Here is a 72089-nt window from a genome sequence, read left to right on the forward strand (position 1 = left end):
ATGCAAATTGTTTCCATCTGCTGTTTCTGTTTTTTCTCTGTGGTTGTTCACACTTTGTAAGTTGTTGGAATTAACACTTGACTTATAATTAACACCTGAATCACCTGCTCTTGTCTCTGTTTATAGACATTTTATTAAATTATTATCTCCTCTCTGAAACAAACTACACCGTCCATCAGAAACCAGAATAATCAGTTATTGATTTTCTGCAGAAAAAGAGAGAAAAGAAATCAATCCTTCCTCACTCAGCTGATCATTTCTCCATTGGAGGAACTTTGCTGCCACCTGCTGCTTCAGCTCAGCAACGAGTTAAACTACATGGTTTGTAAAAACATGTTCATTAAAGGGATAGTTCAACATTTTGGCAAATTGGCCCATTGCCATAATCCCTATAGTCATAGCAGTAGGTTCATTACCTTTAATTGTCTAACAGTTTAGATCATCTCCAGTTTGCTTACAAAAGTCAGAGGGGAACTGATGACGCAACTGTCAGTATGTCCCACACCCTGTCAAAGCACCTTCAAGCCCCCTCCCACCTTGCTAGGGCCCTATTTATCGATTTTACCTCTGCTTTTAACAGCATGCAGATTCACATCCTGCTGCAGAGACTTATCGACATAGGAGTAAACGGTGGTATTATCCACCTTGTTAGGGACTTCCTCTCTGACCGCCCTCAACAGGTCCTGGTTAATAATACTCGGTCCGACATCACTGTGCTTAACACCGGCGCCCCGCAGGGGACCATTTTATCTCCATTACTTTTTTCCATATACACAAACGAATTCCAATTAGATCTGGAAAAGTTTCGTTTGTTCAAGTATGCAGATGATATGGCCCTGGTTGCCTTATTAAAGAAGGGGGACATAGTCGGAGAGGAAGTATATAGAGCACATGTGTCATCTCTCCAGAAGTGGTGTGATGAAAGTTCCTTAGAGATCAATGTAACAAAAACTCAGGAACTTGTCTTTCATGAGAAGGACCCTGTGCAGCCCCTTATAATTAGGGGACAAATTGTAGAGGTAGTAGACAAGTTCAAATATCTAGGTACATATATTGATTGTAACCTAAATTTCAGTGAAAATACAGACCATATTTTTAAAACCTGTAACCAACGTCTCCATCTACTGCGCAAGCTCAACTCCTTTAGAGTGAGTAAGCACATTATGGAAACAGTTTATAAGAACCTGATAGAGGGCATTCTAACTTTTAACATGGCAATGTGGTACGGTAATCTAAATATTAAAGGAAGAAGCAAGCTGCAGAGAATAGTAAACCTTGCCTCAAAAATCATAGGGACAAGACAGAAACAATTAAGTTGTATTTACGAGGAAGTGCTAAGGAAAAAAGCTGTCAAAATAGCAAATGATCCCTCTCATCCACTCAATAGGGAGTTTGAACTTCTTCCCTCTGGTAGACGTTATAAAGTACCAAGGGCAAATCGTAATATTTTTAAAAATTCCTTTATTCCTAATGCAATTGGGGCACTGAACACCATGCCCCGTTGATGCGTTGATGCGATGATGTGTTGTAATGTAACTGCCACTGCTGTCCTGCTTTTGCCATGAAGATGTCTGTGTGTAAGTGTTGTTGATGTTTTTGTTGTTGTCCTGCTTGTTGTTGTTGTTATTGTCTTGCCTTGTTGTTTTTTATGAGACCAAAAACAAATCTCCACATCGTGGACAAATAAAACTAACTAACTAACTATCAAACTCATCAAATACACAATCCAACAACTCCACAACGCTCTGGTGGACAAGTTGTGAGCTGCACATTCACCACGCTATGAGATAATAACACAACGTTACCACACAGAGTTGTTGTAGAGGGAAATACATGCAAAACAGCTGATGCGCGTTGCCTTCAGGGACAGTTTTTCATCAACAGTCTCTGTATTTCCCTCTAAAACAACTCTGTGTGGTAACGTTGTGTTATTATCTCATAGCGTGGTGAATGTGCAGCTCACAACTTGTCCACCAGAGCGTTGTGGAGTTGTTGGATTGTGTATTTTAATGAGTTTGATGAGGGAAACCAACCGAGAAATCCCATAATGAGCCTCCGTAGTGTAGCTCTGAGCAGCTCACGGCTCTGCTCCGCCGTTATAAAAACAGCTTGCACCGACAATTAAACAATTTAACAAACCTACTGCTATGACTATAGGGATTATGGCAATGGGCCAATTTGACAAAATGTTGAACTATCCCTTTAATTTAATAAATACTTGGAAATAACCCACTAATTAATATCTACTTTTACTGGAAATTATTCTGGAGCTTTCAGCCACATGTCATCATGGTCTTCCTGGTCATGTCTCTACAGGGTTAGATCGATGACCTTTGACCTTTGACCTTTGACCCAGCCAGTGGATGCTGTGTGTGAATATTGATCTCTTGTAAAATGTCCGTATTGTTTGTAAATTTCTTGCAGTTTATGAAAGGACGTCTGCAAAGCAAAGTTTCTAAACCTCTGAATCAATATGAAGCAGTTGTGTTGAAATGGTTCAGTGTTTTGAAGCGTTTGATACAATTAAATATGGCGCCACCTGCTGGTCGACCGGGGCGAGGCGCCATGAAACACTCAGCACTGGTGTACAGTATGTCTAACAATCTATGTGCATCTTGAATATATTTTTCTGTTATAAATGTGATTGTGTCATCATAACATGCTCTATATGTAATACAGATAATACTTTTGCAACATTGATGGAAATACAAAAATTATACGTTTTTTACAAGATACAAAAAGTGGAAGAAAACACCTCAGTGAAGTTAGTTTCAAGTTGGATATTCGACTTTACATTCACTCCAGGTTCAGTGCAACAACTCCAATGGCGTGTACCGACTTCCTGTTTTCAAAATAAAAATGTGGGACATTTAAAGCAGAGATAACGTGTTTAAAGCTATTGAGCTAAAATGCTATTATTAACATATAAAAATTAATAAAGAAATATTTAGAGATGTAAAATGTAAAAACAAGAGGTGTATCTCTTGCAGCCAGTGGAGTAGTATGATATACCTCCTGTTTTTTAATATTTTAATTTTAATATTTCATATTGACTCTTGTATCTGACGTTACTCTGTAGCCAATCAGTGGCCGGCAGTCGGTTGACGTCACATTTTAAGTATTGGTTCAAAGAGTAAATTATAACATAAGAAATAATTTTTAAAAAACTGTAGGAATTTGTTTTTCTTTTGAAACATTTCTCATTTTTATTCTATCTATCTATCTATCTATCTTTCTATCTATCTGGTAGTTGTGCTGGCAGCTATTTTTCTATCCTTTATAATATTTATTGGCTGCTGTCTCTCTAACTTTTTATGAATATGTATTGTTATCTTTCTTTTGCACTGTTTGTATGCATTTAATTCACTGTACGAGTTGTGATGCAGCTGAGAAAATGAATTGCCTATAGGATCAATAAAGTATCTGTCTTTCATATTTCATTAATTCAAAAAGAGGATTTTTTTGTGTTTAAGATTAGAATCAGAATCACATGAACTGAAATATTAGAAATATATATTAAAATCAGACTTTGTTACTTGGTTCGTCTGCATGTGAGAGAACTTTTTGCATTTATCTATTGAATGTAATGGGATTTATGTAATGTGATGTCAGTGTTATGATAAAGACAAAAAGACAAATAAATAAAATACTCGACAAGCTTTTGAATTGTTTATTTACAGTAGGGGACATTCATGTACAAACCTGTTCCCATAGTAACAGAGCTTATTATTATTGTTTCATAGACACAAAATGTACAGTACAGACCCAGTGGAGGTGTAGTAGTAGTAGTAGTAGAGAAGTGCTCACCGTCTAAATGTACGAGTTTAAAACGATCCGTCTTCATGAACGCACCTTAAATCTTAAAAACACAAAAAACACAAATCTGCAGCAAAACACAGAATTAGAAAAAACTTCAAAACTCTGTCTCAGATATTTTGCAATAATAATAATAATAATAATAATAATAATAATAACACAGAAACACCTGAAATAAAAACAGCCAGAGTTAAAATTATCAAATATTATCTTCCAAGCATGGCACCAAAAAATAAAAATAAAATAAAATAAAATAAAATAAAATAAAATAAAATACAAAATGAGATGAAGAGAAGTTACAAACAGGGTTGAGTTGGGAGCAGCTGGTTCAGTTCGGAGGAAAAAAGCAGCAAAAACGTCGACTCGGACACGACGACGACGACGACACGGATTTTGGCTTCTGGATTCAAAAATCATGAAAAAATAATAATAAAAAAACAAAAACACAGTAAGAAAAGTGAAAAGTGAAAAGTGAAAAGTGAAAAGTTCGTCCTCACTGATCTGAAATAAGTGCCACAAATAAAATAAAATAAAAATAAATGAAAATAAATCAGGTCCCAACTGCAAATTCACCTCAGTCGTCAGAAAATATCTATTTACACTGGCGTTTCCATGGAGACGCACGCTCCCACCTGGTTGGATGGAGCTCGTCGCCACAGAAACGCGTCGGAGGAGTTTTTATTTTATTTTTTAGTTTGTTTAAATAACTGACTTGGACGTCTCGTTTACCCAGAATGCATCCTGCCTCATCATCATCATCAACACATGGCCGGTTTAATTTCAGCGTTTTTACCCGGCAACTGAACAAACCCTCCTCTGATTGGATGGTGCTCTCTGATTGGTCTGGACTGGAATGGGCGGGGCTTAGGGCTGTGATGTCACATGAGTTTGTGTTGGTTGGATGTTTGATGATTATTGATCGATTGATTACTGATCTGTGGATGAAATGAATCAATATTAAACATGTTTTTTTCGATTTTATCTGTTAAAGTTTTTTTGGTAACACTTTACTAGAATAGGAATTCATAAGATTGACATAACAGCTGTCATAAACATCAATGAATCCTTATGACAGCTGTGGTTAAGTGTCATTCAGTAAGTTATGTCACTTTTGATGCAAAGTTGACATTATTTGAGATGTTTTTGTTCTGACAACTTGACATAAAGACAATTTAAACTGTCATAGCAGACCTAATGGCCAAACTTTAACAATTATGTCAAGTTCTCATAACAAAAACATCTCAAATAATGTCAACTTTACATCAAAAGTGACATAACTTACCGAATGACACTTAACCACAGCTGTCAGAAGTATTCAATGATGTTTTTTTTTTCTCATCACAGAGGAACTAGTTCACAGTGTGTGTTGTGTGTTAGTGTGTGTTAATGTGTGTGTAGTTGTCTGGGGTTTCGACGCTGAAACTGAACCAACATATTGATCGATCGGATCTCGTCTCCGGGTTGAATCCAAACATCCAGAGTCGTCGACAGTCTCACATCTGTTACCGCCACATTTTTATATTAAATTATATTATATTATATTACTTCTAATAATACTTAATGATATATATACAGAATAAATACATATTTTTTATTTATAGCTCTGGAGCTTTTGGTTGACAAGGTTCCTACACATTTGACATTTCCAAATTCCATACTTTTTCCAGACCCTTATTTCCAGAATTCTTGGTAAAAAGAAATCTAATCATTTGTGATATTTGAGTAAATAGACGTGCATAATATAAAAAAAAAAACGCAATTTATCATTTGTTTTCATTATTCTGAATGGGTATGCCATTATGCAATCAAATCATTTCCAGGAGATCGTAGCTAGGTACAATAGCGCATACAAAATAGTTAACCCAAATAACTTCAGATAAGATAAATAAAATAAATATATTTCCATACAATAGTTTCCATTTTCCATACTTTTAAAGACCTGGAAATGTATAAAATCAAATTCCATACTTTTCCATACTTTCCATACTTGCGTAGGAACCCTGGGTTGAAGTTCAAATTATGATTTAATTTCTTTTCCCCGACACTTTGGACTTTAAATGTTTGTTTTTTTTGGGACTAAACATCTTTCATCTCAGGTCTCAGTCTCTGGACTCTGGATGTGGATTCAGCCTCGGTCTCGGACTCGTTTCCTGCTCCGTGGTTTTAAAAAGACGACGTCGCTCTTCAAAGTTCAAAGTTCATCAGTTTTTCCTAGAGTCGCATTTTGTTTGTTTTTCTCCGTTGAGAAAAATCGTCTCAGGGGCAAAGAAAAGAAAAACTACAACAGCAGCAAACCAAATAAGAAAAATACAGGTGACATAAATCTACTGGAGCGGTTTGTGTGTGTGTGTGGCGTCAAGCAACCAAGAGTGATGCATCATGGGAGAAATATGAAATATGCAAATGAGTTCCTTAGAAAAGAAAGAAAGAAAAAAAAAAAGCACTTAAAGTCCAACGTGTTAAATAAAATAAAATCAACCCAGTCTGACTGAGCAGCAGCATCAGGTCATAAAAACGTGCACTTTTTCATATGGAGGGGAGTTTATTTGCGTTACCGTGACAACTCCTCAGCAGGAGGAGGTGATGACGTCACGTGAAAGGGGGCGGAGTCAGTAGATGAACTCGCCCGGCACCTCCTGCAGAACGCTGAACGGCTCCTCGAACTTGAAGCGTTTCGACACTTTGGCTTCTTTCTGCTGTTGCTCGGCAACCGCCAGCACCTCCGTCTCCGCGGACGACGACGACGACGACGACTGGCGGCACTGACCGAGGGTGTAGGCCGCCATGACGATGAGCTCCTCCGTCACCGCACGCCCATCTTCATCATCCTCCTCCTCTTCTTCTTCCTCCTCGGTGGTGGTCGTCGTCGTGCTGCTGCTATTGGACGCCTCCTCTTCTCGGTCCTGGTTGCCGGGGACAACGGCCTCCTCCTCCTCCTCCTCCTCCTCCTCCTCCTCCTCCGTCTGAGTTCCCTGAGACTCCGAGGAGCGAAGCCAGCGGTGTTGGAGACACTGCTCGGCTGTGGCCCGGTCCCTGAACACAACACCACACAGAAACAGAAACAGAAACAATGAGCTGAGCATCGAGTCGTTCTCCACTCGTCCACTAGAGGGCGACACAGCTTCATTTCTTTATTTCTTTATTTCCTTGTGTATAAACTGAACCAAACATTAGAAAAAATAAACAGACAGAACAAAAAAACAAAAAAAATGGGGAAAAAAAACTAAAAACATGATCATTTCCAGCTTTTCATCCTGAATCTGTGGCATTTTCCTCTGTATTTCTCTCTCCAGTCTCCTTGTGTATTAATGCTTGTAAAACCTCGGCCCTGTGATGCACAATCAACTAATTGATTTACTTTTTTAAAGGACAAACTGGGCTTTCAGAATATCTACGCTGTAGTGGTGTCATATGAATGTAGAAAAAGCTATATGATCAGAAATAGAAATGAAAATAAAAAATGGAAAATCAATTTCACACATATTTGTTGGAAACAAACAGAAAATTATTATCAAGTTCTTTTTAGACACTATATAACTGTTCTTTGAGGTTCTTGAGGTATTTGGGGGATTAGAGGGGAACAGGGTTCCTACAGCTTAAGCCAAGTTAAATTTAAGACTTTTTAAGACTTTTTTAAAGCCACTTGAAATGAAATTTAAGTCCGACTTCACAATAAACACAAATGCAGAAAAAAAAACACCACATCAATTACATAGGGTTAGGGATAATTTGACCCACTTCCAAGGTAAAGTGACTGCTACATGAACATTGGATTGTGTCTCTTTCCAGCTGTCCTTTCAAAATAAATGCATAAAAAGTCCGGGAAAACAAAACACTGACTCGGGAGCTGGTGGCGGTTAGAAATTTAGCGTTGACGGCCGCCACTAACTTCTCTATGTCGAAATGTTACCAATTATTTTGAGATTTGAGACTAATTACAACCATAAAATACCACTTATCATGTGTTAACATTTTTAAGACTTTGGAAAAATTTGTTTTTAGATGAATGAATTCAATGCCTTTTAAGACTTTTTAAGGATCCGTAAGAACCCTGTTTTAATACTTTTCAAAACCCCACGGTTACCCTGTGTAAATTGAGTGTGTGTGTGTGTGTGTGTGTGTGTGTGTGTGTGTACTGACTGTGGGTGTTTGCGCAGCAGCATCTGGATGAAGGACAGCGCGGCCCCGTCCAGCTGCTGCAGCTCGTCCTCCGTGTAGCTGACGCTGAGCTGGGAGATGTTCAGGAACGTCTCCTGCTTGTCCTCGCCCAGGAACGGAGAGATTCCCGTCAGCATCACGTAGGCCAGCACGCCGATGCTCCTGAACGCAGCACACACACACACACACACACACACACACACACACACACACACACACACACACACACACACACACACACACACACACACACACACACACAGACCAGAGCTGTTAGAGCAACATCTGGAATCTCCTTGTTGTTTACATTCTACTTCCGGGTAGAAAACCAGCTGTAATTTGAATGAGATCAATAGTAACGAACGAGAGTTTAGCTATATATCATATTTTTCAGGCCCTATCACCGTTTAGACAAATCTGAAATGATTGAAGAAACATTACTATTTCTGTGTGTGTGTTTTGTGTTGCTATGTGTTGTATTTATTCAGTTTGGGGGAATCACGGTGTCTTGAAAGCATCAGTGGCTCAGCTGACAGGGACAGCTAACGGTAGCTAAGCTAACGGTAGCTAAACTAACGGTAGCTAAGCTAACGGCGGTAGCTAAGCTAACAGCAGGACGTCAGCTGTTAAAACCCTCCCGTTGTGGGACACGACATGAAACTACTCCAGTTAGCTCAGTCATGTTGGAACTCAGATATCCGCTGGAGAAAATATGTTTTCATGGAGCGTTTATTGAGTCACTGAGTTATTAAAGTTAAACAGGTAGCTAACCGTTAGCCCGGCTAATCTATGATAACCATGACTAATTACAAAAACGTGCACACAGAAATAGTAATGTTTGTCCAATCATTAGTTTTATAAACTTTACAAACATCAGATTAGTCTAAACGGCGATAGTAACATGAAAAATTAGATAAATATAGTGAAACTCTCGTCCGTCACTATTGTTCTCATGCTGGTTTTCTACCAGGAGGTAGTTGTAAACAACAAGGCGATCAAAAAACAAAGAAAATACAAAAAACAAGTGAGCAATATGCCTCACCTAACAAAACAAAATCAGAGTGAGCGTTTCCACTTTGTTACTGTGCTTTATCCATTTTTTTTGTTAGTAAGTCATCACATACTAAACTGGTTCTCTCACACACATAATAATATCTACATATTATATATGTATACATTATTTCACAATCAATTTACACTTCATATCATATTGCATATACGTTCATTCTACAGCATATAAATTCATTCTGCAGTTTACACATTATAATAACCCAATATATCTATAGATCTATAAAAGTACGTATACAACATATTATACATATAAATATACCATGTTTTCCTATTTTGCTAAATACTTTTTATTAGTATTTTGAATTGCTTTATGTTAGTGGTTAGTTTTGTGCCTGTAGCTGTGACTGTAAAAGTGAAGTTTCCTCACCACATGTCCGTGGCCGTGCTGATTGGCTCGTAGTTCAGGATCTCAGGAGCTGACATGGTGGAGATAGATGTGGTTATTGATTATTAATCAGTAGTTCGACAGTTGTTCTTTATTTTGTACATTCAACCAATTTGTTTCTATATTTATTGTTTTCTCTCACCCCCAGAAGTCTGATTTAACGGTGTGCAGTCTATGGCTCTAACTCATCTATGAAATAATATCTTACGTGCACTGCAAAAACTCAAAATCTTACCATGAATATTTGTCTTATTTCTTGTCAAAATGTCTCATTTCTAGTCAAAACTAATCTCTTTCCACTTAAAATAAGATTCATCACCTAAAAATCTACTTGTTTTTAGATCATTTTCACTTGTTTCAAACTAATTTTCACTTCAAGTAAGTAGAAAAATCTGCCAGTGAAAGGAAGTTTTTTGTGCTTGTAATAAGAAAGAAAAACTTGCTCCACTATCAGATTTTTCTACTTATTTCAAGTGAAAATCTGCTTGAAAGAAGTAAAAAGTGTCTAAAAACAAGCCACTTTTTAATGTGATGAGTCTTATTTTAGGTATAATGAGATTTGTTTTGACTAGAAATGACATTTTGACTAGAAATAAGACAAATATTCTTGGTAAGATTTTGAGTTTTTGCAGTGTGCTTAGAAATTACGACAAATTTATCATAGAACAACACAAAAACATGTTGTTTTTTATTTAAACCCTGGTGATTGATCGGCGATTGATCGGTGACTCACCCACGTACTCCGGCGTTCCCATGATCTCCCGCAGCTCCTGGTGGCTGCAGACCATCCGGGACAAACCGAAGTCCACGATCTTGATGTCGCCGAGCGGAGAGCAGCTGGTCAGCAGGATGTTCTGAGGCTGGAGGACGACACAACGTCACACAGTCACACACACGACTCAGATAGAATCTATCATCTATAATCTATCTAATCTAATCCCAATCGTTTAGTTTAGTTTTCATCTATACACATCTTTGGTGTTTTGTTTGATATAGTAAAATGAAAAGATTCGACAGCTGGACTTTCAGATAGAGCTCTGTGGAAGTTGATGATCACTGATCTTAACCATCTGAACTTTACTCTGTTTTCAACCGGAAACAGAAAACCTGGTTTTATTTTGAAAATCTTGAAAGTTTCCTGAATGACATCATTTTTTTTTTTTTTTAATCTCAAGTTTTGCATTTGAGTTAATTTGAGTTTTAAAAACTGTCTCGTTCACTTTGTTCAATTTGCTCAAAGTGACACTTCAGTTCATCATTATTTTCATTCCACCTTAATTACATATTTTTAATTGTTAATTATTTGGCCTATGTTTCATCATCTGAACATCTGAACATAGAAAATGTCCATCATGATTTCCTGGAGCAAATCATCAAATGTCTGATTTGATTTTCTATCAATCGACTCATCAATCAAGATTAAAGATTAAAGATTAAAGATTCAAGAGAGTTTATTTGTCACATACAATAATAATTCCAGTAAACTCCAGTGACTGTGCAGTTAAAAACATGACAGGACAACAACATTAATCTACGACGGAGTATTAGGGCCACATTGAGAAAAAAAAAAACAGACTCTGAGAATAAAGTCGTAAATTTACGAGAATAAAGTCGTAAATTTACGACTTTACTCTCGAAGTTTGTGATTTTTTTATTTGTTAATGTGGCCCTAATACTCCGTCGTATTAATCTGACTGAAAAGAAAACTAAAAAAACTAAGAAATGCTAAGACACACTCAGTACGTTTACATGACACTTGAAAAAAACGAATTATGGCCTTAATCCGACTATAACTGGACAACTGAAGTGCATGTAAACACCTTAGTCCGACTGAAATCAGAGTTGGAGAACTCTGATTAAGACACCCAGATAATGCGATTGGAATTAGATTTTCTCCCGTCATGTATACGCCTTAGTCGGAGTATAACTGGACAATGCATGTGCGCATGCTCCAGAGAGAGAGAGACAGAGGAAAAAGGAAGCCCGTATCCTATTCTCAGCGCGAATCCGGCCCAGACTGGCGCGTCTGGTCGGGAACTGCAGTTGAGGATGTATTAAGTTTACTAAGTTGTTTATATTCAGTTTTTTACGAGGTGACAGAAAAGTCAACAGGCCAGGGGGCGTATTAACCTGCTGAGACAACGGGTGACGCCGCATGAGGGGGCGATGGACCCCGTCAGTTATTCAATTTTCTCAGTTGCATCTAAATTGAGACAAGGACAGAAGTCCGATTAGACGCCAAAATCGAATTTTGAGCCTAGCTCGATTAAGCTCTGCATGTAAACGTACTGACTGATATATTCTAATCTAACACTTAGTCGCTTAACAACAGACAACAATGAACATTGAAGTGATAGTACTGTGAAAAGTAATGGTAAAATACCATAATAATAAATAACGTAATAAATAATGTAGATAATCACTGATTGTTGCAGCCACTAATCTGATAAACTGGATAAGACAAGAATAAGAAGAAGAGGAGGAGGAGGAGGATGTGAGAAACCTCCTAAAACTACTAGAGATGATCGTTTAGAAGCTCGTTAACTGATCGTTGAGTTGAAATTAAATGTTAAATGATGAAAGTTTTATCTTTTCAACTTTATTCAGGAACTGAAGTATCTGTGACTTTATCAGACTTCAGCTTCTCTCTCCAAACTCAACTCTTTATGATGTCACAGTGACCTCACACAGTAAAACGGTCAGCGTGCGTGCGTGCGTGTGTGTGTGTGTGTGTGTGTGTGTGCTGCTCTGACCTTCAGGTCCAGGTGGACGATGTTGTTCTGGTGCAGGAAGGAGACGCCCTCTAGGATCTGTCTCATCAGCCTCTTCACGTCGTCTTCGCTCCACGTCGCCTCGTCCTCCCGGTCGGCCACACACTGGTTGAAGATCTCACCTCCGGCCGCGCTGCACAACACACACACACACACACACACACACACACACACACACACACACACAGGTCAGACTTTAAGATATGGACACACACCGTGTTCACCTTGTTTTGAAACTAACATAATCCCGTTTTTTCTACTTTTATTGAGGGATAGTTCAACATTTAGTCAAACTGGCCCATCGCCATAATCCCTATAGTCATAGCAGTAGGTTCGTTACCTTTAATTGTCGGTGCAAGCTGTTTTTAGAACGGCGGAGCAGAGCCGTGAGCTGCTCAGAGCTACGCTATAGAGGCTCATTATGGGAGTTCTTGGTTTCCCTCATCATCAAACTCATCAAATACACAATCCAACAACTCCACAACGCTCTGGTGGCAGGGCTCCAGACTGCGACTAAATGGTCGCATTTTGCGACTAAAATTTGATACAATGCGAGTAAATTTTTCATCTACTCGCGCATGTGCGACCAGTAAATTTGCCGATTTTTTTTTTTTTTTAATGACCACTGTGATTGGCTAATGTGTGAAAAGAAGCGTGTGTTTCTCTTCTCTACATCTCGGAGCGGAGGAGACGTCTTTCCACAGCGCAGCTCCGTGTGAAACAGCAGGAGACACACAGACCGGTGACTTGTGTGTGTGTGTGTGTGCTGTGTCACCTGCTTTTTTTTTTTTTCGTCGGCTCGCTACAAACCTTAAACATCCCATAATATTCTCGCGCTCTCGGCAGCGGTACTCAAATCGTCACAAGGCAACGAAGCAGGTTGACTCGCGCTGCAGAACGCGCTGCACAGACTAGGCTCGGAAATGATTGATTGATTGTTGATCGATAGATCCTTTTTTTTTGGCCGTGCGGAGGAGGTTGGGGGGGGGGGTCGACGAGTTTGATGCCACGGAGTCCGTGCACATGTGGCTCAGTCAGGGTCAACAGACAAGGAGGCCAACGAGGGCTGGCCTACACAGGCACCTCATCCCCTCACACCGCTTGTTTACCACAAGCGGTGTGTCTACTTGTTCTGTTATTGGTCAGTGCAGCCTAAACATTAACTTTATATTTTCAATATTTTAACTGTTGCACAATAAAATGTGAATTTAAAACATTATAGTTTCTGCATTTATGCAGTATTTATCAGTAATACAGTGAAAATTAGAGGAAATGTGCAAATTTACTTTGCAAGTCGATTTCGGTGTGTGCCCCTACATTTTCTGCTTGCGCTCCTAAAATTTTAAGTTAGGGGCCACTGTGCTCCTAGTCAAAAAAGTTAGTCTGGAGCCCTGGGTGGACAAGTTGTGAGCTGCACATTCACCACGCTATGAGATAATAACACAACGTTACCACACAGAGTTGTTGTAGAGGGAAATTCATGCAAAACCACTGATGCGTGTTGCCTTCAGGGACAGTTTTTCATCAACAGTCTCTGTATTTCCCTCTACAACAACTCTGTGTGGTAACGTTGTGTTATTATCTCATAGTGTGGTGAATGTGCAGCTCACAACTTGTCCACCAGAGCGTTGTGGAGTTGTTGGATTGTGTATTTGATGAGTTTGATGATGAGGGAAACCAAGAAATCCCATAATGAGCCTCCGTAGCGTAGCTCTGAGCAGCTCATGGCTCTGCTCCGCCGTTCTAAAAACAGCTTGCACCGACAATTAAAGGTAACGAACGATTATGGCAATGGGCCAATTTGACAAAATGTTGAACAATCCCTTTAAACTGTGATCAGCACGTCACTCACTTCCTCTTGCTGTATAAATAAAAGAAGAAATCTTTCAAAATAAAAGCATCAGAGCTCAGTGTCCGTGTCTGACAGAGTCAAACTTCAACAAACTCATCCTGAAACTTCTCCTTCTTCGTCTTTTTGTGGTGAATCCCTCAAGACACACGGGAGATAAATCTCTGTCTAACCCCGATGTGTGTGTGTCTGTGTGTGTGTGTGTGTGTGTGTGTGTGTGTGTGTGTGTGTGTGTGTGTGTGTGTGTGTGTGTGTGTGTGTGTGTGTGTGTTTTGAGTTGCTGGCGGTGCTGCAGAAATAGACCTCCAGATATAGCAAAGCAATTATGAGGCCGGCCTGAATGAGGCCACGACGTGAAGAAGACGAGTCGACCGTCGATCGTTTTTTTGTGTGTTTTTTTTCTCAGTTAAAACAAACTGAAGCTGTAAAAGAAAAAAGAAAAAAAAAGAAAGAAAAATCAACAAGAAAATAATAAAAACTGTGTCAAAGTGTCGTTCGACTCTGAAGCTGAAGCTGCTTCGTCGCCGCGGCCGCCATCGCCGCCGTCGTCTGACCCGAGGTAAACTCCAACTGGACAAACTCAATTAAAGAGCCGGAGGGGAAAAAAAAACGAGGCAGGGTTAGTCAGGAATAGACGGAGAGGTGTTCCCTCAGGGCGCCGCTGAATTAGGCTTTATCTCAGAGGGAGGAGGAGGAGGAGGAGGAGGAGGAGGAGGAAGAGGAGGGTGTTGGGTTTTCAAGGTGAGGAGAAAGAGCCTTTAACCTGAGCACAGAGGATAAAAACATGAACTAATGAAAAACAAACAGAGCAGGAAGTGACCGAGGGTGAGTTCAGGGTCAGTACGAATCTGGAGCTTCGACTGCAGCAGAAAAAAACTGATTAAAAACTAACTGTGGGTTTTTGTTTTGTTGTTGACTGTTATTCTGACCTTTAAGGCGTTTGCACACCAAGTCTGTTTTTCGTTTAAAAATAAATTTGACCTCATGTTGAGTCGATCATTTTTATGCACTGACTCTGAAACCTTCGTCCATCATTACAGTTTTTGGAACAGGAAATAAAAATGTATACACTAAAAAAAAATATCTTACCAAGAATATTTGTCTTATTTCTAGTCAAAATGTCATTTCTAGTCAAAACAAATCTAATTCTACTTAAAATAAGACTCATCACATTAAAAAGCAGCTTGTTTTTAGACACTTTTTTACTTCTTTCAAGCATATTTTCACTTAAAATAATCTGATAGTGGAGCAAGTTTTTCTTTCTTATTACAAGCACAAAAAACTTACTTTCACTGGCAGATTTTTCTACTGATTTCAGGTGAAAATGTGTTTGAAACAAGTGAAAATGATCTAAAAACAAGTAAATTTTTAGGTGATGAGTCTTATTTTAAGTAGAAAGAGATTAGTTTTGACTAGAAATGAGACATTTTGACAAGAAATAAGACAAATATTCTTGGAAAGATTTTGAGTTTTTGCAGTGTAGTAATAAGTCGGACTCTGTGTGTAAGGAGTCTGTGCGTAACGATTTTTGTCGGATTAGAAAAACGCATCTGGAAAAACCCCCCCCCAAAAACAGACTTTGTGTACGAAAACCTTTAAAAGTCCATAGAGAGGAAAGAGGGAGATACAGAGGGCAGCAGGTTTATAACTCAGACCTTCAATTTAAAGCTCCAGTGTGTAATAACTGTCAAGGTTTATTGGTAAAATCAGAATCTACTACCCATGAATATATTTGTATAAGTGTATAATCGCTATAAAATAAAATCTGTTTGGTTTCCGTAGACTTATAATTATTCTTTTATATACAGTATACATATAACAAGGGTTTTGCTTTAGAGAGTGTATTGTAATAAGTATTGAGGAGCAGTTATGGAGGAACTTGTGCAGAGATGGGGTCATCTCGACTTTAAACTTTCTGAATCAGCTGTATATTACCCCACATAAATTACTGAAATATGACTTTTTACAAAATATCGCACCATTTTTGTTTCTATTTTCTATTGCACTGTCATCGTACATACTGTTCATTTCATTTTTACTTTGCTACCTTCTGGATGTTGGCTTTGATTTTGTCTTGTCAGTTGGAGACTGTAACTTTGATCCTGAAAAAAATCTAAAATACAATATTCCCCAAAAAAAGAGGGTGGTTTTCAGAATAATCTCCAGTTTACGTTTGATTGTTTCACATGTCATGCAGCTGATGATCTGAAACTTGACTAAAATCCGTTTTTTACTTTGTATGTGAGATCAATACAGACGAGCAGTAGAATCTCTTCTCACATGTATTATTATGTATTATTCATCTAACACGTATTATTTCAAGGAATAAGAGTGGGTCTGAATGAAAAATGTGATTAACTATAGATGTCTGAAGTTGTTTCCATGGAAACTATTGGATGTATTAATGGATGTCTGCTGTGCTAGTGGGTAAGTTTCCATTATAACTCAGGTCAGAGTCATTTAAACACTTTATGAGACAGAATTTCTTGGTTTAACACACTGACAGAGTTCAGTTCACACAAAAAAAATCCACATTTTCTCACTTTCTCAGTTCAGTTTTGTTAAAAAAAATCACATTTTCATATCGTTATAATGGTTCAGTGGTCGTCTGAGGTCTTTAACAGAAACGTTTTCTTCCTGTTGCTATGAAACCTCCAATAACTCTGTTAAATTACAAACTGCACAGACGGTTGGTGGGAACTTTGTCTTCTATTAACTTTTTATTTTTTTTCCTCTCACTTGTGGTTGAGAAATTCAGCTTTAACGATTTAAACAGTCTTTACTCACACACACAAACACACACAACAGATGCTAAACAAGTGTGTGTGTGTGGTGAGAAAACACGGAGCACAAGAGGAGGAGATCTATGATGAATAATTAGGTCAACTGAAGGAATGTGTGTGTGAAATGATTTGGTTTCTAATCTGTGTCACTCACCGCTGAAGTTGAACACACAAACACAAACGCACACACGGTTGCTCTCGGCACGTGCACCAAACTGCAGGAATCAAAGTTCATTCCTCAGAGGATCAGACAGAAACTAATCCGCTTTGGAAACAGAAAACAGGAAACAACACGTCATCATGAATCAGATCTAGAAGGAGTTTCACTGGAGCTTCACTGGAGCTTCACTGGAGCTTCACTAGAGCTTCATAGGAGCTTCACTAGAGCTTCACTAGGAGCTTCACTAGAGCTTCATGAGAGCTTCACTAGGAGCTTCACTAGAGCTTCATGAGAGCTTCACTAGGAGCTTCACTGGAGCTTCATTGGAGCTTCACTGGAGCTTAACTAGAGCTTCACTAGGAGCTTCACTAGAGCTTCACTAGAGCTTCACTGGAGCTTCATTGAGGAGCTTCAATGGAACTTCAATGGAGCTTCAATGGAGCTTCACAGGAGCTTCACAGGAGTTTCACTAGAGCTTCACTGGAGCTTCACTAGAGCTTCACTGGAGCTTCATTGGAGCTTCACTGGAGCTTCACTGGAGCTTTACTGGAGCTTCATTGGAGCTTCACTGGAGCTTCACTGGAGCTTCACTGGAGCTTAACTAGAGCTTCACTAGGAGCTTCACTGGAGCTTCACTAGGAGCTTCACTAGAGCTTCACTAGAGCTTCACTAGAGCTTCACTAGAGCTTCACTGGAGCTTCACTGGAGCTTCACTAGAGCTTCACTAGAGCTTCACTAGAGCTTCACTAGGAGCTTCACTAGAGCTTCATAGGAGCTTCACAGGAGCTTCACTAGAGCTTCACTAGAGCTTCACTAGGAGCTTCACTAGAGCTTCACTAGGAGCTTCACTAGGAGCTTCACAGGAGCGTCACTAGGAGCTTCACTAGAGCTTCACTAGAGCTTCGCTGGAGCTTCACTAGAGCTTCACTGGAGCTTCACTGGAGCTTCACTAGAGCTTCACTAGAGCTTCACAGGAGCTTCACTAGAGCTTCACTAGGAGCTTCACTAGAGCTTCACTAGAGCTTCACTGGAGATTCACTGGAGATTCACTAGAGCTTCACTAGGAGCTTCACTAGAGCTTCACTAGAGCTTCACTAGGAGCTTCACTAGAGCTTCACAGGAGCTTCACTAGGAGCTTCACTAGAGCTTCACTGGAGCTTCATAGGAGCTTCACTAGAGCTTCACTAGAGCTTCACTAGAGCTTCACTAGGAGCTTCACTAGAGCTTCACTAGGAGCTTCACTAGGAGCTTCACTAGGAGCTTCACTAGAGCTTCACTAGAGCTTCACTAGAGCTTCACTAGGAGCTTCACTAGAGCTTCACTAGGAGCTTCACTAGGAGCTTCACTAGGAGGTTCATAGGAGCTTCACTAGGAGCTTCACTAGAGCTTCACTAGAGCTTCACAGGAGCTTCATAGGAGCTTCACTAGAGCTTCACTGGAGCTTCACTAGAGCTTCACTAGGAGCTTCACTGGAGCTTCACTGGAGCTTCACTAGAGCTTCACTGGAGCTTCACTAGGAGCTTCACTAGAGCTTCACTGTCTCAACTTCCAGATAAATCGACTGGCGTGAACAGAAGAGCAACTAAAACCTCCATATCTTCTATATCTTCTGAATCTATGATGTATCTATAAACCCGAGTCCTTCTGGAGTCTCCTCTTCTTCATCTATTATAAGACGTGTTTATTTTGAATGAAGACCTCAGTGACCCAGAATCCTCATTAAACGGGTCACACACACAAACACACTAAACTAAAACACAGCACACACACTGATATGACCGCAGACAAAGGCGGCTCGGCCCAGAGGCCTGACAGCGGCTTTGAGGCCCAGAGCTTGATTGGCGGGTCGCTAATGTCATTAATGAAATGAGTGTGGGCCTCGGTGCTGTGGGAAGCGGATCGATCGGGGCTTTGATCAGCCGACCGTTCAGGGAAAAATTAAATAAAACAACAACATGGAGGTCGGCTGACCTGGATAATCCAACAACACAACACGACACGACAAATATGACATGATCCTCCACGAACCAGTCAAAGTCCAGTCAGTCAGTACGTTTACATGCAGAGCTTAATCGAGCTATGCTAAAAATTCGATTTTGGTGTCTAATCGGACTTCTGTCCTTGTCTCAATTTACATGCAACTGAGAAAATCTAATAACTGACGGGGTTCATCGCCCCCTCATGCGGCGTCACCCGTCGTTTCAGCAGGTTAATACGCCCCCTGTCCTGTTGACTTCTCTGTCACCTCCTAAAAAACTGAATATAAACAACTTAGTAAGCTTAATAATAAATTCTCAACTGCAGTTCCCAACCAGACGTGCCAGTCTGGGCCGGATTCACGCTGAGAATAGGGTACGGGCTTCCTTCTTCCATCTCTCTCTCTATCTCTCTTTTTTTTAAATTTTATTTTCATAAAACACTCTTGCTGGTCGCTCTGTGTGAAATGCATTGAATCAGCGCTGACGTTGGGTTTTTTTCTTTACTTTGCCGGGTTCGGGCGGCTTCTCTGCTCCACTTTGTGCCGTCTCTACTGTTTTAGTTTTTAGTTTAGTTTTAGTTTTTATTATGGATCCCCATTAGTCCTCACCTTGGTAAGGACTATTCTTCCTGGGGTCCAGACACTCATATGTGACAATCAAAACATAATACAATAACTTACAGAATTAGATAAATGACAAACAACAAAATAAAACAAAATAATAAGAATAAAAAATATGCGCACAGTTGTGGAGCATGCGAACATGCATTGTCCAGCTTCAGTCCGACTAAGGCGTATACATGACGGAGAAAATCGAATTCCAATCGCATTATCTGGGTGTCTTAATCTGAGTTCTCCAACTCCGATTTCAGTCGGACTAAGGTGTTTACCTGCACTTCAGTTGTCCAGTTATAGTTGGATTAAGGCAATAATTCTGTTTTTTCAAGTGTCATGTAAACGTACTGATTGTTACAGTAGAGAGAGGAAACAGGAGCAGGACAAAGAGACAAATGTGCCTCACATAGCGGTGTGGGGGTGTGGGGGGTAATAAAGTGAGAGTGAGGTCAAGTTAATGCCCCTCAGCAGCAGCAGCAGCCTCCATCCTGCTCTCATCATGTATTCACGTCGACCACATCACTGGAGTTTCCCACATGCTGCAGCAGTAAACAGCTCCTGACCTCAGGCCTCAAACATGACATCATCACTCATTACAGCCCTGAGGGGGGGTTGGGGGGGGGTATTAGGGGCAGTAACCTGTCGAGGGGCCCCGGGCCGACCCACTCTGACCCCGGAGCCCCACATACAGAGGACCGGACCTCATTATAGTGTTTGAGTTTTTAGTTTTTCATTTTGATTCATGACTGATTTTCGTTCACAAACTATAATTTGAATTTGAATAGGGACAGTGCATATTAATGTACAATAGTAAATATGCCAGATTATAACAGTTTAGTTAATTTACATCCGCATACATAAAACAAAGACGTGAAACATTAAAATAAAAACAATATTATTTATTTCGATCTAATTACTGTTTATACTGTCAGTCTGCTGCTACACTATAGTTTCTGTTCTCTGTTTATATCCAAACACACAGTCCGTTTCCTTGCAGGTGTTAGAGCTGCTCTGATTCTGATTAGTTAGTTGGTTTTAGTTTGAAAAAGTCTTAATTTACCCAGAATTCATTGCACCACAGTCCATAAGACTTACTGTGCGTTCAAACCAAAAGTTTCCAAAGCGTCAAAACACTGGAAGTCAATTCATTTTCAATGAGAGCGCAGCGACACAGAGCGACCAAAGCGTCAACAGACGTCACCGCGCTTCCAAAGCTTCCAAAGCTTCACCAGACGAGAAGTTGAGCCTTGGTTAACTTTTTGGTAATTAGCTATGACGCGGTTCGGCGGCAACCTGTCAGAATAGAGACGTCCTTCGACTGCCTTTTTTTTTTTTTGTCCACTGACCAGCGCGATCGAACTTTGATGTCAGTAACGAGACGAGCGACCAAAGCAATATTAGCCGCTTTGGAAGCTTTGGAAGCTGTCTTGTCTGTAGCGCATCCTCGAGCATTTTTGACGCTTTGGAAACTTTTGGTGTGAACGCACAGTTAAAGCAGAAGTAAGCGATATTTTTGTGTTAATATAAGTCTTAAATAGTTATATCTTCCGACAGCAATCACTTCTATAGAGTGTTTGGTCTGAAACACGGGTCTGTCAGTCACTCTGCTCTGCTCTGAGCCCAGGAGAAAACTTTCCTTGTATCCTACAAGTTTTATCCAATGAGGAGAGAGAACGGCATAAAGGGGCAGTCCTCTCTGTGTGTGCAGCCAAGGGATGCGCCTGAATGTGGCGACGTAGGGACGAGGACCAATAGATCCATGACGAGGGCGGGGGCTGCTAACTCCATCGGCTGACAAGACGTTATGGTGCGTTCAAGGCAACTCGTAACTGGTGTTTTTCCGACCTGTGAAGTGGTACCAGTTCGATCTGGTACAACTTCACGGGTCAGAAGTTACGAGTGGCCGTTATAGTGACTTTCACAGGTAAAACAGGTCGGAAAAACACGAGTGGGTTGCCTGGAACGCTACAAAGTCGTAAGTCGTGACTTGAAGCTGTAATTTACGGTTTCAAAAGCCTGCCTGGAACGCAGCATTAGCCAAAACCACCGGATCGCTTACTGCTGCTTTAAGTCTCATGTTCTAATAACCTACTATTACTACAATGCTTTTTTTTATTATTGTTTTATTATTATAGTCTAACGGTCATTTCACGTTCATGAAATATTCAAGACAAAGTTCTTCATCTATCTATCTATCTATCTATCTATCTATCTATCTATCTATCTATCTATCTATCTATCTATCTATCTATCTATCTATCTATCTATCTATCTATCTATCTATCTATCTATCTATCTATCATCAGGAACAAACAGAAACTTCATCAGTTGAATAATAAAGTTACACATGACCCGTCAACCATCTCTCTTTCTCTCTCTGGGCGAGCGGCCATGCTTCTGACTGGTCACGTGCAGCTCGACTGACACAATGAACTCTGGTCTCTCATTCATTCTCTCTCTCTCTCTCTTTTTCTCCGTTTGACCGATCTCTCTATCACATCCTCTCCTCTTCCTCTCTCTCTCTCGCTCTCTCTCTTCCTCTCTCTGTCTCTTTTCTTTCCTTCCTCTTTTTATTTCATCACTCTTCATTGATTTTTCTTTCTCTGGAAACAGCTCCGGGCCTCTCTATCTCTCTCTCTCCCTCCATCCCTCCCTCCCCCCTCCCTTCATCATCGTGGCATGAATAGTTTTCTATGTCACGTTGACCCTCATTCGTAGAATATCTCCCCCCCCCCTCCTCCTCCTCCTCCTCCTTTCATCCATCCTTCGATCCTCCTTCATCGCCACTTAACCCACAACCCAAAATACCCGTCAGCTGTCGGATGAGAGGATGTTGTCAACGTCCAGAAGAAAAGGAAGAGAGAGAAAGAAAGAGAGAAGGAAGGAAAGAAAGAAAGAAAGACAGTATTCTAGTCTGGTTGTGGTCTGTATATAAAAAAAGAAAGACGACAGATGAGAAATGAGAGAGAGGGAGGGGTGAATGGATTAAATAGAGTTTCATTCATATGATTCACATGATCTCTCCTTCTCGTCTCTTCACAAGCAGCTGATTCACTATGAGACTTTAAACGTCTAAATCACTTCCTGTCACAGCTGCTCACATTATATTATGTTAAATATAGAGAGATGTTTGTCTTTTATTTAAGATGTTCCACTTTTATTTAAGATTATTATGCTCAGGTTCTTTGGACTTTATCTGTTTTAACTCACAGTATTTGCAGTAACTTTGTTAAGACAGGTGCTATACGAATAAACTTTATTATTATTATTATTATTATAAATATAAAGACATTTAACTTGTTGAAATCAGATGAAACAGACAGTAAACTAAATATGTAACTGATAAACATGTAAACTAAACTATGGTTGTAGTGTAAGATCAGATCTAAAGTAAAAATAGAGCTACTATGAATTATAAATATCATGAGAATCATTGTCCATTAAAAAACATCACATCAAACTGTAGTGTCTCTCTATGTGTGTGTGTGTGTGTGTGAGAGAGAGGAGCAGCAGCACTATCCTCACTCAGAGCAGCAGTTAATTCTCAGATTATCCTTTTAATGAACAATGGCTGGGATTAGGATTATGAGCACTGGGCCAACTGGACCAGTTAAAGGAGCATTTACTATGTGGATCTGCTTAACTGGACAGACTGGGGCCGGACGGCAGCAGCCACTGACAGCACGTAATCCTGTAACACACTACTTACTACACACCACTACACAACACACTACTACACACTGTAACACACCAGCACAGGCCAGAAAAGTAGTAGCACAGGTATAAAAATGCTTGTTACCGCCTCTAAAAACAACGGAAAAGGAAATACAATGCCTACAATGCACACAAAAGACTGACACTTGTTGTGCTTTGTTACTAATGGACATTAGAAATAAACCGCATGTCCAACTTTTTAATCATAAACTCCAATAGGAATGGAAATCAATGTTAACAGCTGCGTTCAATCCCGTTCTATCTCAACTCTGCAGGTTTCTGCAGTGGCCGTTTTAGAGCTAAAATGTGTCAGAGACCAACAAGGCTTCAAGAGGAGAGATTTGAATAAAATCTGTATACAAACCATTAGTATAAAGGCAGATACAGCAGTAATATATGCAGAATGAAATGTATAGTCCACTGATATACTTCAATAAATTAAAATAGGAACAGGAAGAGAAATTGTTCATAAAAAACTATAATTATTATTGGTAAGTTATGTCTATTAATGCAGTTTTAAATATAGACTCGCGGTCACGGACACAACAACTCGTCTGATGGTCACTGTCAGATTGTCCCACTCTCGTCTATGATGATAAAAACAAACTCCAGTGAGTTTTATGCGATCACGGGAAGAGTGCGGCGGCTCTTCACAAACTGCGAGTGGGACGATGCTGCGTTCAATACACCTCAGAATCACGCGCGCTATTTAAACCTCAAATACGCTGCAGAGCCACTGGGAGCTGCTCCTACAACAACAACAAGGCTAAAAACAGATCAAATTCATTGTTTCTGAACAACTGTTCCATGTGGCGGCTTCAGGACACTTGGGTCAGTACAGACGAGCAGTATGGAGGTATCTGGATGTTTCATAGTGTGTGTTTTGGACCAATCAAAAGTGAACTCTATCCGACTGGCGCCATTATATGAAAACTAGGGCTGGGCCGATATGCTTTTTTGCCGATTCAATTCTCTAACGATTTTTGGGTCCCGATTCGATTTAAATTGCGATTCTGATTAAACAAGTATTGATTCGATTTTATATTTCAATTATTGTGATTTTCTGTCCTTAAACAAGAGCAGGTTGAACCAAACACTTGACAATACATCATAAATCATATTTACAAAAAACAATACACACATCACATCAGTTTGTCTGTTGTGTTCGTTTGTTCACATAGATATCTGTGAACAAACCAACACAACAGGCCGGTTTGACTTTGTCGAGTGTAATGGCACAGAATACATGATTGTACAATAAAGATTGTAAAGGGATAGTTCAACATTTTGTCAAATTGGCCCATTGCCGTAATCCCTATAGTCATAGCAGTAGGTTCGTTGCCTTTAATTGTCGGTGCAAGCTGTTTTTAGAACAGCGGAGCAGAGCCGTGAGCTGCTCAGAGCTACGCTACGGAGGCTCATTATGGGATTTCTTGGTTTCCCTCATCAAACTCATCAAATACACAATCCAACAACTCCACAACGCTCAAGGAGGACAAGTTGTGAGCTGCACATTCACCACGCTATGAGATAATATCTAGGGCTGCAACTAACGATTATTTTGATAATCGATTAATCTGTCGATTATTTCTTCGATTAATCGATTAATCGGATTTAAAAAAAGGCACAAATTTGATTTACATTGTAGGGAAGAGAAGAACGAGAGGAGGAGTTGTTTCTCGTTTGATCCAGCATGTCACTAGTATCATATATTTCTTTCTCCCTAACTTTATTCAAAAACAGAATGTTATTCCAAATGGACAATATTAAAAAATGCACAAATAAGTTTTTTTTAAGTTAGTTGAACGGCCCAGAGCTGTTAAACTAATAATAATACATAAAAAAATAATAATAGACAAAATTCATTAGGGCACTGCCTGATTTGCTTACAAGCGGAAGTCTGCAGCATGTTTACATTCAGAGGAAAATTCTGATCAACCCTGAAAGTTCATCATTCACCGGATCAACCGACAACAACCTGACGTTACTCCGACAGTTTTCAGTTTGGCTCACAGCCCGCTTCCCCGACCGGCCCACGTAATCACACCATGATAAACACCAGTCACCGTGGGGGGACAGGCTGGACCAAAAAAAAATTTTTTTTTAAATCGCCAGAAAAAAAATGCGATTAATATAAAAATCGATTTTTTGGCCCAGCCCTAATGAAAACCCTTTGCCCTTCCTTGGCATGATATGATGGTGGGTAGAAAATTGTGTTTTCTGAAGCTGCAGTGCACTGACTGAGCCCTCGGGGGCCACCGTAGAAACCAGACTGTGGTGCAATGAATGAATTCTGGGTAAAGGAACTTCACAAGAGAAACTTTAAATAAATGAATGAATGAATGAATGAACGAGTCGTCGAGGCGACGGACGTCAGATCTGGAAGACGAGGCGCGAGGGATTAACTCGACCTCCGTCTCCGGTTTCAGCAGAGTGACAGATGACAGCTGATCCTGCACGTGTCAATACCATCTAATCCAGACACCGTGTGTGTGTGTGTCTGTGTGTGTGTGTGTGTGTCTGTGTGTGTGTAAAGGCCTTTGCACACTGAGTCCGTTTTTGTCGTCCGAAATTGCCGCACGTCAAAAAATAAATTCGACCTCATGTTGTGTCGATCATGTTTACACACCGAGTCCGAAACTTTCGTCCGTCATAAAAGTTTTCGGAACAGGTTCGATTTAATGCGTTTTTCGCATCCGTGAAAAATCTTTTGACCAATCACATCAGAGTTTCGAGGCTGGACAGAGAGAAAAGAGGGAGGGTGGGGAGGGTGATCACCGCTGAGTGTGTGTCTGTGTATGTGCGTGTGCCAGCCGCTGTTCACCGCTGAGTGTGTGTGTGTGTGCCAGCCGCTGTTCAGGATCATGGAAATTGTCCGTCTTCTGTTTAATGTGTGAGCTAATAATCAATATCTATCAAACTGGACCTCTCACATCCTATAATAAACAGCTGAAGTGATCATGAAGTTCCACTGCTCATTAACAAGCAGCAGATCCCCTCGCTACTGGCTCCTCTCAGGATGGACACAATATTTAAATGTTTCTCTTTCATTTCTCAACAAGTGAGAGAACCACAAAGTGCATCACTGCGTGACGATTTTGTCTCCCTCTCCGAAATTTGGAACACAAAATAAACACGCATGCGAATAAAACGCAACGGACTCAGTGTGCAAGGAGCCTGCGCGTAACGTTTTTGGTCGGATGACGGATACGAAAAACGCATGAGAAAAAAACGGACTCAGTGAGCAAAGGCCTTAACTGTGTGTCACTATGATGAGCATTCAGGCAAAATCCAATATGGTGTGTAGTGGGACAGAGAGAGAGAGGAAGTGAGAGAGACCTTCTTGATCAGTGTGGCGTGTCGTGATGAACTGACGCACACACTAACACACATATACACACACACACACACACACACACAAAAACACACACACACACGTGACACACTGTATGGGGTCGACTGTAGCTGCACCAGTTGTTGGTGATGAGCTCATCTCACTGGTCATGACTGGGCCATGCTTGACCTGGTTCCCATAGAGAGAGACAGTAAGTGAGAGTGTGTGCGTGTTTGCGTGTGTGTGTGTGTGTGTGTATGTATGTGCATGTGTGTGTGTGTGTGTGTGTGTGTGAATCCCACATACTGGGTCACTCTGAGCTCCAGTTGGTCCCGTCTCAGTGTTGATGGTGGATTTACCATCACTCTGCTGTCAGTCGCCTCCCAGTCGGAGGCCGAGGACACAGGAAACCCAATCTGTGTGTGTGTGTGTGTGTGTGTGTGTGTGTGTGTGTGTGTGTGTGTGTGTGTGTGTGTGTGTGTGTGTACACAAAGGACACAGGCGAGGCACATTGTTGGAATAGCTGGTGTTTGCTGGAGCATTAAAGTTTGGCCTGAAGCTGCCGCTCGACTAAAAAAGGAAAAGCGCTCGCTGCCGCTCCGCGTCTCCTCGCTCTGTTTACTTCCTGTTTACTCACAAACATCTACGGCCGGAACAACTTGTAAACAAACAAACAAACAAACAAACACACAAACTGAGCCAAATATTAAACTCCATATTCTGTTCTTCCAACTCTACAGAGACCAGAACCGGTCTGGGGACACAAAAAAGTGAGGGACCAGTCACAATTAAGCGGAAACCAGTTGCAATAAAGCGAGGGGCCGGTCGCAATAAAGCGAGGGACCAGTCGCAATTGACCTATGGCTAAGCCACGCCCCCAAACACGATGAGCCAATCACAGTGTGCATAGCTAGCCCATACACTGGGACATTCTCTGCCTCCACATCCATTGAAATGCATTGCAGTTAGTCAGTTTTCATTTGTTTTTATATGTTTTTTCTTGACATTTTAAGTTTAAAATGGTCAAACGGTGTGCATGGGGTACATGCAACTCCCACACTAGGTATCCTGAGAGGCTGGGGGCCACGGGGGGGATTTTTTTTACCTTTTCCCAAACCACATCTCAACCGAGAGAAGTGTCTGCTCTGGATAAAGTTATGCAGTAGACCACAACACCAACTAAACGTGGATAAAATTAACAAGGATGTCTACATCTGTTCTAAGTTAAGTCAACAACGTATTTGAGGCAACATATTGTCAGAGATGTTTAGATGTTAGCCAGTATCACAACTAAGCATAAAGTCTGCTAGCTTAATGCTAACGTATAATGTAAAACTCCATAGACAGGCTAACAGAAATTAGCCCGTCGCTATCGGCGTTTCGCGGCAACCGACAGCCATAGCAGTAAAGCTAAGTGAAGTTTTGGTGACTTCCAGATGATATTTAATCTTTCTTTCTCCTGTTTCTCCAGTTGTTTGTTGTGTCTTTCCTACACGTGTGTCGACAGTGACTTGTGTGTGTGTGTTGTTTTTGTGTTTGTGTCGGATACTCACAACTCGAGGACCAGCACCATCTCCGACGCCATCTCGTAGACCTGGTGCAGGTTGACGACCCGCGAGCTGACGGTGGCGAGCTCCAGCACGGCGACCTCGTGGACGATCTCCGTGCGGCAGTCCTGGCCTTTCCGCCTCTTCCTCATGAACTTGGCGGCGTACTCGTGTCCGGTGCGTTTCTCCACGCACTTCCTGACCACGGCGAACTTCCCCCTGGACGGAGAGAGGACGAGATGACGTCATCATCATAACATCTGATCAGGTCCGACTTTACACAGACCGGTTTCTGTCTGTCGTAGGGTTGTAAAATTCCGTGAATTTTCAAAGTTGGAAACTTTCCATGGGAATTAATGGGAATATATGGGAATAAATCAGAAATTTACAAAATTGAAGGTTGGCCCTTAACACGGAACTTAAATATAGTTGTGAAAAATATATAGGACGAATCGCCTTGTTGTTTACAACTACTTCCGGGTAGAAAACCAGCATGAGAACAATAGTGACAGACGAGAGTTTCGCTATATATATCTAATTTTTCATGTCACTATATCACTGTTTAGACTAATCTGATGTTTGTAAAGTTTATAAAACCAGTGATTGGACAAACATTACTATTTACGTGTGCACATTTTTGTAATTAGTCATGGTTACCAGAGATCAGGGTTTATACAAGAATCTTGAAGTTAATTCTAAAACCTTTTTAAGACTTTTTTCAAGACCTTCTCAACATTTTTTGACACCATTTACATCAGTGACACTTTTAACTTAACAGTTTTAGTTTTTGTAATAAAGACTATAGACCACTATGATACAACAGAATTCAAAAAAGGCTAGGATAATAAATCAAAGGCAAAGTTTATAAAAAAAAAAAACATTGTTGTTTTTGTTTTATTGAGAGTGGCGCAATCTTCTTTTCTTTTTCATGAACCGGTTCATCTTTGTTTTTTAATAAAACAAATAAATTCACACACTTCCCCAATGTTTTTTACAACTCAAACTCTTTGACAGCTAATTCAGAAAAAATACCTTCAAAATGTAAGACTTTATAAAGTCGTGAAAAGACTTTTTAATACTTTTTAAGGGTCTTCATTTTCCCAAAATTGATTCATCACCTTTTAATACTATTCAAGACCCCGCGGACACCCTGCATAATATCTGATCAGGTCCGACTTTACACAGAATGGTTTCAGTCTGTCGTCTGTTTGGTCACGAGTGAGTTCACAAGATCTGAGTTATTAGAAATGAAGTGAAGTTTCTGAACAGGAAGTGAAACTGAACCCGAGGCTGCAGAGAAGAAACACCGATGTGAGTGAGTGAACGGTTTCCTGCTCTAATCGGTTCTCTTTAATGTTTAATGAAAGGAGATCGAGGACAGTGAAGCTGCTCTAGATAAACCTCATCGTTCATCTCTCAGCTCCGACCAGGAGGAATGTTTTCATCCTCGTTATGTAATGAGTCTGCACAAGATTAATTTCGAGACATGAAAAAAAAAAAATAGAGCAGGAGTCAGAGTCAGATGAGGAGAGAGGACGATCAGTCGTCAGGTGGTTGGAAAACATTTCATTATAATTAACTCAGAAGTCGCCTGTGAAGCTGTGACCTGCTCCGACCTGGAGGAGAAGTTTGATTTCATCCAGATCATCTGAAACTTTGTTGATCCAAAAATTAAACAAGTTAAACAAAATTTAAAAAAAATTAAAACCTCAGACTGAGGAGCTTTAACTTTTACAGCAGGAGTTAAACAAGACACTGTACGTTTCTTTATCTGCTCATGTTGTCCAATTAATTTACAGTTTTCTCAACATATTTATCTATATATCTAACTTTAATGTTAATATTCTCACTTGTGTCTATTGATTAAACTCAGATTAAGTTCTGTTTGAACAAATAAACCTGACTTTACTAAACCGAGTTTAATTGGAAATGTTTTCGACAGAGTTTGGCTTCATTTAAAACCAGGTGAATATTTTATCATCTCATGCATAAACACCTGTGAGATCGATGACAAAAGAAAAACAACAACTTTAGAGACTCAACTCACTGCTGGATCAGTGGAAATAAACAGAGGAACTTAAAAACTGAGGATAAAGAAAACAATGATGTGGTTTCTCTGAGACTTTAGGACACACAACATGTCAAACTGGCCAGTGAGAAAATTTCATATTTCTTTTATTAATGGCCTGTCGGTACAACACTTGCATATCTGAAATATTCTCATTTTGCTTAAAGGCACCGTTAATGAAAAACAAAGTTGTTGTTTTGTTTTTTTTATTATATGTCTGCCGACTGTTCAAATGTATATTTCTGATTAAAACAATGTCAGTTTTAGTCTGTTCAATAAATGTCAGACATACTTTGTTCATGTTTTACCTTTTGGCCCCTTGTGTGATTGAGTTTGACCCCCCTGCTTTGCTTTAGGAGGTTGTTTCAGAGCAGGAAAACAGATAATTGACAAATAAACCAGAATTATGAATCTACAAAAACAGAGTCAGTTAAAATAACGTGAATAACGGAGCTGGAAATGTGTAAATGAAGTAAATATCAGTGTAAATCTTTGGTTGAGAGACTGTGGCATCAGGAGTTAACGGAGTTGAGTTTCCACCTCGGCTTCACAGATGTGTTTGGTTTTCATGCTGCTTCATTTAAACTCTTCTCTCTCTCTGTCTCTCTGGTCTCTGACCCAGTTTCGCTGCCTGACTGGGAGCTGGTCTCATGTGAAGACCACACCGTGCCGTGCACACAGACACACACACACATGTGCAAGCCGCCCGGGGGGGTAGAGTGTGTGTGGTGGGGGGGTATCCTCTGAAATGCACTCGGTGATGGAGATGACAAGCTCTCATCACGCGCTCCCCGAGGCCACGGCCGACAGTCGATGCTCCAATAATCCCGTCCACACACACACAGGAGGACACATGGACACATGGACACATGCAGCGAGGCCGCATGGAAAATAAAAACTGTAGTAAATATAGTTGTTAATCCCTCGGAGGAAGCAGGTGGAGAGACTGAGCCGTTAATTACAGATGTTTCCAGTCTGGTCCGGTTCACGGTCCAGGACGTTTAATGAGGAGCAGCACAGTCGGTCAGCAGGCCGGTCAGTGCTTTGGTTTGATTGGCTGCTGGTTGTTGCACAAATCTAATTTTGATCTTGATTACGATTTTGGCTTCTCACGATCATGAAAACACTGTAATCGAAGAAAAACGATGAATGTGCTGCCGCCGCGCAGCGTGTATGCAAGTTACTGGGCTGTAAAAGCCCAGTGAAATGGTATCCATCCGAGTAATGAAATGGCACTGGATGTGGATTATTTATTGTGTTTACATTGGTATTGGTATTATTCGTTCATCACTGAAGCCAGAAGAAGCCTGTAGTGAAACCTCAGTTGAAGTTATATTTAAAGTTGAGTTTTGGTGGCTCAATAAATACTTTTTCTTTCAAAATCAATTTTGAACGTGTTTATTAATCGTGATTAGGGATGTCATGATTATAAATTTTCTTGGTACGATTATTGTCAGAGAAATAATCACGGTGTTAACGATTATTATGCATTAATTAATTTCACAACACTATGAATGTGTAAAATCAAATATAGTCAAAATATAATTACATTATTCATTGTTTATACAAAATATTTCAAGTATCTATTAATATATGACCGATTCTTAATCCCCAAGGGAAGCGTTTGAAATATTCAGGTCATAAATTGTCATCTATACCAAATGTTTAAGTTCATTTTAATCGTTTTTTGTTTTGTTTTGCTTTTTTTTTTTTTATTAAAAATGACTCGCCAACATTTAAATTCCTACCAATTCAATGTTATGTTAGATAAATGGACCAGTATCTGTGCATTTACCTTTATTTTTGCGCATATCCGCCAATAAAGTTCCAAAATAAAATTTTTGTGAAAGTAACGGTATTTAGGAATCTTTACGATCAATTAATTGTGGCGTTTAATACCACGATTAATTGTGAAAACAAGTAATCGTGACATCCCTAATCGTGATTTCAATATCAATCAAAATAATCGTGATTATTATTTTTTCCATAATCGTCCAGCCCTACCACAGAATCCAGTACAGTCCTGAATGAGTCTGGACCTGAATCCTCGTTTTTTTGGTGACTCAGATCATTCAGACGTGACAGGTCTGTGTTTAAACTTTGTGAATCTTCTCATCATCTCTGAAACCAGATGAAACTGTTTCACCATCGCGGCTATAAAGGATTCATCTCCGTGTTTGTGGCTGAAAATTTAAAACGGACGATGAACGACACGACGACAGAAGAAGGAAAAACTAAAATTTAAAGGGACAACGACGAGGAGTTTTGTTGAAGCGAAGTGTTTTCTCACTACATTTATGAGCCTCCGCACCGTGAAATTCTTTGACCGGCGCAAGACAGACTCATGTTTTCATTCATCAAGAATTAAAGTCAGAGGTTGGAAGACGATCACATACCGTCGTAGTTCCCACCATAAACGGAGATTCGGCGGCGTTATTCTCATGACTCGCCACGAAACCGAAAGTAAAGAAACGCTGGTCGGCTCGCCCAGCATTTCCACCACCACTAATAATAACAAAATAACCATAGAGACAAAACCATAGATTTATAGAAAATGGACCCTTAACAAGTGGTAACGTAGATTCATCCACATTAATATGAGACTTTTTATAACCAAATAGAAACTCCTCGTTGTCCCTTTAAAACAGATAAAAACACAGCTGCTGCCTTATCTACTCTACTCTAACGTGACCTCTGAGAGGAGATGACAGAGAAAACTGTGTAAACGCTGATGGAGGATTAAAATATGAACAAGCGACGATATGAAAAGAATCTTTATGAGGTTCATTAACATTTAAACTGTTGTCACCTCTTATTCTTTAAATGCTAAACACACACAGCTTCCACAGCTTTAACTAACGGTTAGTTATTATAGATATTTTTAATAAACAGAGATGCATCAGATCATTTTTTATAATAAAACACTGAGTGGACTTTAACCCTGTAAAACCCAAATATAGAAAAACGCAAAAAAAAAAAATTTCAACCATTCAGATGTTGTTGTAGGAGGCCTTTGGGGCTGAAAATGGAGTGTTTTCAAAAATTTTATGTTTTAGTAAGGTTTTACTGAGATGTTGTAATATTGCAACGTTGGGCTTAATGGGGAGCAGAATCTCCTGTATTTCCACTCATTGTCTGAACAGCAATACAGAACTAAGGATTCATTTGCAGGGTTTTGCTTTTCCCAAGCCAGTATATAACATGAATAATAATCTCAGTCATGTTGTTATGAAGAGTCATTTATTCCAACAATAAGAACTTTCACATTTATTTATATTATTTACAGTGATAGTCCCAGAAGCAGTTCTTGTCCTCTGAAAAACAGAGGCAGACATCTAACCCAGTCTCACAGCATCACACTTGCTTTGGGTATTAGTATACCTTTTTGAATGATGTACTCATTCGTATTTGTTGCCAGAGCTTCAACCATGTCTTCTGACACAAACTTTTGGAAGTAGTTGCAGTGGTGTGAGGAGGGAGTTGACATCATCAGTGAGAGCTGGACCAGAAAAATCAGTATTGGGACTGATAAAATCTTTTTTTTTTGCCAGCGACATCTGTCACGGGGCATGATGTGTTTGTTTGATTGGGGCTCAATGTCCACATTGGCTGGGCAATCAGTAGGTTCTTGGTTTTCTTTGTCCACACAGGCATCGCTATCTGATTCTTCATCACTTGCATCAGTGTTGTCGAAATCCATGTCCACATGTCCCATGTCCTCTCTCCGTTTTGGACGATGGCAATTACACCCTGCACGCTGTACCGATGATCTCGCCTTGCTGGTGGCATTCTGAAATGGAAAAAATAAAAATGAAACAAATGTATATACAAATAGCACACATGCTTACTAGATTCTAGATGGCCAACAGGAAAGATGGGGTGGTGGGGAGACTGATTTCATTATGAAGTGTTTACAAATTTCACTGAAGTAGCCTGCTCACACATTTCACTGGTCACACAATACTGACCTATTGACCTATTGGAGACTGTGATTATCATCGTAATAGGAAATGCATGTAGCCTCCATCTTACAACCACACCTTACATCCATGAACATTAACACCTGTTCCAGGACAATGCCACAGATGCACCAGGAGCATCCCTGCTTTGACTATGAATTGCTAGGAACAGTTTCTTATCAATAGAGACTAAGACAAAGGGCAGACATGCACAAACTGAATTTCTTTGTAAGAAAGTCCTGCATTCTGTGATAAGGAGAAAATACTGAGTGTTGAAGGTGGTTAGAAATTAAGTAAATTAAAATGTTTAAATATGACAATATATCTTTACTCTTTAGTTTCTAATACAATAAAAATGTGTAAACATGTAATCCAATATGAGGCTGAAGGCTAGAATGTGTAAATCATGTGTAGTTTAAAGTTATATTGTAAAAATTTCAATTGAAGTTCCTCTCAAAAACAGGCTGTTTTGGCTACCACTCTGACCCAGCGTTGTAATATTGCAACAATTATAAAACAAGCTCTAAATAAAATGTAGGGCATATTTTCCACAAAAACTATATATGTTCATGTTCTAGACATTGTAATAAAAACAAAAACAAATATTCAAAGCATTTTACTTACTTGAATTAGATGAATCCAGTCCAGTGAATCGAAGGGATGTTGCTCGATCAAAAAATTGGAGGTTGTGTGACTTCTTGACCTGAGGGCGGGCCTTATATACAAATGTTGGATCCAATCGCAATGTGAGAACAAACTATAGGACCCAATGATCATGTTAATGTGGTTGAACCAAAAAACAAAAAAAAAATTAGACGTTTTTTGGGGATAACCAAAATTGTTGTAATTCTGCAACACTGGGTCTTACAGGGTTAATAAAACTGAATGAGAAATTAAAGTTTCTCAGGACTCTGACAAAGCAGATTATTATTATTCTATCAGTGTGATAAATAACAGAGTGTTACATTATTCTCTCCAGTCTGAGCTGCAGGGAGATGAAGACGATGATGATGACGTTACAGGACAAGAATAAAAGTCAGTGGTTCTTCATGAGACCACGGCTCAGAGCTGTGACATTAAAACACAATGAAGAAGAGAGTGTGTGTGTGTGTGTGTGTGTGTGTGTGTGTGTGTGTGTGTGTGTGTGTGTGGGCTCATGTGAGAGTCATGAGGCTGCAGCAGCCGCGAGCTGCAGGTCCTCATCATCATAAAGTCTCAGTTTCTGCTGCAGCTTCTGATCATCTGATTAATATCAACACAAACTGAGAGACTGATCAATCAAACAACAGGTTCTTTAAAGGGATAGTTCACCCAAAATTCAAATTTCACTCATTATCTACTCAAACAGCCTCAACGGTCCGACACCGAGCTGCAACGTTTTATCATCTGAACCGTCGAGCTCATAACGATCCATTCATCACAGCTCGTTAAAGCCCCATGACACATGGACATGACTTTCCTGGAAGGCTACTACCCACAATGCACTTGAACTTAACGTTGTGCATTTTGAATACAAACACATTTTGGTTTCATGTTTAATTTTAATTTTAATTTATTTATCCTTTTTTAAAGAGGAGCTCGGCAGGATTTTCACCTTAACTATCTAACCACAATTAGGAGAAGAGACCGGACTTGGAGAGTTCAGCTTTAAAGCACAAGAAGAAACTCATCTAAAGATCATAACACTAGGTTATAAATCAATAGGACGAATCTCCTTGTTGTTTTCAACTACTTCCGGGTAGAAAACCAGCATGAGAACAATAGTGACAGACGAGAGTTTCGCAAATTTTTCATGTTACTATGTCACCGTTCAGACTAATCTGATGTTTGTAAAGTTTATAAAACCAAAGATTGGACAAACATTACTATTTCTGTGTGCACATTTTTGTAATTAGTCGTGGTTATCATAGATTAGCCGGGCTAACGGTTAGCTACCTGTTTAACTTTAATAACTCAGTGACTCAATAAACGCTCCATGAAAAAATATTTTCTCCAGCGGATATCTGAGTTCCAACATGACTGAGCTAACTGGAGTAGTTTCATGTCGTGTCCCACAACGGGAGGGTTTTAACAGCTGACGTCCTGTTGTTAGCTTAGCTACCGCCGTTAGCTTAGCTACCGTTAGCTGTCCCTGTCAGCTGAGCCACTGATGCTTTAGACACTGTGATTCCCCCAAACTGAATAAATCCAACACATAGCAACACAAAACACACACACAGAAATAGTAATGTTTCTTCAATCATTTCAGATTTGTCTAAACGGTGATAGGGCGTGAAAAATATGATATATAGCTAAACTCTCGTTCGTTACTATTGATCTCATTCAAATTACGTGCTGGTTTTCTACCCGGAAGTAGAATGTAAAGAACAAGGCGATTCGGTCTATAAAAAATGACATAAACAACTATTTCTATACTAAATTAACACTGAATTAATTAATTAAAAGCAACATCATAAAAATAGTTGATCTGCTTCTTTAAATCACAGACAGACGTTGTCGTCTGTGTGAAACCTATAAAACTAAGTCGTGGGTGAGTTGAGTTTCAGGTGTGAATCTTGTGACGTTTCCTAGGTGACAACAGGTCGGTGTTGGTGTAATATTATGGTATAGCTTCTATAATGTGACTCCAGGGTTTTTCACCTCGGCATCTAAACTCAGCTTCGACTTTTTACTCTTCATAACAGAGTGTTGGTTCAACAACCGTCTGAGAGCTCGGCGAGGGGGCGTGGCCTGAGAGCAGAGGGGGCGTGGCCTATGCTGTGTGTGTGTGTGTGTGTGTGTGTGTGTGTGTGTGTGCTCTTTAAAAACCATACTGGGCCACCGCGGCCTTTTCTAAAGCAGCGTCAGCACATTTCAGGAGCTGCAGCCTCATTCACAGACTACACCCTGACAGAGACCGCTTTGTGTGTGTGTGTGTGTGTGTGTGTGTGTGTGTGTGTGTGTGTGTGTGTGTGTGATGGCATGCTGACAGTTAATTTAAAGAAAGCATCGTCCAATGAGAGTGTGTGTGTGTCCGTGTCCAGGTCCGACCTCGTCTTCAGTGCAGATTTATTAATGAAACTATTAAATAAAACAACCTAGAAAACATTTAAATGAATTAAAACTGGTCTCTGTTGTTAACCCCGTACTGACTGTGTAAAATAATATAAAATAAAATATCTATAACAGTGTATATATGATCCTATGTGTGGTATTTTGACTCCACTGCAGTAAAACCCTGCAGCTCTAATCATCTAATGGTTTCTGGCAAACTCACAGCTCCTCCTGAGAGAAAAAAAAAAAAACTGAACCTGAGTCGTTGTTTTTGTTTTTTTTCTGCCGAGTCATGTTTTCTTTAATAAGCTCAGGATGAAATTTGACTCTAATGAAAATAGTTTTTGCTGAAGTGATGAGAGGAAACACGCTGACGCCGACGTACGTTAACGACACCCACCTGACTGACGCTGGATTTCCCTCGGTGTGGGGTCTATAACGTAAAAAGCTGAACATTGCTTAAACAGCGCTCTACACTAACAACTGATACTTTACTTTAGAAGAACAATGTAGGATGTTATTTAACCCTTAAATAATGTTAAGCCTCAACTGTAACCACTTTTAAATCCAGGTTAAAAACATTTCTCTTTTCTTGTGTTGAGCTCTTTTAAAGAACTTTAAATCGTAATCTTGGATTTGCACTGCAAGTCCTCTTAATTGTTTTAATGCAAATCAATAGTAAATGCTGAAAACTCATATTTTAATGCTCTATTTTAGTCTAGATATATACATATTCTTCTTTATTCTATTTTATTGCTTTTTCATTGTATGTTTAATGTTTACATTTTTTATTATCCTGGGTTTTATTTCAATACTTTAAATTGTAGCCTATGTTTTTATACTGTTTTAAGCTGTTTTTTTCTTCTTCTTCTTCCATCTCCAGTTCCTATGTTTTGTCTTCATGTAAAGCGCATTGAGTTGAAATGTGCTACAGTATATAAATAAGATGCCTTGCTTTGCCTCAGGGTCCAATGTGACCCGTTTTTATATTTGAGAGCAGTAAAACCGCCCTGAACATCACGATACAGTAAAGTGATATTCAGTATTCACCGTGTTTACATTTGTTGCCGTGTCATGGTTCAAACACTTGCGACAAATCACAACATTTTACAGTTTGATCATTAAAAACCTCCTTTAGAAAATCATTCGATCTTTCATCACTTCCTGTTTGCAGCAGTAGAAACAGTAGAAAACTTTATTGTCCCGTCCTGTGTGACGACAGCAGCAGCAGCAGCAGCAGCAGCAGCTCTGGTCCAGGATCAGTGACAGGGACCAGGACACATTTAATGAAGTAAAGATTTTCTCTGGCTCGAGGCCAAAACGCTCGTCGCTCTGCTGCTGCTGCTGCGGAGAGAGCGAGAGAGGCCGCTCAGCTGATCACCATGACAGCCACAACCACAACAATCCACAGGTGAAGATCAAAGACAACAGGTCTCATCAATTAACTCTGATCGGATTGTGGGAATAATCAATGAGCTCAAATCCCGTCCTTTCAGAATAAAGGGCTACATTTTCAAAATAAAACAGCGACACACTTTTTTTTCTCTCCATGAGGATCATTTTGGTGACTGCGAGATCGCCATTTCGATCCCCATTCAACCACCACAGTGCCCATGAGCAAGGTCAAAGGTCACAGTGAAACTACCCTGAATAAATAAAGGACAAAATAAGATAAAATAAAGGTTCTCCTTCTGTAATAATCAATCAGGAAATCTATCAGCTAAAAGTTTACCTGGGAGCATATAGATGTAGATTCTTTGAATTTGATCATTCCTATCAATAAACAGTGAAGAGAAAATGATAAATCAAGTTAATTTATAGTTTGGAACAGAATAGAACAGGATGTATTTTTGTATTAAACTAAATCTGTTGTGCAACAACCACACATCAACTAACATGTTTGGACTCCAGGAAGAATAGCTATGCTAATGTGCTGGTGCTAATGGAGATCCAATAAATGAAATTAAATCTGATAATAATGTATAAAAGAAAAATATATCACAGATATCTAATATTTTCCTCCCCTAACAGAACAAACTCAACATATCAGATAATATTTGGATCTAAAAAGTGAAAAAGTCAAACTCTAAGTGATAAAATAACTTCAGTGAATTCGATTAAATAAAAATACCTTATAACTAAACAGTGAGTTATTTAGTTGAGGAGCCAGTGAACATATGTTTCTGTTTCTGTCTTTAAGACTCATTGGAAGAAAAAAAGCTTTGGGTCTTAACCATCTGGGACCATTAGAAACCGTCACCGTCTCTAAAGGAGCTTGACCACAGACCATCTGGGACGCCCCCACCCCCTCTCTGCCCACCACCACCAGAGATGCCCCACGGGGTATTACCTTAAACTGCCCCATCATCATCATCATCCTCACTCTCAGCCTTCATCAGGTGACACACTCACGTTCCTCTTTACAACAACCTGTTTCTTATTGTTTTCAGTCGGGAAGTTTCTGATCTCACACGTCCCAGTTTCTAATGAGCACCTGAACGCACCACCATCAAAACGCCTCCAACTGCAATAAAACCACAAGAAACTGGAAAGATACAGGAATGGAAACAGATCTACGGTGGCTCTGAAGTAGGGCTGACCTGATTATCATATTTTGATCATCGAAGCTTCGCGGACATAAAATCGATTTTAATCGAAGCTTTGATGGCCAGTGGGGTGCGCAGCCGTCTGACCGGGGGGGGGGGTCGTAGCGGAAATAATGAAAGTAATGAAAGTAATGGCAAACAAACACTGCATATCTCCAAAAACAGGCAGGTTTCCATGATGCCAAGTCGCCTACTCATTTTAATGTAACAAGTGCCGACGAGAACCGGTGTCAAAAAGGAAAAAAGGAAGAAAAAAAAAACAATCGATCACGGACTTAAAGATCGATTTCCATGGCAACGAACGAAGTTTCGAAGCTTCGATTTTTTTGGGTCAGCCCTACTCTGAAGGTTCAATTCACTGCATTTTTGGAAAACACACGCAATAAAGCTGGAAATTTCAACATTAAAATCACAAATGTACAAATTGGGGGAAAAGTCCGAGTAGAACTGGATTTTACTGGAATTTATGTTAAAATAAAGATGATACGGACACGAACAGAGACGTTTGTAGATGTGGAGCAGATCCAGGATCAGAGGAGTAAAAGAGCGTCGGATGTTTAATCATCATTAAAAAACTCAGAGCTCAGTGATGATTCACTGGGACTTTAAAGCTTCTTCTTCTTCACAGTTCATGTTTGACTCTGAACATCTGACTCCTCTGAATCACTTGAATCACTCCACTGTTCCTGCTGCTTCATCACTTCTTGTTCTCGTCGCCTCCAGGAGGTTTCACTCTAACTCACTCACCACTACTTTCTAAGTAGAGTAACCCATTACTTTTTTAATTAGATAACACTATAACAACAAAGCGTTTTAACACTTCAAGACATGAATATCAAACTTTCTGCATGCCAATGTATATGAACAAGAAAAATGTCTTCTTATTCTTAAAGGGATACGTGTCTTGCCTCACTCCCGAGTCCATGACCAGCAGATAGACACCATCGTTTCCACTGTGCGTGCAGTAACAAGGGAGATAGAGCTGTATCGCCCGTAATTAGCTTAGCTCAAACACTGGAAGTGTATAGGTAGTGTTAGCCTGTCTCCACCTAAAGTCGCTAATTAGCTTAGCTCAAACGCTGGAAGTGTATAGGTAGTGTTAGCCTGCCTCCACCTAAAGTCGCTAATTAGCTTAGCTCAAACGCTGGAAGTGTATAGGTAGTGTTAGCCTGTCTCCACCTAAAGTCGCTAATTAGCTTAGCTCAAACGCTGGAAGTGTATGGGTAGTGTTAGCCTGCCTCCACCTAAAGTAGCTAATTAGCTTAGCTCAAACACTGGAAGTGTATGGGTAGTGTTAGCCTGCTTCCTACCCGAGCCGAAACCAGCAGTCAGAAGCTGATTTCATTTTAGCTCTAAACTCTGTAAATATTTCACTTTATCCACATTTCAAACATGTTTAGGTGAGAAAGTAGCCGTTTAGATCAGCAGTGTGTCGTTAATTTGTCTAAATACCAGCTGTTTACAGTTTTGTTGGGACGAATTCGGTTTACTACTCAAGCTAGCCATTGTGACCAACGCACTTCCGGTTACTTTCACAAAATAAAACACCCGTTGCCCTTTACATACAGAAAACCATGACGATAGAATTTGTGCTTTTACTTTGAAACAGGAAGCTAACCTACCCTCGATGTAGCTAGCTTGAACCAAAATAAAGCGTCTTTGCTTGAACCCTCCGTTTTGACCGATCTCGTCCCGTTAGCGGCATTGGACCGCTCAAGATGCCTTACCGGAGAGTTTTGTCAGCTCTGAGACGAAGATCGGCCCGCCGGTTTCCGTTTAGAGTTGCTGAAGAGTTTCTCTGATGACTTTAGGTGGAGGCAGGCTAACACTACCCATACACTTCCAGTGTTTGAGCTAAGCTAATTAGCGACTTTAGGTGGCAGCAGGCTAACACTACCCATACACTTCCAGCATTTGAGCTAAGCTAATTAGCGACTTTAGGTGGAGGCAGGCTACCACTACCCATACACTTCCAGTGTTTCAGCTAAGCTAATTACGGCCGATACGGCTCTATCTCCCTTGTTACTGCACGCACAGTGGAAAGGATGGTGTCTATCTGCTGGTCATGGACTCGGGAGTGAGGCAAGACACGAAAAAAAAAAAAAATGTTGGTATCCCTGTGTATCCCTTTAATGTTAATCTGATCCTTCCTGTTAATTCCTCTGTTCTGATTGCACAAACACTGGAACTGTGACGTAACGTACGTTATAATAATAATAATACAACAGGAATGCTGATGCAACTGTTCTGAGTCTGAATGTGTTATAAAATAAACTGTATTTGTCTGTCCATATAACAATGTGTGATCTCCAGATTCTGGTCAGTACACAGTTTTACAGTTAAACCATGTGGAACCTGAACGCAACACTCTGACTGTCAACAACCAGGAGGCTTCGGTCCGGTCAGAGCAGGAATGCTGTGGAGGGGGGGGGGGGGGCAACGGGGCAACGGGGCAACGGGGCACCGGCAGCACCGAGCACATCACACCTCACACTTTACAAACACACACATAGACACACACACACACTGAGCTGCAGGCCGAATGTTCTGCAGCTGTGAACTAATGAGACAGAAGCTTCCACAGAGAAACAGACGACTGAGTTTGGGGCAGAATAAACAAACGAAGATTCATTAACTCTGAATAAAGAAAAAAAATAAAAAGTAAAAAAAAAACCAGGAAGCAGAAGTTTTCATCCTGTTTCCTCCGAGCTCCTTGTGCACGGCAGGAATTCACTCACTCACTCACTCCTGAGGCCTTTTCAGATTAAAGCTGTGAGTGAACGTGATCGGATCAGAACCGGAGACGTGGCCAAGAGTCGCGGCGAGTAAACACAACAAGTCAGGACGCCAAACAGCAGCAACAACAACAACAACAACAATAGCAAAGCAGGAAGTTGATTTTTAAGCTCAGTGATTGGATGATTGTTGCAGAAATGCACAAACAACAGCGTCACAGTTTAAGTCAATCCTGATAGAGATTTAATGAAAATGAATGAAAAACTTTGAAAGAAAAGGGAACAAAAGTTGGGAAAATTAACCAAAATATTATTAAAATTACCAAAACTGTGTCAAAACTTAAACAAAGTGCCTAAAATTTCATCTTCTACACATGTAAAGGAAAATAACAGTTTCCATTTTTTCATATTTTTCCAGGTCAAATTTAAAATCTCAACTCGACCAGATGTTCAGCCATAATTAACCACATGTAGCCTATATATATATATGAAGCCGTACATGTGCGCAGTGTGTTGAGGTTTTGGGGTTTCGGGCCTGGACGTTGCTGCTGCTGCTGCTGCTGCGACGTGGACCTGAACACATGAACGTGTGTCAGCTGACCGACGGTCTCCCTGCAGCGCTGCAGCTCAGATCAGAGCAGCGCTGCAGATTAATGTAACCTTTCATGTTGCTCTGTGGCGGCTAATCTCAGTCACAATGTCATGTCATGCGATGCAAAGCCACACACACACACACACACATGCAAACACACACACACACACACACACACACACACACAATGCCTTTGTTGTGGTGCTCTAAGACTCAGATGTCGTACATTGCGAACATAGCTGTATAACAGCAGATTATAACGACTTTGATTCTGACCTCAGCTCTGAAATCTGATGTTGGACCTCGGTCAAACGAACCAGCAGGAACAGAACTACTACACACACACACAAAAAAAACATAGTGTGATTCTCTTTTTAAACTGGGATCGGCCTTGTGACTTTTCTTTCAGGACTAATATCCCAGGAGAGAGTGTTTCCTCTAATGATTAACCTTGAAGACATCCTGTGAAACATTAGCTGCTGAGGAGCGAGCACAGCTGACAGGTCGCTGGCATCAAACACAACATCTGACTGTCAAATGCCACAGACAAACATGCAAACACTTAATTATTACACCTTTAAATGGAAAAAATACAAGAAAAAATCCACAATACGATATCGTAGGGACGGATAGAGGAAATCTTTCCTGCCACGTGCCATCACACTGGACAATAACTGCTCAAAACTCTGGTCATAACATGCCGTCACTACGCACTTCATATGTTTTTACTCCACCTTACATTTTATTTTGCACTAGCCTACAATCAACACTCCCTATTTGTTGTATTTACATTTTTATATTACATTTTATAGTGCTATTTTATTATGTATAGGTTGTTCTTTTTAATTCTTTGTGTTGCTATTGTCATGTGTAATGCTGCTGCTGCACTCTAATTTCCAAGGTTGGGATCAATAAAGTCTCTATCTATCTATCTATCTATCTATCTATCTATCTATCTATCTATCTATCTATCTATCTATCTATCTATCTATCTATCTATCTATCTATCTATCTAAGTGGATGAAGTGACACACACGTCGTGTAAATATGACTTTAGAGACGCTAGGTGGAAAGCAGAGAGCCTCCATTCTCCCTGGAACAAGTTACAAGTCATTTATTTAACCTGCACTAGTACTTTGAAGCTGCTTCATTAAGGTAAAAATAATAATAAGGTTAAAAAATAAAAATAAACTGCATACGTAGCCTCTCTTTAAATCCAGGTGTGTGGGTCAGTTTATCTCAGAGGACACTGCAGCATCTTAATGCAAAAGCAGCAGCTGGAAGGACATACAGCCACAAAATAATACGTAATCTATAAAATATGTGATATATTATGAATTTAATAAGAGTAATGTGTTTATGTTATTTTATGAAATGAATGCACCAATGAAATGAAGCACAAACGTCTGTGTTTACTGTTTCCAGAGCAGTGGAGCGAGCAGCAGCAGCAGCCTGGCATGCAGCCGGACTGGGACTGTCCCGGTGCCAGGTAAACCACAACTAACACTTACACTGCAATAAATGTGTTAGAAAAGAAGAGTAAGAGTAAATTTCTTATTTTTCACATCAATGAATTACGGTACTATATTTTTTTCTAAATGAATGTAAGGAGCTTTTAACTCTTGTTAGTGAGAATGAACTCTTTGAAAGCAGCTGCACTGATGTGCTGCTTTTAGGGGTTAGGGTTTCCTTCACAGACAAACACAGCTTGTGTCCAATAGGATTTTAGAAAAAGACCTGAAAGTAACCAGTACTTTTCAGCCTTCCTACTAATTAACTCCAGTAAAAGTACTAATATTTGTCTTGGAAATGTATTCAAGTAAGAGTAATAAGTAGCTACCAAAGAAATCTAATACTCAAGTAAAGTACAAATCCTCTAGATATGTACTCAAATACAGTACTCACGTAAATTTCCTCTGTTACTGTCCACCACTGCTTTCATGTCACGGTGCCAAGGATAGTTATGTGTTTTATCCCAGTCACTGTTCCCTCTAAGGTGTTTTACTGTGCAACTACGATTTAAGTTTTTGCTTGAGAATTATTATTACTGTTCATATCAAGAATGCTTCTGTGCCAAGAGTTGATGACACCAACTTGATGTTAGTTTTTTGTTTTTCATATTGTTCATATGGCAATAAATGCTAAATCTATTTTGCCAAAACAATATTGTACTGTATTTTGTTATCATTAACTGTAACTGACCTACAGTAGATATGGAGCAGCCTAGGTAATGTTGTCAAAATAATCTGTTATTAATCATTAACTTATAGTAATAGCCAATTGTATTGATATTTGGAGTTGGAGAGGCGACTCCAAAGCCTAAGTTAAGCATTTCCCCACTATTAACTGGTTTGCGGTGCGGTTCTCCGGGGCTTACCTTCCCAGCTCCTTCCCGGGCAGGATGGTGTAGTGGTCGGTGAAGGGTTCGCTGATGATCGGGGTCTTGATCCCGGACAACAAGCCGCCACCGACGCCGACACCGACGCCGCGGGTTGTTATGGTTTCTGGGATCATGATGACGTCGTGAAGTTCCGTTAGCGTCCGTTAAATTCAAAAAAACAAAAAAAAAAGTTTAAAGTTAACGGACGGACGGCGACGGTTGGTTGGTTACCACGGTGATACACCTAACGTTACTGTAAAGGACGACGGCAACAACAACACGGAGTTTGTCTTTGTCGGTCTAGTTATTAAAAGTTGAGTTAATAAAAGCTGCCGCATAGTTTCGTCGTGTCGTGTTGGGTGATATCGAGGCTCTTCTGTCTCCTCCGGCTCATGGTGGTGAAGTGAAGTGAAGTTTGTTCCGCTCTGAGCTGCTTTGCTGTCGGTCAGCGGTCCTCAGTCCGACACACGACACACACACACCAGCAGCAGCAGCACCACACAGCAGCCAGAGAGACGACGAGCTGCTGCTGCTGTGCTGTCAGTTGCCATGGCAGCCCGCGCTGATTGACACATGGGCTGGCCAATGGGATGGATCGGAGGGGGCAAAAGGGGGCGGGGCCACTCACGTGTGGGGAAAAAAAAGAAAGAGGAAAAAAAGAGATCGTCCTGAGTCTAAAATAAATAGGGAGGCTCAAAGTGGCCAAAATGTTAAAGGGACAATGAGGAGTTTCTATTTGGTTATAAAAAAGTCTCATATTAATGTGGATGAATCTGTTACCACTTGTTAAAGGACAATTCCAGGCGAATTCAACTCAGGGGTGTATTTTCATATCATTTTAGGTCTAAAAGAATGAATCTGAAGATTTTCAGTTTAATCGCTGAATTAAATCCCTGCATCGCCACGGCAGCAATGAATGGGAGTGGATGTAAGTTCCGCTGTTTAGGCTGTTTCCAGCCCTCAAAGCCGCAATTTTTTTCCACAGACAGCGTCAGATGGCTACTCAAACATGCACCGAGAAGTTTATTTACTTCAAGCAAGCCGACATGTTTGTAAAACTAGATCTAATTCAAAGGCCCAATCCCATTTCTCTTTTTTACCCCTACCCCTTCCCCTACCCCTTGCCCCTCGCCCCTTGAAACGGAGCTACAAGGGGTAGGGGTAGAAACCCGCGGATAAGTTAATTAACGACCGCCTTCTCTCCCGGCGGGACCGGGACGAGGACGTAATTTGGCCGGCGGAGCAGCGCTGCAGGCCAGCTGCTGCCTCTGTGAGGAGCCGCTCCTCCTGGAGCTTCACTTCTCCGAAAAATCGTCGGAGCAAACTTCTAACCCGCCGTCATTTGGGTAAACTAACCGCACATTTGGGACCTAAACAGTTACTTTCTCGCAAGAAAAAATATTAAAACTTAAGAAAGTGACGTAATAACAGCGCTACAGCAAGAAATAAAACAGCTTTTCGTTTTACAGCCACTGCTGCCGGCTGCCGCAAGATGCATTATGGGAAACTTTTCATACCCCTCCGTTTGGAGTGTGCCTCTGAAAAATCTCCGTTTGGAGGGGTATGTAGCCCTACCACTTCCCCCTACCCCTCTGTCCTTACGGGAATTGGGACACCCCTACCCCTACACGTGAACGCGCAAAACGGAGGGGTAGGGGTAAGTGGTAGGGCCAAGGGGTGAAATGGGATTGGGCCAAAAAAGTCTCCCGGAGTCTCGTGCGAGACCCAGTTGCCGTGCTCGGTGTGTTCAGGTGCAGTGGGAAAAGCTACCGTTTGTGTCATAAACACAGGAATATCAACTCTTTACTTGCTTCAAGTAAAAAAAAACTTATCGGCGCATCTTTGAGTAGCCACCTGACGCTGTCTGTGGAAAAAAATGTACACTTGAAGCAAGTAAAGAGTTGATATTCCTGTGTTTATGACACAAGCGGTAGCTCCTACTGCGCCTGAACACACCAGCACTGCAACTTCGGGCTCGCGCGAGACTCCGGGAGACTTTGAATTAGATCGACTTTTACAAACATGTCGGCTTGCTTGAAGTAAATAAACTTCTCGGTGCATGTTTGAGTCGCCATCTGACGCTGTCTGTGGAAAAAAATTGCGGCTTTGAGGGCTGTAAACAGCCTAAACAGCGGAACTTACATCCACTCCCATTCATTGCTGCCGTGGCGATGCACGGACAGACACAACTACCGCAAAACAGGAGCGATTAAATTGAAAATCTTCAGATTCCTTCTTTTAGACCTAAAATGATATGAAAATACACCCCCGAGTTGAATTCGCCTGGAATTGTCCTTTAATGGTCCATTTTCTATAAATCTATGGTTTTGTCTCTTTGGTTATTTTGTTATTATTAGTGGTGGTGGAAATGCTGGGCGAGCCGACCAGCGTTTCTTTACTTTCGGTTTCGTGGCGAGTCATGAGAATAACGCCGCCGAATCTCCGTTTATGGTGGGAACTACGACGGTATGTGATCGTCTTCCAACCTCTGACTTTAATTCTTGATGAATGAAAACATGAGTCTGTCTTGCGCCGGTCAAAGAATTTCACGGTGCGGAGGCTCATAAATGTAGTGAGAAAACACTTCACTTTTCCAAAACTCCTCGTTGTCCCTTTAATACATTTGGAAATCTGAAAGTGAATAAAGAGTACGTATATTGTTTTTGTTTTTAAGAAGTGGGTTGATGCCGGTTTTTCATAAACTAGTTACAGAATTTGGATCAGGGAAAAAATCATAATTTCTTGTCAAAAATTTTAAAAATGAAGAAAACATTGTAATATAATCTACCTGTGGTGAATATAATCTGACTGTAGTTTATATATAATCTGACTGTAGTTATAGTCTGACTGTAATCTACTTGTAGTAAATATAATCTGACTGTAGTTAATATAATCAGACTGTAGTTATAATCTGACTGTAGTTTATATATAATCTGACTGTAGTTATAGTCTGACTGTAATCTAGGCTACTTGTAGTAAATATAATCTGACTGTAGTTTATATAATATTTATAAAATCACAGCCACTGATCAGATCTTCAAACATGTTTTAATTGTTGAATATTCACTTATTATAAGAAGAAAATAAACATGTTCACACAGAGACTGCTGGTAATGAGACACAGGAGGAGACGAGAGACCAGGAGGAGGTCTACAGAGACCAGTGCTGTGTCTCAATTTGAATACTTCCATACGTAAACTAAGTATTTTGAGTATGTAAGTGCGTCTCAATTCAAAAAAACATTTGCAACCGTTGTAGTCGTTAGTTTCGGTGAGTGCAAAACAACAGTATTCGATTTGAGACAACACTAACCATCTGTGACAGTTGACAGGTCCTGTCACTATGCCTCCAACTGACCTATGGCTAAGCCCCGCCCCCTCCACTCACTCGGACAAACAGTCAACATTCAGTGACGGGCGCTATGGCAGCTGTCACAGTAGGAGACATTTCACAGGAGGCAATTGATGATTTTTGGAGACAGAATTGATTAAATATCATCTGGAAGTCACCAAAACTTCACTTAGGGCGCTTTCACACCTGACCATTTGTTCCGAAACAGGGAGCGTTTACGTCATATATCGGTTCGTTTGGTCAGATGTGAACACAGCAATCGCGCTCGATGCGGAACAAAACAAGCGGGCCGAGATCGCTTGGGAGAGGCGGTCTCGGCTCGTTTCCATCCGAGCCCTGGAGCGGTTCGTTTGTAGTGAGAACGCAACCGACACATGTATCGGAACAAATTGACTGGTTACCTGGCAACCGGAGGAGGAGGACCACGGGCAACTGCCTCAAAAACATAATGGAGCATCAGCAGCGTGTCGTCTTGGCCTTAAAACAGGAAAGCCGGTGGCCAAAAGAAAAGAAAGACGCAAACTCAAGCCACGAGTCCACCAGCCTTTCCAAGCTGACCCGCGGCGATCAGCACCGAGCAGAGCTCCGCAAACAACCCCTATAACTAGTCATGCTACGGTGCCCGTTTACTAGAAGAAAAAAAGAGTCAAACTGTAGGGTGTTAGAGCAGTGGTTCTCAACCTTTTTGAGTCGCGACCCCCAATTTCACATGCACTGCTGTCCGCGACCCCCCCCCCCCCGCCCCAACACACAAACACACACACGCCGGTGTGAACGCATGATGGATAAAGCGCAGCGCTGTCCGCGGTGGGTTTTTTTTTTTTTGCCTTTTTAGTTCTTGATCCCTGCACTGAAAAAAATAATTGGCTGCTGTAGTTTTGTCTCCTTGGCCAATATTCCGACCTGGAGGTTTTCATCAGGGCAAAAGAACAAAACAAAGTGACGGAGTTTAAATAGATGCGGGTGGCGAGTTGATGCGGTGTCCACACACCCGGGCTGGTTTATGTGACATGCGAGGACCTGTCGGCGCAGGAGCGAGTGGAGCGTGGATGCAAGCCAGTCTCCTTCAACCATGCACGGAAAAGGGGAATGACAAGAAAAGTTTTTCTAATTTATTAAGAAACAATGCCCAGGTCAGCAATGCATGCCAAGAAACATGTCGTTCATTCGCCCCCTCCAGCCACATCAACTGGGGTCGGGAGGGACCCCAAGGTTGAGAATGGCTGTGTTAGAGGACAATTCATCTGACATAACTATGACACCTGAAACTGAAAACACAGCTTGACCAACACAACCTGACCACCCCTCTCCCTGTCTCTCTCTCTCTCTCTGTCTGTCTCTCTCTCTCTCACGGGCAGTGACACGCTCTGTCATTCATTCACGTGTCAGCACTGAGACAGCGGACAGCACGCTTGGTCACTAGCTAATAATAATAATAATAATAATAATAATAATAATAAATAATAATGTAGCCTATTAGACTACATTTGTAGCTATAGCACATTATAGGCATACTTCAAGGTCTCGCCCCAGCCATAAACCAGTCAGCTTGGGCATTTTTTTTAATTGAACTTAAACTAAATACTCGTCTGCCCAAATATTAATAAGAAATTGAACCTCCTCACTACTGCAAGTCAGCCCGCGGTTCATTGTTGCCATTGTTGCTGATCAGCTGATGGGGTGTTGTTAGGGCCGTTGCTATGGCGCTGTTCCACAGCGCAAAGCGCTGTACCGCTTTAGAATCATGCAATGTGAACACAAACGGCCCAGAAAAAAGAACGCAACAGTTGTATCGGTTTAGTTGCTGAATCGGAACAACTGCAGGTGTGAAAACGCCCTTAGCTTTACTGCTATGGCTGCCGTTTGCCGCGAAACGCCGATAGCGACGGGCTAACTTCTGTTAGCCTGTCTATGGAGTTTTGCATTATACGTTAGCATTAAGCTAGCAGACTTTATGCTTAGTTGTGATGCTGGCTAACATCTAAACATCTCTTACAATATGTTGCCTCAAATACGTTGTTGACTTAACTTAGACCAGATGTAGACATCCTTGTTAAGTTTATCCAGGTTTAGTTGGTGTTGTGGTCTACCGCATAACTTTATCCAGAGCAGACACTTCTCTCGGTTGAGATGTGGCTTAGGAAAAGGTAAAAAAAAAAAAAATACACCCCGTGGCCTCTCGGGATACCTAGTGTCAGAGTTGCATGTACCCCATGCACACCGTTTGACCACTTTAAACTTAAAATGTCAAGAAAAAACATATAAAAACGAATGAAAACTGACTAACTGCAATGCATTTCAATGGACGTGGAAGCAGAGAATGTCCGAGTGTATGGGCTAGCTATGCGCACTGTGATTGGCTCATCGCGTTTGGGGGCGTGGCTTAGCCATAGGTCAATTGATCATGCGCAGGGCTGGACCATAGACTGTAAAAAGAATGGACGTAGCGTCCGTGACGTCACCCATTGGTTTGGGGGAGTCTGTTTTGTGCCGCTACTACGGGGGTTTGAGCCGCGCCATGTTGGATTCTACTTGCCATATTTGGAGCGGTGCGGCCGTTGGCCGGCCGAGAGCCCGCCCACTGGCCTCGTAGCAGCGGTCGCCGGACCTGTCACTCAATGGTTCTGCGCCCTAATTGGCCAGAACTTTAAGCCTAATAATAGTAAAACAGTAGAGTTTAAAAAAAATTCACCCCCCTCAGAGTGTGTGCGGGGGTAGAAACTATCGGTTGAGACCAAAAAAATAAAATGTACCAGGCTGTAAATATGTTTTTTTAAGCTGTAAAATCGGCTATTTTAACATGGGGCTCAATTGGAGTTGCTCCCTTCTGGAGCCAGCCCCCAGCGACAGCCGAGGGGATTGCAGCTTTTTGAATGCGGAAGTGAGCTTCACTTCTCAGACCGACAACTGCCCCCTTGGGCTGGACTGGCCATCGGGCATACCGGGCAATGCCCGGTGGGCCGTTGACCCAATGTGGGCCGGCCTGGCCGGTCCGCTGTTTTTTTTCTTTCTTTCTTTCTTTCTAAATTCCTTCCAATTGGGTCAGGCTACAGAGGGCTAGCCGTGTGTGCTAGCATCGACACATATTATTGGTCTATTGTTTGTCATTGTCAATCAATCATGGGCTGACAGGCTCAGAGAGCCCTGACAGTGCTGTCAATCACTACACGAACCAGGGTGGGGCGGGACCTCAATGGGCCGGTGGACGGGCTGCTGCTGCTGCTGAGCCAGTTATAGTAGTGAACGTCTTCGAAACTGTTCCCTAACTTGAGAAACGCCCGGGTGGCGCTGAGAAACAGCGATTAAAAAGCCGGAGTCTCTGGGGATGGAGGCTGCTAAATTGACGGATCTTTAGTGCTGGGGATCACCACCGCCACCCCCCACCACCGCCCCCCCAGCAGCCACAGGTGCTGCTGCGCCGGGAGACGAGCGAGGAGGACCCGACGATGATGAGCGAGTGGAGGCAGACATGGTAAGTAACATTAGCCTGGGGCTGGCTACACTTCTGAGACATGTCCAAAACAAAGTAAAACACGTTTTTACATTGAATGTGATAACTGCATCTGGCTGCTGGTGAATGCAGCTGCAGCTGCAGCTAACGTAGCTCCTCAGGGATTAAAGTCGTTATTTTTCTAACTTTGATAAATTAACATGTGATAACATATTAGCCCAGAGTGGAAGCGCTGTGACTGTTGGTAGTTGTGGTTGGTTTTGTTTAAATATGCCGAATTGTGATATTATGGATTATTATTGTTCAGATGATTTAGCTAAACTAGCTAACAGCTGCTAACGTCAGCAGTCTCTTGTTGCCGTAGCAACAGCAAACATTCACGTGGAAGCTGAGATAACTTGAATTTTAGCACAAAATACAAGTAAACCTATAGGAAATAATAGTTTAACAATATTTACCATTAAGTTTATTGTAATCTTTCAATTCATTTATAGTTTACTGAGTAATAGGTATCATTTGTGTGTAAATGTGTTACTTTTACTGTACTTCTCTAATGGCTGTGCTGTCTTGAGCATGTTCAGGTCACAAAGATCTGACTTTTTTGCATTGGAAAAACAGTAAAGTGTCCTAATGAAAACACGACAAAGCCATTTGACTATCTTGTTCATAAATGATGGTGACAGGACTTTTTGTTTATGATACACACACTTTCATTGATACGAATACTTGGTTTTGAGCATGTGACATGCTTTTGCAGGTTAAAAGGTTTTGCAGTTTGCACAAAAAGTATACTTGGCTACATATACTTGTCAGTACACAGATACTGAGTACAAGTTCTGTTTGCTGTTCTTGCAGGTCACAAATTTGGTGAGGAGTGGAGCTGGCTGGCTGCAGACGAGGAAGTAGGGCAATACATACTTGTGCACATACACATATGAGAATGCATATTCAGACCTGTAATTCTTAGACTTTTTTTTTCAATTCTCTATGGTTTCATAATGACTGAGTCACCTTTAATACAAATGAGTTCCAGCTCTAATGCTTGCTACTGCCTGTAATATGTTTCTATTTAGATTATTTGTCAGGATATTTTGTTATTATTGTCCCTGTTTGTCCTTATCTCCCCGTCTCTCTTTGCCCCCCCCCTTCACCCAATTGAGGTAGCGCCCACCTCTAGTCATGACATAATTTCTGTTGTGATTTGACACTAATGAATAAAGATTTATTGATTGATCAATTTTAGTCCTTGAGTTCATAGCTACGTGTTTTATTTGTTAACTGCTATCAAGGAATATGACTGTCCTTTGTAGTATACGTTAGAGAAGACGCCGCAAGATTTGTGGACTTCTACGCTGTGTCCGCTGATCAGTAGCCTAGTGGGCCGGTCTGGACAGAAAATGCCCGGGCTGAATTTTTGTCCCAGTCCAGCCCTGATCATGCGCCCTGGCCACACATCTAAATTCGCACACAGTGTAGCCTATGCTACTCATGGAAGCATTTGACTTCAGACACACAGCACAGGATCGGAAGAACCACAGGACCCAGGAGGGAAGAGGAGATGAAGGAGGAAATGAAGAAGAAGGAGGAGGAGACAGGAGCAGAACCTGGTTCAGTGCAGAGATCAGTACGGCAGCAGGCGAGATTTCTTCTTTAAACAGTAACGGTCACAGGAAGCGATGTCAATGTCCTGACCTCTGACCAACAGCCAGCTCTTAGGAGACAAAGGGTAAAAAATATCACCATCAGAACACCAGTAGAAACCTGTATCAGACCGTTGGACTTTACTGAGCTTCAGTTCTCCATCAGGTTCGTGTCCAATTAGAGTTTCACCCTTGAAGAAATCAGCCTCCACTGAGTGACCATATATGTTTTTGCAGCGCAGAATGACATCACTTCCTGTCATCACAGGAAGTGCAGGACTCTCCAGGATCACAAAACCTGAATGACAGAGTCATATACAGAGTTACAGCTACAGACCAGAGTCGTATACAGACAGAGTTACAGCTACAGACCAGAGTCATATACAGACAGAGTTACAGCTACAGAGTCTGAACCTCTCACCTAATGCCAGACTGAGTTCGACCTGGTGGCTCCTCTGTCCTGAACTGGTTTCACACCAGTAAACTCCAGAGTCTTCGTGGGAGAGCTTTCTGATGAAGCAGGTCAAATCTTCAATGAACCCAAAATCAAAACCACACTGCTCCTCTGTCTGTCCTCCTCTGGTCCTCTTCATTCTCAGTCCTCCTATCTGCTCATCATCAACACAGGTCAGTCCCACTGACTCTCCAGTGAAGAACTGCAGACGGTTTGGATGAACGCTCACAGACACTGGAGGACAGAGAGAGAGAGAGATAGAGGGTCAGTCAGATAGAGAGAGACACCGACAGACAGTAACAGTTTCCTCTCTCACCTGCAGAAGCAGCTGGTCCAGACAGCAGCAGCACACACACACCTGTAACAGGAGGTCAGAGGTCAGTGACGGTTCAGACCTCCATGAGGATGACTCTTCTGTTTCTGTGATTTCTTTACTAAAATAAACGGTCGGAGATATTATAGACATTTATTTTAGTAAAGAAATGATCACAACAAGGACAAAGTGTTAGTTTCTCTCTGTGATGGGATAGTAATGTCTTTCCAGGATGTTTCAGAGTTGGGCTATCTGAGGTGAGTGGCTACATGCAAAAACACAAAGTTTCTACTGTTTCTACTCTACACTATATGAGTTCAGTGGTGTCTTTAAGGATTCCAGTCATGTACCAGAGATATCTCATTGTTTTCTGAGTGTTTGTGTTGCCACAGTTACCTTGAAAATAAAGTAATCTACTGATTACAGTCAAACTCTTACTTATCAAACACTTACCTCTGAAAACTACATGATGAACTTGTTGATTTCACATGGATGTGTGGGTCTGTACCACAGGAGAGGTTGTGTCGTTCAGTAACATATTTACTTTTTCTCTATCAAAAAGTAGGCTACTCTATTTCCAGTGAATATGAGAAGATCTGTTGTTGGTGTCTGTCTGTATGTTAAAGTTTTACAGCTACTGTCCTTTAGACGCTCTACCAACAACTGGCTGCAGAGCCTGGAGCTTCACAAGGTAATTTGTAAATTTTTTATTTGTAATAAATTTGGTAATTTATGCTAAATCAAATTGGAGCCCAGGCGTTTATAAGAACCCGGCGTGTATTTGCAACAGGCTACACTTTATTTTTGCAGTGAGCAGCACCAGACCATTATGCCAAGAACAAGGAGGTCACAGAAACTACTTTTTTCCCCCGACACATCTTTATTGGCATCAGACAGTAAATACAAAGACACTTTGTTTGTGTTACCACGACACAGGGAGCTGATCAGTTATGATTTCAACATTGTACAATTAGCGCATTTGTCTTTAGCATTTATTGGTCTTTAGCAGTCCAGCTCGACCTGTCATGTGTGTGCGCCTGCATGCGAGAGAGAGCGGGAGGAGGGGCTGACTGACAGAGGTGAGAGCCGGTGAAAGGCTGTTAAAAAATAACTTCTTTTTTCTGTGCAAGACTATGGTAAACACTTAATCACCCCGGCGTTTAATTGAACGGGCGTTTAATATACTAAATGAGGTGGCGGCTGTTAGAGCACATGGCGCGTATTTGCACGTGGGCGACTATTTGGTCATATATGGCAATTTGAAGTCATGCTCTGAAGAGCAGGAAGTGACAGACTGAGTGGTCTAACTGTAGTGGAGCTGTAACAGTGTTTAGTTTAGTTTATTATTCAGATCCCCATTAGCTGCAGCAAAGCTACAGCTATTCTTCCTGGGGTCCAACAGTATCAAATATACAGTCAAAAATACAAAAACAGAAACATTATACAAATTAAAAACAAAGAAAACAAAAAAACAAGTGAGCAATACGCCTCACCTAACAATCCTGCTCAGTCCCCTCGTTACACTATTCTTCTTTGTATAAAAAACTGCAGCATGTCAGACAGTAAATGTTCAGTTTCAAAGAGACACTTGTCACTTTTGAAGCTCGACTCACCCAGCAGCAGAGACACAGGTGCAGTCTTCATGTTGTCTTGTAGCCGACTGACTGTCAGTCTGAGCTGCAGAGCGTTGACTTCCTCATCTTCCTCCCTCATGGGCTGAACTCTGAGTCATAAAACCTCTGCTGTGGTGGAAGATACTATAGTCTGTTCATACAACAGTTTTCCTTTTTGTGGTGGGCTGTACATGTGAAGAAGCACGTAGCCTCACCTTTGTGGGACAGGAAGTGGAATAAGTGAAACAACTGAACATGTTTCCAAACTGATAATCCACCACACAGTGTGCACACACAATGATTTGCATTGCTCCTTTAATCATACATGTGTTTCAGTAAAAAATGCATGTGCATGTGTTTTGATAACTGTTTTTGAACTGAATGAATTTTAAAACTGAAATGATTTTGACAGATTTTGCAGTTGTCCATACATTTTCCTCCTAAATACTTTGTTGAGCATTTTTGGATAGAAACGTGAAAACATCTGTGGGATTGTTTAAAGCAGAAGTAAGCGATCCGGTCGTTTTCGCTAATGTTGCGTTCCAGGCAGGATTTTGAAATCGTAAATTACAGCTTCAAGTCACAACTTACGACTTTGTAGCGTTCCAGGCAACCCACTCGTGTTTCTCCGACCTGTTTTACCGGTGAAAGTCACTATAACGGCCACTCGTAACTTCTGACCCGTGAACTCGTACCAGATCGAACTGGTACGACTTCACGGTCGGAAAAATACGAGTTTCCTTGAACGCACCATAACAGTCCTCGTCCCTACGTCACCACATTCACGGCGTTCCTTGGCTGCACACACAGCCCTGCATGCCGTTCTCTCTCCTCATTGGATAAAAATTGTAGGATACGATAAATGTTTTCTCCTGGGCTCAGAGCAGAGCAGAGTGACTGACAGACCCGTGTTTCAGACCAAACACTCTAAAGAAGTGATTGCTGTTGGAAGATATAACTATTTAAGACTTATATTAACACAAATATATCACTTACTTCTGCTTTAAGTGCATGGCGGTGTTTGTGCTAGTGTGTTTGTGTGAGAATCAAGTGATGTGAAAGTGTAATAACCGGTAACAAGTAAAGGTTTGTAGTTGCAGAGCAGAACTGTGTAACAACTTAGAGGAAGTGAGGTTAACCCTCCAACCTGAGGATGGAGAGTTTAACCCAGCGTTTCTCAAACTTTTTTCAGTCAGGGCACCTTTCAAAAGTGAATAAAATCTCAGGGCACCCCTGTGTAAAATGTAATTCAAAATGACACTGCATAGCCTATATGTAGGCTAAATGTCCTGTTTATTTAGATGGGACAGTATTATTTAACAGAGCATAATACAAACTGTAAATGCAGGGTGCACAGGTGCCTCTGTAGCCTATATGCACACACACGCACACGCACACAATAATCCGCAATGTGAGAGGAAGAGAGAAAGGTCTACATCCGCGCAGCGCAGGCACGCGCTCAAATGAACATCCACCGGCGTCTCCGCTCCATTCTGACTCCGTTATGAACAATCAGAGAGTGTTTTTATACATCAAACGCACCGGAGTCGGAACAGAGCGGACACAGATCACCGGAGAGAGTAGGGGGTGTGACTCGTGATGTGTGCCTGTCTGTACGACGCATTTTTTTCATAGCGTCCTGTGTCCGGTGGACACACTGCTCTGAGTACCCGTGACCAACGGAGTGGTCTCTCTCTCTCTCTCTGAACACTGCAGAAACGAGCCGCCTCACGTCCGAGCCGCTTGATAAGTGCGGCACTGTTCCAAAAGTTGATTATTTCAACTCTGAGCGCTCTGAGCGCTGCGACAAAAAAAAAGAGAAGCCCCGAGAGCTTTTTTTTCCGCCGAGGGCGGGCTAAAAGGGCGTCCGGTGGACACAGCCCCTTTGCATATATGTAAAAAGAATGTATTCTATGAAATGTCAGAAGTGGTAATTTTTTTCACGGCACCCCTGACGCAGTCAGACGGCACCCCAGGGTGCCGCGGCACCCACTTTGAGAAAGGCTGGTTTAACCTGTTCACGCAGGCCCCCTAGTGGTTGGGACGCCGGCGTCCCAAATCAATAACACATGAACGGCGTCCTTAATATAACGAAAAGTAGGCATGCTGTAATGAAAACTCCACCACAGACCTTTTAAGGACACTTTCGGGAACATGTAGAAAAAAAATGAAGTTTCTAGGTGCTACGGTTTTTTCACAGTCACTGAAAATGTCTCAAACAATATCAGACTACGGCAGCCCACAAGCGACGTCACGTCAACAACGAAGGTGATTTAAACATATATGTACCATCTGTACACCTCTTCTTTCACCACCAAAAAATCGTGTACTGTCATATAAACAAAAGCAAAGAACAAAAATGCAGTTTTTACCCCATCAAAGTTTTAAACAAGCCTGCTCACTCAACACAAACAAACCCGGAAGTCATTTTCGAGTGCCGAAAAATACGGACAATCATAAATAATAGACCCACTAAAACACTGAATAAAATTACAAGCTTACCCTCTTGTTAAAGCTGAAGATGTGCTCGACAAAACGGGCATCTTCGATTTTATCCATCGTGACCAGATATTCCGTGACCAGGTTACGTTTACCCGCAGTGCTAATGCTATGAGCTATTATCCGTCAGACTGCGCACCCGCTTTGCGCATCTCTCGTCGCCTGTCAATCAAAGTCACGGGGGTGAAAACTTTTTGGTCCAATAGCAGAGACCCTAAGGTGTAACCTGATATATAATGATCCCTGATTGGGCAAAGCTTAAGCCTGCACCCAGCTGGTTCCTGTGGTTCCCTCTCCCCCTAGTGTCAACAAGTAAGCAATACAAGTCTCCACAAAAAGTGAGTTTTTACTGCCCCAAGTTTAATTAAAATAATACTTAAAGACAAATGAACTATTTCAAATGTCCTTGTTAATTTAAGCCATCACTGATGGTTGTGGGATGTTTACTTCTGGAGTTATAAAGGAAAATAACAATATAATACAGGCGAAAATAGGTAAATTCATGTTTGGATGGGTTTTGGACACCAAATATTCATCCCCATAAATTAAATTTTCAAATGGCATTTTACTTATGTAACTGGTGTTCCTAAAAGCCATCAAGTTTGTGATTGGCCCCAATAGGTTATCTGTTGGAAAAAAAAAAATCTCACTAAAATCTTGCAGTGTGCATTTTAGCCAAATTGGACAATTTTGGACAGGTTTTGCACACTGTACATCGCCAAGGGACACTGTTTGGAAAAACTCTATAGTGCCTCAGTAGTTTTACATATCAACCTAAAATTTGGTACATATGTAGACAGGGAGTGTGTGAACCATATATGTAAAATTCAACCTGTTTTATAATTAGGATTTTGATATATCACCTTTTCACCAAAAATTTCAAACTCGTATTTTTTTTTTTCCAAAAAAAAAAAAGTTATTTCAGAAGCCCTTTTTTTTATGGAATGACTCAATTCAATATTTTATACATATAGATGTAAAGGGACAAAGGTTGTCTTTCATTTAAGCCATAAACCATAGTTGTGGGATTAGTACTTCTGTGGTTATAAAGCTTTAAAACAACTGCACTGCACCAGAGAAATACACTAGTCAGGGACGTGCACATGAGGGCAGGGGCTCAACATCAGAAAAGGGCAGTATGTACAATTTTTTCAGGCCTTAATATCAAAATAAATAAATTAAATTAAATTACAGTTACTATTTAGTTGGTAGAGAAAGCCTGCACGCCTTCAGGACTGCAGTCAACACGCTGGATCAATATCCAAACTTCCCAAAACAGAGTCATGACTTCTGAATTGGTAGACTATTTGCACGGTATTAGTTTTACCTGGGGACGTCAGGTGATTTGTAAATTACCCCGCCACGTCTGTGTTTCTTGCGGTGCATTCGCACGGGATAAGTGAAGTCTGTATTTTTACTCGAATCTACTGACATTAAGGCTCCGATATGACGTCCAAGCTGCACGTTGTAACATCCGCATGAGGTCACATCCATGTGAGAAGCAAATGTAAATAAAATGTCAAAGCAGCAACGTGACTTTGCAACAGTGCAGTTGTAGCAATAACGGGCCGTCACGGCATTTGTATTAAGCCTGTTGAAAGCCGCCGTCATCCATCTCAATATCCTCCTAAATTCACTCTTTTTATGGATCTGAGCTGTTTATTTAAATGGGTCTCAGCACCGATACGAGCCCGTGTTTGCACCTAAAACGCCGTCGAAAATGCCGCTCATAATTTCCACCGCAGCCTCCATGTTTCCACCCGTACAGTAGCTATGGTTTCAACCGGGGAAGAAGTAGAAAAGGCACGCAATAACAACAACAAAAACAAAAAATGCCCCTCAATTACTGAGATGCAGATTCGCACGGGACTAGTTTTACCATGGGACGTTGGTCTTTGGTGAAATATAGTAGATAATTTGCGGGGGAATTTTTACTTTACAAATTACTGACATGGCGCATTCACACAGGATTAAGATCATAGACGACCTCCGCAATTATTACAAATTACCAGAGGTCCCCAGGTAAAACTAATCCTGTGTGAATAGGGCTTAAGGCTAATATGGTATTGGGTGCACATTAATCTGACTGTAGTTATAGCTAATCTACCCGTAGTTAATATATGACTGTAGTTAATATATAATCTATCTGTAGTTAATTTAATCTGACTGTAGTTTATATTCCATCTGTAGTTATAAAATCACAGCCACTGATCAAATCTTCAAACATGTTTTATTTGTTGAATATTCACTTATTATGAGAAGAAAATAACCATGTTCACACACAGAGACTGATCTGGTAATGAGACACCAGGAGGAGGTCTACGGAGAGTCACAGGAAGTGATGTCAGTGTCCTGACCTCTGACCCACAGCCAGCTTTCAGGAGATGGAGGGAAAACCGGACCCTCATAAAACATTTCTTCTTCAGAACACCAGTAGATACCTCTATGAGACCGTTGGACTTTACTGAGCTTCAGTTCTCCATCATGTTCGTGTCCAATTAGAGTTTGACCCTTGAAGAAATCAGCCTCCACTCCGCGACCATCTCTGTCTCTGCAGCGCAGCGTGACATCACTTCCTGTCACCACAGGACGTGCAGGAATCTCCAGGATTACATTACCTGAATGACAGAGTCACAGAGAGAGTTACAGCTACAGACAGAGACGTTCTAATATGAGGAGACAGACCACTCTGCCCGTTTTGAATGGGGAAAGCTGCGACGCCAAAGATGGCGCATGTCCCGCCCCTTTTCACCAGCAGCCAATCGCCTGCTTTGCCAGAGCTGAACTAGGCCAATCATGTTGTTGCACCAGCGCATGCGCACAAGTAGATTTACGACAGACAAACCTACCTGGTGGCAACAACAACCCGGCTTTAGCACCGTGTGTACTGTATGTGGTCACTGGTCAGGTTGAACATTTACTCTAAGGTTTTCGGAAAAGCCACCGGCGACCGGGAGCGGCTCCTCATCCTGGAGGAAAGCTGTTACATTTACCCGCGGAGTTTTAGAGGTTTACTGCCGGCTTGTTAATTTGGCAGCCACATTGGTTGGTCTTAATGAAAAGTGAAGCTTCAGGTCTGTGCTGCTGAACGAAAGAGCTACCTCGCTACGTATACAGAATTCACCACATTCACATCAATAAGTGTTTTACAATGAACCGATCAGTCCACCTTTTCTTTCATTTAACTTTTGAATGTATAGTTTTGTTCGTTTCATTTTTTAACCTAAACATTCAAACTGGGCCCCTTCCCCTGGGGGCGTTAGCCTCCTGTCCATGATAGCAGCAGCAGCAGCAGCAGTCCACTCCAAAAAAAAACAACAACACACACACAGTCCGGGTGAAGCACTGGAGCCGTGGACCGATAGACACCGTCACCATTAACGAGAGCCTCTCGTTTTATTGTACCGAGTACGAGAGGCTTGTTGTGAGCTGAGAAGCGGCTGTTAGCGGCGGATGCTAACCGAAGCTAGCGGCGGATGCTAACGCTACCGCTAGTCGAAGTTAGCATCGAGCTAGCTCAGCACAACGAACGCCCCTCATACTTGTTACCGGTCGAGGCTTTAGTTGTTAGTGATGGTCGGTAATCAGTCCGTGGCTCCAGCGGTTCACTCGGACTGTATTTATTTATTTTTAACTGACTGCTGCTGCTGCTGAGACGACATGCTAGCACTAATACATCCATGCTAGCATTCGATAGCATCCGAGACAGCTAACGTTTGTGGGGATCGTGGGAGGGGGGAGCAGACACAGTGACCACACACAGAACTAGGAGCCCATAGGTGATTATTAAGACGGATTTCATGTAAGTCTAGCGTTTATTTTTTAGCAAAAATCTCCAGACTCAAGCCGATATGTCTCCAGGTAGAGCAGGGCAGACCAGGGGCAGACCGGTGTAGGTGCTCGGGCTGCTGCTAGATCACGGATTTAGCCGTTACAGCCGTACAGTAACGGCTGTGTCGTAAATCCGCGCGCATGCGCAGTTGAGTACTCCCTGTGGAAAAATAGCGATTTAAACGCTGTTTTTTTGGTTTTTATTTGTATCTTATTTCACTGGCTAGCACGTCTGTATGTTTTTTCCGTCCTGCTATCACGTTAAAGGGTGGATTTGACCACCCCTCCATTCAATTAGATAGGGGTCTGGTCTTCTTGGGCTTTTCGAAGCGTCGCCAATATGGCCGCCGAGTGGCCTGACTTGCCTAGAAGGACTTTGCTACAGACCAGAGTCATATACAGACAGAGTTACAGCTACAGACCAGAGTCATATACAGACAGAGTTACAGCTACAGACAGAGTTACAGCTACAGACCAGAGTCATATACAGACAGAGTTACAGCTACAGACCAGAGTCATATAGACCGAATCTCCTTGTTGTTTACCTTCTACTTCCGGGTAGAAAACCAGCACGTTATTTGAATGAGATCAATAGTAACGAACAAGAGTTTAGCTATATATCATATTTTTCACGCCCTATCACCGTTTAGACAAATCTGAAATGATTGAAGAAACATTACTATTTCTGTGTGTGTGTTCTGTGTTGCTATGTGTTGTATTTATTCAGTTTGGGGGAATCACGGAGTCTAGAAAGCATCAGTGGCTCAGCTGACAGGGACAGCTAACGGTAGCTAAGCTAACGGCGATAGCTAAGCTAACAGCGGTAGCTAAGCTAACAGCAGGACGTCAGCTGTTAAAACCCTCCCGTTGTGGGACACGACATGAAACTACTCCAGTTAGCTCAGTCATGTTGGAACTCAGATATCCACTGGAGAAAATATTTTTTCATGGAGCGTTTATTGAGTCACTGAGTTATTAAAGTTAAACAGGTAGCTAACCGTTAGCCCGGCTAATCTATGATAACCATGACTAATTACAAAAACATGCACACAGAAATAGTAATGTTTGTTCAGTCATTGGTTTTATAAACTTTACAAACATCAGATTAGTCTAAACGGTGATATAGTGACATGAAAAATGAGATATATATAGTGAAACTCTCGTCCGTCACTATTGTTCTCATGCTGGTTTTCTACCAGGAAGTAGTTGTAAACAACAAGGAGATTCGTCCTATACATACAGCGTTACAGCTACAGACCAGAGTCATATACAAGGGGGCAGTTGTCGGTCTGAGAAGTGAAGTCACTTCCGCGTTCAAAAAACTGCAATCCCCTCTTCTTCCTCTGGGGGCTGGTGTCAGAAAGCAGCATTCTCCATAGACCCCCTTGTTAAAATCACCCACTTTACATCCTCAGTAAACATGATCAAAGCCTGGTGTCAGAACGTTTTTTGGTCTCAATTGATAGTTTCTACCCCCGCACACACTCTGAGGGGGGTGAATTTTTTTTTAACTGTACCGTTTTACTGTTATTAGGTTAAAACTCTGGCCAATTAGGGCGCAGAAACGTTGAGTGACAGGTCCGAGCAGCTCCGTGGACAGCTGCTTCGAGGCCAGTGGGCGGGGTCTCGGCCGGCCAATCCAACATGGCGCTGTTCAGGCCGCCATATTGGAGTCACAAAAACGACTCCCCAAACCAATGGGGGACGTCACGGACGCTACGTCCATTCTTTTTACAGTCTATGGTCATATACAGACAGAGTTACAGCTACAGAGTCTGAACCTCTCACCTTCTGTCAGACTGATTTCGACCCGGTGGCTCCTCTGTCCTGAACTGGTTTCACACCAGTAAACTCCAGAGTCTGAGCGGGAGAGCTCTCTGATGAAGCAGGTCAAACCTTTAATGAACCCAAAATCAAAACCACACTGCTCCTCTATCTTTCCTCCTCTGGTCCTCATCGTTCTCAGTTCTCCTATCTGCTCATCATCACCACAGCTCAGAGACACTGACTCTCCAGGGAAGAACTGCAGACGGTTTGGACGAACATCCAGAGACACTGGAGGACAGAGAGACAGAGAGATAGAGGGTCAGTCAGATAGAGAGACACCGACAGACAGTAGCCATGTTTCCATCCAAAGTGATTCGAATTACTGGGAAATGCGCATTAAAAGAAATTCGAATCATCAACCAAAACCCAGCCGTAGCAGCGTATTTCAGTTTGTGCGAATCAGGGGATTTTAATTCGAATCACTGCGTTTCCATCATCATTTTCCGATGCGATACATCTAGATGATCTAAACAGCTGATGGAAGCGCACCTAGTAACAGTTTCCTCTCTCACCTGCAGAAGCAGCTGGTCCAGACAGCAGCAGCACACGCACACCTGTAACAGGAGGTCAGAGGTCAGTGACGGTTCAGACCTCCATGAGGCCCTCCTTTAAGATTTTTTTTCTTAAGAACGTTTTGTGAATCTGGCCCCAGTATTACTGCAGGTGAGAACGGAAGTGATGTCAATGTCCTGACCTCTGACCAACAGCCAGCTCTCAGGAGACGCAGGGTAAATCAGATCATCTTCAGAACACCAGTAGAAACCTGTATCAGACCGTTGGACTTTACTGAGCTTCAGTTCTCCATCAGGTTTGTGTCCAATTAGAGTTTCACCATTGAAGAAACCAGCCTCCACTCCGCGACCATCTCTGTCTCTGCAGCGCAGCGTGACATCACTTCCTGTCATCACAGGAAGTGCAGGAATCTCCAGGATTACATTACCTGAATGACAGAGTCATATACAGACAGAGTTACAGCTACAGACCAGAGTCATATACAGACAGAGTTACAGCTACAGACCAGAGTCGTATGTGACCCGCTCTGGCGAAATGAGTCGGAAGTCGCAACGTTCTATTTTTAGATAATCAGCTGATAATGTGGAAAATCGATAAAAAAATCAAATTTCTAAATTGCTAATTTCAAAGAAATGACATTCAAAAACAATCTCCCAAAGTTTCATAGTCCAGATAATTGAGGAAAGGCACGCAAATGACGATTAAAGTTGACTTACAATTTTAACCCTCTAGAGAGGAGCACAACATGAGGCTAAATAACTTCTGAACCTGACAGGAACGAGCTGTAAACTGCATCTGAATCCTGAGATTCTCCGCTTTCCGAGGGCCCTTGAATGGTGCATTTATGACAACAAGGGTAGCCACGTGTAATCACGTAGTACGGGACCAGATGCTAAGCTGAGCGGTAGCAGCGATGCTAAACCAAGCGTAGCATCGATGCTAAACCGACGTAGCATGCTAACGCTTGCAGATGTTTTACTAAACATGAAATATCTTCTGAAGCGTTTGTGATAGAGACAAACTGTAAACAGCATCTGAATAGTTACATTCTACCTTCCGAGGGCTATTGAACGGTGCCTCTACAAGGTACGTGTAATCACATGGTACAGAACAGACGCCAGATTCACGGAAGGCTTTAAACCAGAGACGTTCTAAATTGTTTGAACGCAATTTTCTCAGGTTTTCAATCGAAAGCAGTGAGTGGAAGACCATAATTAAAATCGGCATATCTTAAAAACTATCCAATGTATGACTTTGACTAGGGTATCAATTTTGAAATTTGGGTCACTGCGACTCATTTTGCTGGATCAGGTCACATAGTAGTTACGGTTACAGAGTCTGAATCTCTCACCGTCTGTCACAGTGATTTCGACCCGGTGGCTCCTCTGTCCTGAACTGGTTTCACACCAGTAAACTCCAGAGTCTGACAGGGAGAGCTCTCTGATGAAGCAGGTCAAACCTTTAATGAACCCAAAATCAAAACCACACTGCTCCTCTATCTTTCCTCCTCTGGTCCTCATCGTTCTCAGTTCTCCTATCTGCTCATCATCACCACAGGTCAGAGACACTGACTCTCCAGGGAAGAACTGCAGACGGTTTGGCTCGACATCCAGAGACACTGGAGGACAGAGAGATAGAGGGTCAGTCAGATAGAGAGATAGAGACGCCAACAGACGGTAACAGTTTCCTCTCTCACCTGCAGAAGCAGCTGGTCCAGACAGCAGCAGCACACACACACCTGTAACAGGAGGTCAGAGGTCAGTGACGGTTCAGACCTCATGGTCATGGCAATTTGAAGTCATGCTCTGAAGAGCAGGAAGTGACAGACTGAGTGGTCTAACTGTAGTGGAGCTGTAACAGTGTTTAGTTTAGTTTATTATTCAGATCCCCATTAGCTGCAGCAAAGCTACAGCTATTCTTCCTGGGGTCCAACAGTATCAAATATACAGTCAAAAATACAAAAACAGAAACATTATACAAATTGAAAACAAAGAAAACAAAAAAACAAGTGAGCAATACGCCTCACCTAACAATCCTGCTCAGTCCCCTCGTTACACTATTCTTCTTTGTAAAACAAACCTGCAGCATGTCAGACAGTAAATGTTCAGTTTCAAAGAGACACTCGTCATTTTTGAAGCTTAATCTAGAGGTCAGTAACAAAAAAAAAGTGTGTGTCGACTCACCCAGCAGCAGAAACACAGGTGCAGTCTTCATGTTGTCTTGTAGCCGACTGACTGTCAGTCTGAGCTGCAGAGCGTTGACTTCCTCATCTTCCTCCCTCATGGGCTGAACTCTGAGTCATAAAACCTCTGCTGTGGTGGAAGATACTATAGTCTGTTCATACAACAGTTTTCCTTTTTGTGGTGGGCTGTACATGTGAAGAAGCACGTAGCCTCACCTTTGTGGGACGTTTGAATCTGCAGATCCTGAGCTACCAGGAAGTGGAAGAAGTAAAACAACTGAACATGTTTCCAAACTGATAATCCACCACACAGTGTGCACACACATTGACTCTGCATTGTTCCTTTAATCATACATGCGTTTCAGTAAAAAATGCAGTAGTAGTAGTAGTAGTAGTAGTAGTTTTTTATTTAAACTTGGTGTCTTGCACCATAGGTGCCCAGCCCTCATGGGCTTATAAGACACACTAAAAACAAAACAAAACACAAAACACCGGCACACACAGGAGGATAAGGAATACATGCTCCTGTACATATTTTTCTACAGTACAGTACATACCCAAACATGCGCACACATACACACACGCATGCATGCAGTGTTTTCATAACTGAACTGAATGAATTTTAAAACTGAAATTATTTTGACAGATCCATACATTTTCCTCCTAAATACTTCGTTGAGCATTTTTGGATACAAACAATTTGGATGAACTGGGAAGAGGAGCTCCGAGAAGCTTCCGCTACAAACAAGCTTGAAATATAGACTTATTTAATTTTTTTCGGGACAGTTTCGCATTTCGGGGCTTCAATACAAGACGGACATTACATACGAGCAGCATGGAGGTATTTGGATGTTTTTTGGTGTGTCTTGTTACGAAGACAGTTGGTATCCATTTGCAACCGTTATATGGACATGCACTTTGAAATAGGAAGCTAACCTACCCTCGATGTAGCTAGCTTGAACCAAAATAAAGCGTCTTTGCTTGAACCCTCCGTTTTGACCGATCTCGTCCCGTTAGCGGCATTTGACCGCTCAAGATGCCTTACCGGAGAGTTTTGTCAGCTCTGAGACGAAGATCGGCCCGCCGGTTTCTGTTTAGAGTTGCTGAAGAGTTTCTCTGATGACTTTAGGTGGAGGCAGGCTAACACTACCCATACACTTCCAGTGTTTGAGCTAAGCTAATTAGCGACTTTAGGTGGAGGCAGGCTAACACTACCCATACACTTCCAGTGTTTGAGCTAAGCTAATTAGCGACTTTAGGTGGAGGCAGGCTAACACTACCCATACACTTCCAGCGTTTGAGCTAAGCTAATTAGCGACTTTAGGTGGAGGCAGGCTAACACTACCTATACACTTCCAGCGTTTGAGCTAAGCTAATTAGTGACTTTAGGTGGAGGCAGGCTAACACTACCCATACACTTCCAGTGTTTGAGCTAAGCTAATTACGGGCGATACGGCTCTATCTCCATGGTTACTGCACGATCAGTCGAAAGGATGGTGTCTATCTGCTGGTCATGAACTCGGGAGTGAGGCAAGACACGTAAAAAAAAAAGATGGTGTATCCCTTTAATGCATTTGATAAGTGAAAAAAGGCGGAGGTCTACAGGGACGATGAGTCCTCTGAGCTGCAGCAGAACTTCACAGAGGAAGAAGTCGACGCTGTCCTCACTGTCCTGTAACCCACAGAACAACTGATTACACACACACACACACACGCACACGCACACGCACACACACACACACACACACATACACACACTGTAACTGACTTACCTCCTCTTATTGGTCTATACTCCACCTGTGCATAGGTGACGTCCTCAGTCTCTGACACTGGAGGACAGACAGAGAGAGTGTGTGTGTGTGTGTGTGTGTTAGATCGGTGCACATTACACAAATTAGAGCTGTAGCTAATCAACTAGTCTGTGGCTCCACAGGCCACGCCCCCACATCAGCTGATCTCTGGCCTCCAGGACCAGGTGAGTCCAGCTTCATACCTGTGAGTCTCCTGCACCACAGAACCAGGACTGGGACCAGGACCAGGACCAGATAAACCACACCAACCAGGACTGATATAACTGGGACAGAGAGGGAGGAGGGAGGACGAGGAGGAGGAGAAGTAGGAGGAGGAAAAGGAGGATCTGTGGAGACAGGAGCAGAACCTGGTTCAGTGCAGTGATCAGTTTTTTTTTGCATCTTTAAACTGTGATAGAAACAGGAAGTGATGTCAGCGTCCTGACCTCTGACCCTCAGATGGCTCTCAGGAGACCGGCCAAACCGCTCAGTAGCACACGAGTAGAAACCTTCATCAGACTGTTGAACTCTACTGAGCTTCAGTTCTTTATCAGGTTGAGATCCAAGTATCGTTCCGTTATGAAAGAAATAAGCCTTTTCTGTCATCAATCTGTTTCGTTTTACAACTCTGCAGCTCAGGGTGACATCACTTCCTGTCATGACAGGAAGTGCAGGAATATCCAGGATTACATCACCTGAATGACAGAGTCGTATACAGACAGAGTTACAGCTACAGACCAGAGTCATATACAGACAGAGTTACAGCTACAGACCAGAGTCATATACAGACAGAGTTACAGCTACAGACCAGAGTCATATACAGACAGAGCTACAGCTACAGAGTCTGAACCTCTCACCTCTTGTCACAGTGATGTCGACCTGGAGGCTGCTCAGTCCTGAACTCCAGAGTCTGAGCGGGAGAGATCTGAGATGAAGCAGGAGCGAGCATAAAAGACCTCAAATCCTGAATCACACAGCTCCTCCGTCTCTTCTCCTCTGCTCCTCTTCACCGTCAGTACTCCTGTCTGCTGCTCGTCAACACAGCTCAGAGACACTGACTCTCCAGTGACGAACTGCTGAAGGTTTGGCTCGACATCCACAGACACTGCAGTGCAGAGAGATAGAGAGTCAGTCAGATAGAGAGAGACACCGATAGACAGTAACAGTTTCCTCTCTCACCTGCAGAAGCAGCTGGTCCAGACAGCAGCAGCACACACACACCTGTAACAGGAGGTCAGAGGTCAGTGACGGTCAGAGTCAGAGCTTCACCTTGTCCTTCATTCTGTGTTTTTACTGGTTGATGATGCTGCAACATCTCTAGTAACAAACTTGAACACAGCGTCTGTAGATTATAGATTATAGTCGGCTACTAATGATTCAGCTCCAACAAACTGACTGCCCTGGTTTTACTTTCATATTTTTCAAATGTAGGTAATTATTTACAGCGTCACTGTCATGATAATTCATGATTTTAATTTACTAAGCTACACTGCAAAAACTCAAATATCTTACCAAGAATATTTGTCTTATTTCTAGTCAAAATGTCATTTCTAGTCAAACAAATCTCATTATACTTAACTCATTGAGTGCCGCGCTCCTTTCCAAAGTTTTAGTCAAGTGTACCGGCAAATTAGACCATATTTGACTTTTTATTTTAGAGCCATAGTGTATTCTATATTATTGCCACCAACACATACTGTAGCTCATTTGAAAGGTTTAACTTTATCCTTCAAATGGCCACAAACCGTTTGTTTCTACGTGCCTCCGTTCCTGAGAAAAGTCAAGCTAAACATGGCTGGGTTTCACCAAAATCCCTCCTTTTTTTCTAGAAAAGGAGATAGAGCGTCTTTTATGAAAGCTGCGCTGTTTGTGTCTGTCGCTCTTCTCACACTCGCATTTCTGGATCAAAGGGCTCGTATAAGATAAATATACACAACAATTGTTGTTCTATTCACAAAACCACCATCGGGGGCGGGGGGGGCGCCACTAAACAGCAATAACACAGACGCACCGTGCCGTGTCACAGCCTCTCGCCGCGGAACGTGAGGCTCTGCCGGCCACAGCGGCTCGCGAACACCGGTCCCGCCGGTGGTCACGGTCCGTCTGTGGTACGGGTCGGTGGTGCCGGTCTGCTTTGGTCCAGAGACCATCAGATTTTACCGCGGGAGGACTTTGGGGAGGACACGGTGTTGCTCCAGATGAAGACCGGGCGGGACAGTGGGCTGAGAGCTTCCTGGTTCAGCTCCCAGCTGCTGCAGCCTCGCGGGTGAGAGCGGAGCAGCAGCGGAGCAGCTGCTGCATCCACATGCAGAACTCCGTTTGCAGAAGCTGAGTTATGATAAAAACTTCCAGTTCATGAGCTGTCATGTGACTTTGATCGTCATCTATTTCAGTTCTCCTCGTCGTAGAGTCCCCAAATTTACATATAATGTGTATTAAAGTGTCTATTTTCATAATTTAAAAAAAAAGCAAAAAACGAAAAATTTCGTTTTTGGCACTCAACGCATGGGAACGAAAAACGAGAAATTACGTGGTTGGCACTCAATGAGTTAAAATAAGACTCATCACATAAAAAGCAGCTTGTTTTTAGACACTTTTTACTTCTTTCAAGCAGATTTTCACTTGAAATAAGTAGAAAAATCTGATAGTGGAGCAAGTTTTTCTTTCTTATTACCAGCAGAAAAAACTTGCTTTCACTGGCAGATTTTTCTACTTATTTCAAGTGAAAATTTGTTTGAAACAAGTGAAAATGATCTAAAAACAAGTTAATTTTTAGGTGATGAGTCTTATTTTAAGTGGAAAGAGATTAGTTTTGACTAGAAATGAGACATTTTGACAAGAAATAAGACAAATATTCTTGGAAAGATTTTGAGTTTTTTGCAGTGTATAACTGCATCTATCTTTGCCTGTGGGCTATCCAAGTAAACAATATTCAATCTTAAGTCAATATTTATCCAATACTTTCCATTTTGTATAAATTAAGTTATAACTGAAAATTAAAAAATAAAATTATAAAATATAGAAGCAAGCAATTCAAAAGTAATGTCTGATTTTCATGTGTTAATTTTCTC

The 72089-nt window shown here is 41.6% G+C and overlaps 2 protein-coding genes and 1 long non-coding RNA gene across 3 annotated transcripts; all 3 read right to left on the minus strand.

Moving 5' to 3' along the window:
* Positions 1-6425: 6425 nt before the first annotated feature.
* stk17a (serine/threonine kinase 17a) lies at positions 6426-45688 on the minus strand. The gene is made up of 7 exons (XM_085763951.1): positions 45552-45688; positions 28188-28400; positions 12184-12334; positions 10164-10290; positions 9413-9461; positions 7957-8136; positions 6426-6849 (listed from the first exon to the last, which is right to left on the minus strand). Exons 1-7 carry the CDS (start codon positions 45686-45688, stop codon positions 6426-6428), a joined length of 1281 nt encoding a protein of 426 aa, XP_085620077.1.
* A 15505-nt stretch (positions 45689-61193) lies between these two features.
* On the minus strand, positions 61194-65205 carry LOC146966183 (uncharacterized). The gene is made up of 3 exons (XR_015034484.1): positions 65046-65205; positions 64495-64761; positions 61194-61493 (listed from the first exon to the last, which is right to left on the minus strand). It is a non-coding gene; the product is annotated as an uncharacterized LOC146966183 (long non-coding RNA).
* A 32-nt stretch (positions 65206-65237) lies between these two features.
* LOC146966184 (Fc receptor-like protein 5) lies at positions 65238-67308 on the minus strand (the record flags this gene model as incomplete). Its single annotated transcript, XM_085763952.1, has 4 exons — positions 67230-67308; positions 66743-66784; positions 66398-66664; positions 65238-65473 (listed from the first exon to the last, which is right to left on the minus strand). Coding segments are annotated over exons 1-4 (576 nt in total), but the record flags the coding sequence as incomplete, so codon positions are not given.
* Positions 67309-72089: the final 4781 nt, after the last annotated feature.

This window comes from Trachurus japonicus, chromosome 20 (assembly GCF_045865225.1).
Source record: "Trachurus japonicus isolate A0001 chromosome 20, Traja_1.0".
Classification (NCBI taxonomy): Eukaryota; Metazoa; Chordata; class Actinopteri; order Carangiformes; family Carangidae; genus Trachurus; species Trachurus japonicus.

Coding starts and splice junctions, on each gene's coding strand:
- stk17a (XM_085763951.1), bottom strand. CDS start 45,688: ATGATCCCAGAAACCATAACAACCCGCGGCGTCGGTGTCGGCGTCGGT. Junction 12,335..28,187: donor ATGGTGCTGGTCCTCGAGTT/GTGAGTATCCGA, acceptor TGTGTTGTGCAG/CGCGGCCGGAGGTGAGATCT. Junction 9,462..10,163: donor GGGAACGCCGGAGTACGTGG/GTGAGTCACCGA, acceptor CCACCATGTCAG/CTCCTGAGATCCTGAACTAC.